We start from the raw sequence: 66,782 nt of genomic DNA, 5'->3' as shown, positions 1-66,782 counted from the left end.
CCAACTACTTCGTGTACAAAACATTTAAACGCCATTCAGACAGTCAAATCAGCTCGTGACGTCGTCGTCTGTTAAGTTTTCGACTGTGATCATGATCCGGGGTAGAATAGGTCTTCAGCAACCCATGCTTGTGGTAAAAGGCGGCTATGCTTGTCGTAAGAGGCGACTAAACCCGTGAAGATCGGGTCAGAATAGGTCTTCAGCAACTCATGCTTGTCGTAAAAGGCGACTATGCTTGTCGTAAGAGGGGATTAGACCCGTGAAGATCCGGGGTAGAATAGGTCTTCAGCAAGCCATGCTTGTCGTAAAAGGCAACTATGCTTTTCGTGAGAGGCGACTAACTGGATCGGGTGGTCAGGCTTGCTGACTTGGTTGATGCATGTCATCGCATCCTAAATGCGTGGATCGATGCTTATGATGTCAATCACTGAATTGGTTATTCCAGACTCGATTATTTTCAGACCAGCGTTGGGGTGGCTATCTGGGGGCCCAGTCGTCTAAGGCGCCACGATTCGCTGTGCAGAGTTGCGTCCCTAGGGCACGCCAGAAACCTATGATTGTGGATTCGAATCCCGGTTCGCCCCGATTATGTTTCTAGGTTTGTCAGCACCATACCCGTGATCGTGGGCTTCACCGAAGTGGTAAACGTCTGAGACCTGCATCACTTCGGGCTTTCCTCCCACATTAAGCTGTCACACCGTGATATGACTGGAATACTTTTAAAAGCGGCGTTAAACCCAACTCACTCACTCACTCACTAAGGCGCCGCGATTCGCTGTGCAGAGTTGCGTCCCTTGGGCACGCCAGAAACTTACGCCTGTGGATTCGAATCCCGGTTCGCCCCGATTGTTTCTAGGTTTGTCAGAACCATACCTGTGCTTGTGGGTTTCGGCGAAGTGGTAAACGTCTGAGACCTGCATCACTTCGGGCTTTCCTTAAGCTTACACGTCGCGATATAACTGGAATACTGTTAAAAGCCGCGTTAAACCAAACTCACTCACTCACTCACACCAGATAGCGATTCGCTGATAGTATATTGCCTTGTCTGACGCCCCTGTCCAACTCGAACCAATAGGACTTGGTGTTCTGAGAACACACCTCTTCATGCCTGTGTCCACGCTGCTGGGCCTACTTGGTCAGTGGGGAGATGATGCCAGACTTATTTTTTGGGGGGGATGGTTGGAGTTCGAGTAAATGTACTGGTCAAAATGGGTAGGCTTCCTGTAGATGGTGGTTTGGCTGGGGTCTCTGGTCCAAGTCTCCATTTGGAGTGAGTATGGTTTTACCCCGCTTTTAGCAATATTCCCGCAATATCACGGTGGGGGACACCAGATGTGGGCTTCACACGGGCGTGCGCGCACGCGCGGTTAATACCGGGGTGTTCGGAATATCCTGAAAATAAGTGTTTGCAATACCCGGAGAGGGGTGTTCGGAATAGCCTGACGAGGGCCAAAAGGTGAGGTGAGATGAGGTGAAATGGGGTTTAACGTCGCGTCCAAGATTATTGCACTTATATAGAGACTGCATGCACGTGTGTGTGTGTGTGTGGCTGCTTGTACTAGTCCGGACTGATGCCGATTTATAGTCCTTGTTGTAGGCACCTAAATGCCGAGCGCCACACAGGGTAACAACAAGTACCATCTTTTATCGTCTTTTGGTATGACGCGGATGGGGATCGAACCCCGGACCTTCCGCTCTCTGGGCGGACGCTCAACCATTAGACCACGGAGGCGGTCTGGCCAAAACGATATATATTAATGTGGAACAAGAGTGCCGCACGGCAGACACTTGTTTTTACACGTGAATATGACTCACACTGAAAGGTTCGATGTAGGCATAACTTAAGTTATTGTTTCATGCAATGAGAACACAGCAGAAATGCAGTACGTTGTAGTGTTAGCCGACAGCTCTATTTGAAAACCAAAGTAACGAATTAACAACCTTAAAATGTATTTTGTATTTGAGATACTGTCTGTGCCATTACTTAATGATATTTTCCTGTTACTGTTTATAAATGCCCAACCAATGGCAACCCTAAGTTAAGAGTCCACCTCGCTGTTAATCAGGTGCTATCCACCAGGGCCCACTTGCACAAAGCGATCTTAGCCCTACGACTATTGTAAGTCTATGTTAAAGTATGGGAGTTACAATCATCTTAGCGCTAAGATCGCTTTGTGCAAGTGGACCCAGGAGGACGTTAAATCGTGTTGTGTGTATGAGTGAGTGAATATGGTTTTACCCCACTTTTAACAATATTCCAGCAGTATCATGGGGCATACCATAAATAGGCTTTACCCATTCTACCCATGTGGGGTATGAACCCCCAAATCCTTGAACCACTAGGCTACTCCACTGCCGCTGTCACGTGTAAGTGGACAACGTCAAAGTGGACTAAAAACGAGGTACAGTGCAAAATATATCTTCAAAACATTTTATTTTCACTTGCCTGGGTACATTGTCATTATAATTATGATTATGATTATGACTTTACACATGAAGACAAACATTGTTCAGCCAGCCCGACAGTTATGCAAATTTAACAAGTGTAATGTGTATAATGTTATTTCAATGGTGGTGGGCGGAGCTTATACCGGCAGTTGTATATGGGGTCCTCCCATTTGTCAGACACCCATTTGTGTCCTCAACCATAAAAGTTGTTGTTTTAAACTGTCTGACAAATGGGGGATGACCTTGCATGTTATTTTGTTTCCTGTGTTCTCGTGATTCCTTCATATTACTAAAGTTAATTTGTCATTACAGATTAACTAATAATAAGAAAAAAAAGAATCTGGTGATCCTAAACTTCTTTTGTGTATATATATCATTATATAATCAGTATTTGTGAAAAAATGTAATGAATTTATTTAAAAAAACAAAAGAACTCTCGTAACAAAATGAGCAATGAAAAAGAAGTATGTTTATTGCTGATTATAGCTAAAATGAATAGAATTATCATTAAACCGCCTGCATGTCATCAGAAATGAGCAGGCCACTGTAACTTGATAATGTCCTCATATTGCTTGACAGGCAATATCACATCCGATGACGTCATAGGTATAGGTGATGTCACGTTCAATAGTGACATCATCTGGTTTGTTCTATGACGTTTCCATATCTGTAAACTTGGATCAGTGTGTTGATTAAAGTAAATATTTCAAAACCGATATTGTTTACTTTTATTAGATAACGAATTCTATCCAGTTACGCTATAATAATTTTTCAGGGCATTATCATTTGTGTTAAATATAACATTTGCGGAAAATAGCGTTACCCTTATATCGTTATTTAACATGATCATAAAGCACTTGCTTCAAAGTGGAAGCTCATAATAGGATGTATGCTGGAATGAGATGACGAACTACATGCAGTTGATAACAATAGCACTATCAATAGGAGAGAAATGACACATGACACAAATACAAGATCAGGAACTAAAGTGTGACCGACTACGAATAATTACACATATGCCGGGTTATCAGATATGTCACTCCTTTTAAACTATATACATGACCTGTCGCCTCAGAATCATGCTTGGCATACCTCTAGAGATATGGTTTGAGAACACGCCTGTTCCAGAAAGCGACTTAAAAGATTATCGCAAGTCCCATACTTTAACATAGACTTACGACAGGTGTTGCGCTAAGGTGATCGTAACTCCCATACTTTAACACAGATTTACGACAGTCGTAGTGCTAAGGTGATCATAACTCCCATACTTTAACACAGATTTACGACAGTCGTAGTGATAAGGTGATTGTAACTCCCATACTTTATCATAGACTTACGACAGTCGTAGTGATAAGGTGATTGTAACTCCCATACTTTAACACAGATTTACGACAGTCGTAGTGATAAGTTGATCGCAACTCCCATACTTTACCATAGACTTACGATAGACATAGCACTACGGTGATCGTAACTCCCATACTTTATCATAGACCTATGACAGTCATAGTGCTAAGGTGATCATAACTCCCATACTTTATCATAGACTTACGACAGTCATAGCATTAAGGTGATTATAACTCCCATACTTTATCATCGACTTACGAGTCGCAGTGCTAAGATGATCGTAACTCCCATACTTTAACATAGACTTATGATCGTAGCACTACAAACGCTTTATGAAACAGGGCCCCGACTTGATTATTTACAGGCTTCCATTATACAGCTGGAATAATGCTGACTGTTAAACAACAAAACACCAACAAACAAATACCAACAACTTGATGTAAAATATATGATAAAAGTAATAAGGTTCTTGCGGACATCTCATAAAACAGTCGCTATGTGGCTGAAATAATGCCGAGGTGATGTTAAATTTTAACTCGCCCACTCATTCACTCTCATAAAACATTGTTTTATGGTTGAAATACTAAAGGATGTAAAAAAGGGCAACTTCACAGTGCATATTGCTCTTATCTGATATTTTTATATTTTTTAGGTACTAATATTAGTTAACAGAAAAGACTCTTATTGTTTCCACATATGTGAAACTTTACAATTTACAACAATGCCTTTGTTGGATCAAAATCATTGTCTGCAAGCAGAGAGTGAGTGAGTGGGTATGGAGCGATCTGCTGTTATCAATATTCCAGCAATGTGGACACCACAGACTTCACAATTCCCTGGAAGGATCAAACCTAGGTCTTTGCTGTGAAGAACAAAAAAAGTGAGCAGGGCTCAGTAATACCCTCGACTTCGACTTCAACATATTTCAAAAGTTCAAAATATGAAAGAAAGCAATATTTTCTCAGAAAATCCACTTATCAAACAAACTTTGCACTGCATCTCTCCTATTGGTATAGAAACTGTAACCCAATTGGAAAAGAATCCATGCAGTTGTTATCAAGTTATAGGTCTTTGTTCTAAATATGGGACAAATATTTTTTGGGGGAAATTTTATTATGAATTGTTAAAAAATGAAAAACAGCTGTATTTTTTCCAAAAATCCAAGTATTGAAATCACGCTTCGCACTATGCCTCTCCTATTGGTATAGAAAGTGTTCACCAAGTTTAATAAGAATCTCTGCAGTAGTTTTCAAGTTATAGGTCGCACACAATAATGTCCTTGGAGTGAGTGAGTGAGTATGGTTTTACACCGCTTTTAGCAATATTCCAGCAATATCACGGCGGGGGACACCAGAAATGGGCTTCACACATTGTACCCATGTCGGGATTCGAACCCGGGTCTTCGGCGTGATGAGTGAACACTTTAACCACTAGGCTACCCGACCGCCCCTAATGTCCTCAGAAGGATGGAGGGAATTCCTTGGTATAACTATATTTCCTTGCCCTGTTAGGTCCCGCTACGCCAAAACCCTGAAACCAGTAGTAAGAAATGTTGTTTTTGTAAGTTATTGTTGTTTTAAACCATACTAACAAACTTAATAAAAAACGTGTTTCAGGAAAATAAACTTTCACAAGTTTCAACCACCATAACAGTAACAATTTTGGCATGAACAAAATCTGGAAATATACATAATATTGGATAGAAAAATATGTTTTCATATGCTTGTATACCCATGAGTAAAGAAATATATACAAAATATTCATAAGTATCATTTATACATGGAAGGATACATGAATGAATGAATGAATGAATGAATGAATGAATGAATGAATGGAAGGATGGATGGATGGATGGACGGATGGAAGGATGCACTTAAAGGATTAGTAAATGGATGCAAGGATCACAGAAAGTGAGTGTACTTGTATAATATATTACAGTATAAGATTGGGAAGGTAATCAGATCTTCAGTATACACATAACCAATCTCATTAAAATCAGATCTTAGTTCTCGCTGCCGCTAAACAAAGATCTGAGGATATCCCATTACGGGTCATGTCAGGCCAAACTTTCGCGAACTTTGGCCGACCAATTGATTGACTAACAAGAAGTCGACGTAAGCCAATCAGAAGGCAGCTTTCTTACGCTTTACAGCACTAATTTCAAATTGGCGACTACGTTTCGAAACATATTTTGACAAATTCTCAATTACAAATTTGAAACGTGAACAAAAGAACATTCTGGAATGGCTAATAGATGGTCTAGATTGTATGGATACAGTCGTTAAACCTGTAACTATAGTTCGGAGTTAAAAAAGTTTTCATGGCTGCATGATCAGAAATCACATTCCGACTGTCACTTTCATAATCTGATAAGCGATGCTCTGACTGGTCGGATGAAAGGTCGTTCTAACATGACCCCTAATGGGATGTCCTCAGATCTTTGTTTAGCGGTAGCGAGAACTGAGGTCTGATTTTAATGAGATTGGACATAGACATAAACACATAAACATTTCCTCCAATGAGTTTTTGAACACTATCAGTTTGACAACATCTGCAAGCAACCACTCTCATTCAGTTCCCACACAGACAACCCAATCAAAACTTGAGAAGTATACTGATCCACCCTTGTCAGGAATACCACTGGCATGTGGTTTCGTTGTTCCTCAGCGTTCCGCTCGTCGGCGTTCATCGGGTGACACTCCATCCAGGAGAGCTGCCGAGTCAACCTGCAATACATGGATTGTGAACATGTTTAAATACCTTCTTTGATAGGCATTTAGAAGTTGGAGTACTAAGAGTGAGTGAGTGAGTGAGTGAGTGAGTGAGTTTGGTTTAATGCAGCTTTTAACAGTATTCCAGTTATATCACGGCGTGTCAGCTTAATTTGGGAGGAAAGCCCCAATTGATGCAGGTCTTAGATGTTTACCGCTTCGGTGAAACCCACAAGCACAGGTATGGTGCTGACAAACCCAGAAACATAATTGGGCGAACGGGAATCAAACCCACAATCATAGGTTTCTGGCATGTCCAAGGGATGCAACTCTGCACAGCGACTAAGTAAGAATAAGAATTTATGGATGAACAACTTCTTTATTACAATTAAGAGCGACGATTTGGTGTAGGTTCTAACACCATTATCAAGCAAGTGATATACAGAGTGTGGTTGGCCAGTATATATACAGGTAGGAGGCAGTGTTTATACAGTAGAGTAGATATTCTTATACCGGAGTAGAGAAGCCTGTTATGTACACACAAGGGTAGTGATGACAATCGTCGGTGAAGTCAGTGACAGAAACAAAGGATGAAGCCAGTAATATAAACAACGGGATTATGGCTGATTGGGGCCTTTGATGAGTTGATGTACATCACTTGCTTGATAACTGTGTTAGAACCCAAAATGAAACATCACTATTAATTGTAATAAAGGAGTTGTTTCATCCATAAATTCTTATCCTTACTATGTTCAAATACACCCAGTGTAGACCAATAATGTAGATGCTCTTCCTTGATTTGGAATCTTAAACATAAGAAGACATTAGACTGACTGTTTTCCTGTTGACAATTTGTTATGGATGGACGTTCAGTTCAGATTTAGTGTTCAAAGTTGTGAAATTATAACGTGGTTCACGCAGCCCCCTCAGTAGTGACCATTTTGGAGGCCAAATCCATCTTAAACCTGTTTGGCGACCTAATTTTATCAACTGCTCGCCACTTGGCTACCTAAAAGTAAACTGGCGACAATATCTGTTTAAGATATCCATTGGCTCCTAAAAACTTTTGGCTCCTAATATATTCATGTTAGGAGCTGCTTGTCTCCATTACACAAAAACAAACTTAAAGGGCTGGTGGCGGAAGTCTCCTCTTAAAAAAACCCTGGATCCGCCCCTGTATGTACTTCTTACAAAACATTTAACCACAAATGTTGTTTTGTGGATGACCAATCTATCAGCACAAGTTGCAACAATTAATTGATATATCAACAAACCCTTGAAGATCCATGCTTGATATAAGAGGCGACTATAATGCTTGTCGTAAGAGGCAACTAATGGGATATGGTGGTCAGATTCGCTGATTTTGTTAATGCATCAGCGTAAGAAATTGGCACTAGTCCTGTAGTCCTTACCAAACTGCCCAATAGTAAAGGTATCCTAAGGACTAGTAGAAATTGTCCCATTTTAAGGGTTTTGCTATATATTATCATTATAAGGACTAGTGGACCAAAATTGTTACTTTCTAACCCTGATGCATGTCATCACATTCCATTTGCCTACATTGATGCTCATGATGTCAATCACTGGAGACACGATTATTTTCACCGCGATCATATTGCTAGAATATTGTGGAGTGCAGCGTCAAACAACAAACAAACAAACAAGATATATCAATAAAGCACAAGTATGATGTCCATGGGGAATGAGTGTCCAGGTCCTGCCTGAGAACATCATAATGGAGATGAAACATGAGGCCAGAGTGTTACCTTGTCCTCCAGTGCCAGGTACATCTCTGTCTTGTCCTTGAGGGCTTGGTCCAACTGTTGGCTCTTGCTGGGCGTCCCCCGTCCCCGGTGACCGACAGCATTGTCGACAGCCTCCATCACCAGCTTCTGCATCTCCACCGTCTTGTGCTGAAGGTCGTTCTGTTGCCAGGCAACAGGATCCACACGAATCTCACTGCCTACCATTTCTGTGTCATACCTGAGAACATGATTCAACAACGACGGCATTGGCATGAGTAAGTGAGTGAGTTGGGTTTAATCAGGCAGTGATTCAGTTATGTTACATTGTGTCAGGTCAAAGTAGTTCAAAATCCCGGCATAACAGTCCACAGCTATCCCTGATTTTTCCATTTCACACGCAACACCTACTGTCCCTGTTCAATACGACCTGACCAGATAAACCACCTACCCTGTACGATACGACCTGACCAGATGAACCACCTACCCTGTTTGATACGACCTGACCAGGTGAACCACCTACCTTATTTGATATGACCTGACAAGATGGACCACCTACTCTGTTTGATACCACCTGACCCTATGAACCACCTACCCTGTTTGATACAACCTGACCCTATGAACCACCTACCCTGTTTGATAGGACCTGACCCTATGAACCACCTACCCTGTTTGATAGGACCTGACCACATGAACCACCTACCCTGTTTGATACGACCTGACAAGAGGAACCACCTACCCTGTTTGATACGACCTGACCAGATGGACCACCTACCCTGTTTGATACAACAAATACAGGTGAACCACCTACCGTATTCGACGTAATAAGCGCCCTGCTCTAATAAGCGCCCAGGGCGATATTTACTAAAATATTTGCTGGTGAACAATCCCAATTAGCACCCCTTCCGATTGGTCAATATACAAAAGACTTACTTATTCGCGTATAATACGCAATCAAATTCTGGAAAAATATATCTGTCGTATATAAACATTTCAGGCTGTCATCATAAACCACGAAATTGATCTTTCAAGGCTGTTTTTTTCCACCAAAATAACATTCTATTAAAAGCCCCCCATTTCTAATTTTGAGAGCGCCCTGGGCGCTTATTACGTCGAATACGGTACCCTGTTTGATACGACCAATACAGGTGAACCACCTACCCTGTTTGATACAACCAATACAGGTGAACCACCTACCCTGTTTGATACGACCAATACAGGTGAACCACGTACCGTTTGGTACTACCAATACAGATGAACCACCTACCCTGTTTGATACCTGACCAGATGAACCACCTACCCTGTTTGATACGACCTGACCAGGTGAGCCACCTACCCTGTTTGATAGGACCTGACCCTATGAACCACCTACCCTGTTTGATAGGACCTGACCACATGAACCACCTACCCTGTTTGATACGACCTGACAAGAGGAACCACCTACCCTGTTTGATACGACCTGACCAGATGGACCACCTACCCTGTTTGATACAACAAATACAGGTGAACCACCTACCCTGTTTGATACGACCAATACAGGTGAACCACCTACCCTGTTTGATACAACCAATACAGGTGAACCACCTACCCTGTTTGATACGACCAATACAGGTGAACCACGTACCGTTTGGTACTACCAATACAGATGAACCACCTACCCTGTTTGATACCTGACCAGATGAACCACCTACCCTGTTTGATACGACCTGACCAGGTGAGCCACCTACCCTGTTTGATACGACCTGACCAGAGGAACCACCTACCCTGTTTGATATGACCTGACCAGGTGAGCCACCTACCCTGTTTGATACGACCAATACAGGTGAACCACCTACCCTGTTTGATATGACTAATACAGGTGAACCACCTACCCTGTTTGATACGACCAATACAGGTGAACCACCTACCCTGTTTGATATGACCTGACCAGATGAACCACCTACCCTGTTTGATACGACCTGACCAGGTGAACCACCTACCCTGTTTGATACGACCTGATCAGATGAAACCACCTACCCTGTTTGATACAACCTGACCAGATAAACCACCTACCCTGTTTGATACGACCTGACCAGATGGACCACCTACCCTGTTTGATATGCTTTGATCATCATCCTGCGTGTGTCGTGGTCGTGCTCGTCTCTCACCTCCAGGATGTGCAGAACAGTTGATGTCTAAGAGAAAAACCAAAGTCATCTTAATAAGGCTTAATTCTACACAGAACTTGGGGACATATAAGAGGTGTAAGGTAAAACAAGTCCGTGTCAGAAGGAACATTGTTTTGCCTAGTAATAAAACACAAAATTATTTTTGTTAGTTTGCTGTATCAAGCAACAAACAGACTTTTTTATGCAAAATGTGTGAGTAGTGGGTGCTAACTGTTGAACAGGACAGGCCTACCCATTTCTTGGGTGTCTTCTCTGATTAACAATGATCCATTTACATAGTTGTCATCCCTTTTTTGCCTTTAACACCCAGTGGAATCTGATTATTCTCTGGGCTCGACATTTGATATAAACTGTTGCTCTGGTCCTCAAGATTTGCCCAAACTGAGTGAGTGTGAGTGAGTGAGTGAGAGTGGTTTTACGCCGCTTTTAGCAATATTCCAGCAATATCACGGCGGGGGACACCAGAAATTGGTTTCACACATTGTACCCATGTCGGGAATCGAACCCGGGTCTTCGGCGTGACAAGCGAATGCTTTAACCACTAGGCTACCTGACCGCCCCTTTGCCCAAACTGAGTAAACCCAGGATACAAATCCTGACACATGCTATCTCCCCCGTAGGGATTCTGAGTTAGAATATAGCCACCTGTCTTCATAACAGGAGACTGAAAGGATCGGGTGGTCAGACTCACTGACTTGGTTGATGCGTGTCATTGTATCCAAATGGTGTGGCTCAATGTTCGTATCAATCACTGGATTGTCTGGTCCAGACTTGATTATTTACAGAGTGCCATCATATAGCTGGAATATTGCAGAGTGTGGCATTAACAACAAACATATTAGTTGTGTCACTTCACTTCAAGCATGAACCCAACTCAAAATACTGAACGCAATAATATTCAAGATATATAGTCAGAATCTGTTGTCCTACCATGCTGTAGAGGACTGCGTAGATCCTGCCGCCACTACACACAGTTGTAACTTCAGCATTGGCCTGAAGGGGGAGCAGCCGCTCGTCAAGGGCATTCCCGCCAAAGTCTGAAAAGAGAAGTCACAACTGTAGAAAACTGCAAAACTAATTACTTTTTTATTTCATGGCATATGGGCAAAAACATACTGTAAACCTGGAAAGTTATCCATTTAAAAAAAATAAAAATAATCATATTACTTAAAAACAATGCCATCCAATATAGCACACAGTTACTTCCCTTTACATGTGCACTGCTTCACTGTGCATCTCGTGTTATGGTCATGGAGGCAATAGGAGTTTGTATGCTTGTTTTTCCAGGTTGATGGTATACAACTATTTATTTGGTTACATACCAGTTTGAACAAGAGAAAAAAAACACTACCCGCTTGCACTATTTTTTCAACAGTCATTGCTTGAGAACCAATTCTTTCATTATTTCAAGACAAATCATGCAACTGGCTGTTTAACAATGTGTGTAAGTGAATGACAATGAAAGACTACCGCAGTAGGCCTTATAGCTTGTTGATCAAAATATAAAATGTCAGATGGAATAAATTACTTTGAGAGGAGTTTTTATTTTATTCCTGCCATGTCTCAATCAGGGGTGAGAATCTTCTGTGGATCAGTGAATTTCCACGAAGTTTAGTGACCACAAATTTGTTAAAATCCCATGGCTACCCCCGAAACACCCCAAAAATTGCCTGGAAAGTTTTGCTACACTCTGTTAACATCACTTAAGATCAAAGCTACTTTTGCATGTGTTATTAGTAGGAAGCGTCATGATAAAATGGTGACTCAGTGTCAGTCAGAGATTTATTAACTATAGATGCATGTGTTGTGGTTGTGGAGAAGGAAGGTGGGAGTAGTGTATTTAACTAAAACTAACTGCATCAGGAAACTATTGCAAGTGTGTGTCACTCCCAGTTTTCCAGACTTACTGTATCTAAACCGTCAACCTCCAGTTCCACAACGTACCCGGTTCATACAAAAGTTTACCAAGGACAACGCACAGGGAGACAACTCACACGATGGCCTGGACACATTTTCTGCTCTCATAACAAGTTTGCCTGTGTTGAGGGACAAGACACGCAGACGGCCATTGAATGTCAGGAAGAGGTACTCAGAGCCCGTTGGCCCAAACACTCGGGAAACCTGAAGTCAAAAACAAAAACTGGAGAAAGACAACTACGACAAGGCTTGAACAAGTCAGCGTGGTGTGTCAAGTCAGCAATATCATTATGGCTGAAGGGGTCATTTCTGTATACAGCACATCAAGCTGATACACCGTGATGTAACCATAATACTGTAAAAGTGGCGTTAAACACAACACAGTTCTACCATGAATTTGGAAAATAGTCCATTCTGATTGGTCAGTCAGAGGCTTCAAATCAAAATAAACACCTCTGATTTTGACGACCTCATCATTGCAGAAGCTTATATTTATAGAAAAGTTATTCTTTCTCAGTCATTATCGGTAGGCTACTATATACAGAGTATCTGTTAGTACAGTATTCAAAGTGTTCGTGGACTTGGGTGTTGGAAGGAAAACACTTTTTCGGGTGCAGAAGGGTTGTATAACATTGTATCAACTTACATCACAAGATACAACATCCTTCTGCAGCACTTCCTTGTATTCCGCGTCTGTCAGAGGGATGTCCCGTCTAATGTCCTTCAACTTCATAGTTCGAAGGTCAAGGACAAGAACAGTCATATGTGCATCTGCAAAAGCCAAACAACATGAAACACGTCTTGGTTACTTGACAATGTCTTTAGATGTTATCATAAAATAAAGATTCTTATTGGGTCTAAAGTTCACTCTAGGTTATATCATTACCTTCCTAGAGCTGAGTATCGCCTGGTATTTTGCGATACGATTTGTATCACGGTACGGACTGACGATACTACTGGTATTACGATACACCACATTAAAGATTTAGAAATGATCATGAAATTACAGCTCTAAAACCTCTTTCTCCATACATTTATTGTTATCTAAAAAACTTTAACAAAGAAAACCACAAGAACAAAACTGGTTTAAATGAAGGGATGGTTATTAAAAGTAACAGTTAGTCAGCGCGTCCTCAGCCACCACGTCCTTGTGTTCTGCCATGCTTAATGGTGGCGCTATGCTACTTCGGCCATTGTGGGAGGTAACTCTATTGTTTCTGTTCTATTTATGGTGAATTGCGATCTCACAAACTGATGATTCAAGTATCACATGTACCTAAGTATCGATGATTGTTACAGCCCAAAGATATACCATACCTTTCTTTGAGTGAGTGGGTGGGATTTAGGGTTGGGACCAGACACCAACAGTGTTCTCCAATATGCATAACGATACTTTGCTTATGATCAGATATTTGCTTGTGCTCTTATCCTTGGTATGAGTGGGTGAGTGAGTGAGTGAGTGGGTGGGTGGGTTGCTGAGTGAGTGAGTGAGTGAGTGAGTGAGTGAGTGAGTGAGTGAGTGAGTGAGTGAGTGAGTGCACAAAAGCTTGCTTCAGGCTGGTTCAAACATTTCAGACTCTAATTTCAGAATATTTTAATATTTTAAAACGACACCAGTTTCTGAATTCCCTTTTTTGGGAACAGAAACAAGAATACCGTTTTCTCAATGGAGGATAACCCAGTTGAAGCTACTTAATACCATCTTTGGAATTTATGACCCCCTCATCCAACACTACTCAAGATAATCCAATAATTCCTGTGCAGGACCTGCCACTGACCTTTGGGCGGGAACTGGGGGTACAACAGCAGGAACACCATGTCCCTCCCACTGGACGTCTGACACACTTCCAGGATGCCAGAACACTTCACCTGGTGCAAGGGAGATAACTCACATAACAACATATTGCAGGCATGAAAACACTTGACACACTACCCCAATCCATCTACAATGTGCAGTCTCACAGATCCCCAAAACAAAACATTTACTTAACTCACCAGAAGTGAGTGAGTGAGTGAGTACGGTTTTACGCCGCTTTTAGCAATATTCCAGCAATATCATGGCGGAGGACACCAGAAATGGTCTTCACACATTGTACCCATGTCGGGAATCGAACCTGGGTCTTCAGCGTGACAAGCGAACGCTTTATCCACTAGGCAATCCGACTGCCCCGAAATCACCACAAAGCTCAAACACACCCATCCTTCATTATCATACTACTAAAACAAAGTTAAGGACCATCCAATTACTAATGCTACTATAGTTAATCTGTCATGCCGAGCAATTCCTTCTTGAATGCCATGACAATAACTATAATAACATGAAAGAATCAGGTGGTACTTAACTATTTTTGTGCAGCATATATCTCCATTCTTTTATGATATATCTCTTGGCCATATTGGTTACAATATTTTATCATCCAAAATTGGCTCCCACAGGAGATATCGCTTGGGTGAGATCAAGTGATATCTACACTGTAGATATCGCTGCAATGAAATTGCATCACAATGCCTGCAGACCATTGTGACATCACGGTAACAATGACATCACAATCAAATGACATTACTAATGGCTCTGCTAGTGAAGCTGTTAGCAGTACTTTTTACTTATTACTGTCGACAAACTGAAAAAGTTGTTAGAATGATGTTGGATGATAAATAAAATCTCACCCTTGTGTTGGCAAGCCTCGGAGTTTTTCCACTTTTATCAACTCATTTTGATATATTTTATATCAAAAGACACTCGGGTGAGCTTCTCTATATAATATCTCTTTTTAAATCGTTCATTCAAAAAGCAGAAATAATCCCAAATTCCTGTAGCTTGGATTACTTTAGGATTCAAATTTCCCAACACTGAAATATCATGATTGAACTGAGAACACTTAAATTCTAAACATTCTGGCACCGACATGAAATGGTGTGGTCCGGCAGATCAAAGTTGCAAAGGCCAACATTGCTTCAATTTCCCTGCATTGCAGATCATTGTGACATCATCTGTTAACCATGACATCACAATTAAATGACATCACTCATCAGTCGGCCACTGAAACTGGTGAGCTGTACACACAGGACACGCTGATTACTTTTCACAAACTGAAAATATTGGCAAGCCTCAGAGTTATAAAGTTTACCGACTTGTATTGATATCAAAAGAGTCGTAATAATAATAATTGATATCCAAAAAGTCGTAATAATGGTCAACTTGCATAACTTCTGCACTAGGGAATCAGTCGTTAGGGAATATTACCTTTTCTGGTTTGTACAAGCGCGTGAGGTAGGTTGAAATCTGACTGGTCCCCTGGTATCGCAGGACGACGTGGAACATGGCGCCCGATTCCTTCACTTCTCCCTTGGGGGCGTACACTGTCGACTGAAACAAACAGGTCCTCACTCTACCAGGGATTCATCTAGGACTTAAAACTTAGTATCCCTTGGCGCCAATTGGCAAAACATTTATTATTTACTTCAAAACTTCGATTTTTTAAAGTACAGTAAACTACCGTTATAACGAACTCAAGGGGACCACTAATTTTAGTTCGTAATAACCTTAGTTTGTTATAAGCATACATACAGCATATATACAATAAATGGCCGAGACTAATAAATAAGTTCATTATATCGGTCAGTTCGTTATAAACATAGTTTACGGTATGTATTTTCTTAAATAAAGGGGTATTTTTAACATTGCATTTAACATTGCATTTAAGGCAATAATGTTAAACTAGGCATCAAAACTTCTTTCTCTTCATCAGGTCATCAGGTCAAGTTATGACTATGATATTATTAACATGAACATGATGAATTGGGACATTTTAAGAAACCAATTTTAATTTTTTTTACTGACATTTACAGGAGACTTGGGACCACGTATCAGCCTCTAAGAAGAGTCAGATAAATCCCTGTCCACATCACATCATGTGTCCTAAACTGTATTTTATTTATTAGCGTTTCAAGAAATGGACACAAAATTTCAAATTGTGGGACAAACCTTAAAAATAAATAATTTTCTTCTTTGAGCACTATCTGTTCAAGGTCTTTGATAGGCATTTAATATTTAGACGATCATAGAGACGTGAACGTTAAGGGATAACAACTTTTTTATTGCTTGTATTAAATGATATGTATTGGTTTATGCAAGATAGAGACTATGCAATCAGACAGATAGGTTCTTAAATAGGTTTGTTTATTTGTTGTTTAACGCCACCCATAGCAATATTCCATCTATATGATGGCGGTCTGTAAATAATTGAGTCTGGACCAGACAATCCAGTGATTGATACCATGAGCATCGATCCATGGAACTGGGATATGATCATGACATGAATCATCCAAGTCAGTAAGCCTGACCACCCGATCCCGTTAGCTGCCTCTTACATCAAGCATGGGTTCCTGAAGACCAATTCTACCCCGGATCTTCACAAGGCTGTTAAACAAATACTGATTGTAGCAACCAAAGAGGTTCATGGACACTCACCTGCAGACCCTGGTCGTCCATGAAGGTCTCGTGCCAGGGGTCTCCAAGCTGCATGTTCTGCAGGGTCGTCTCCACTACAACACGCAACATCGCCATTGATGACATCAATAACAGACGACGTCTTTACCTCAAATTATTTGTGACGAAGAATTCACTCATATCCATAGCACAGTAAGCATGTTTTTCTCAAGGAAAACCAGATTGTATTTAAATTAATAGCAGGATAATACACTGTTGGTATCATGGACCTATGGCCTACAATACACTTGAACCTTCAGTCAAGCAATTTATGACTAAATGACTAAATGCTCATAACGTTCAGCTCTCCTAGGGTGAAAAGGGCATTTTGAGAGTTCATATTTCATTACATTCATTGCGGACTGGTTGTCCATTAAAAAATTGCATTTATTATCGTTTTCTAAAACTGCGTCATTCAGTGAATTAAGGTGTGAAACATCATTATTGTTGAAGGACCATTACCATTGTGTATTTCGGTATCATAAATATGCATTAGGCGTGATGGATACAATTTCATTCCTAGGATACATGTATAGTTTCGATATGGAAACATACTCGGCAAAAAATCTCTAAGTACGATACCAAAGAAAAGGAATGATAAAGTCTTACACTTCTTCCTCTCCCGAGCTACATCTTGTCTTGTCTTTTTTGATTGTTTTATTTTGTCTGTAAATATCACCTGTAATACAAAATAGATATTAACAAAGATTATTATATAAAAACGTAAAATGACTCTTAGGGTTGTTTTTTTGCTGATTAAAATGTTTCACAGAAATATCTTGCTAACATGCTTCAAAATCTTATGGCCAGAAGATTATGATATTTTTTTACCAGCATGGTGACTTTGATCAAGTTCCTAGTGTGTCAGATTGTTTTAACTTTGTTCCAGATATATATCATGGCATGACAGATGCATCTGGGAGGAAAGCCCGAAGTGATGCAGGTCACAGACGTTTACCACTTTGGTGAAACCCACGAGCATGCAGACAGTGCTGACAAACCTAGAAACATGATCAGGCCAAATTCAAGATTCGAATCCATGGTCTTCGATTTCTGGCATGGCTAAGGGACACAACTCTGCAGAGGGATTTGCAGCACCTTAGATTGAGCCACAGGCTCAGAGAATGAACATTTTACATCAAAATAGTAATTTTCGTGATACTTTTCAAATTTAACAGATTGAGCGACAGTCATCAATAAAAGGGCAAGTATCCAAAACATTTCTACACATCATAGACATCCTCACTGTTCCAGGGTATATTATCTCCATCCATTATGTTTAATACCCTGGACAGTCATCATTAAAAGGGCAAGTATCCAAAACATTTCTACACATCATAGACATCCTCGCTAATCCAGGGTATATTATCTCCATCCATTATGATTAATACCCTGGACCCTTTGCTCCAATAGCCTGGTTTTACTCCCAGCTTGAACGACTTGATGCCCCAAATAGAATACACTTGTCTCTCATGATCTGATACAATGACTGGTCCCTTACATTTGGTTTCTCTGTGCGGGATGGAGAGAACATGATCTTGGACATCTGGATGCGGTACTTCTTTTGTGGCAGAAACCAGCCGAATCCGGATATGTGATGCCTGGGGGACAATCAAACACCATAACCATCAATGGACAACCAGTTTTATCACATAATGGATAGTGCTAGCTGATAAATATGCAAATGAGGTTACCTAGCAGGAGTGAGTGAGTGAGTTAAAATTTAACGTCGCATCGGCATTATTTCAGCCATATAGCGACAAGACCAAGTTAATTTATTTACAGTTGAGTCATTTATGCAAAAGTTATATTGAAAAACAATTCATGAAACATATTTCAGCATACTATATTTAAAAACAATACATGAAACATATTTGTGCATTCTATATTTAAAGACAATTCATGAAACATATTTGAGCATAACAATATAATACAGTTTTAAAACACAGGCTATAGGCCACCAGTAACCAAAGCTAGGCCACCTCGCTGGGGATCATGGGGACTTACAGTACCTCTGCTTCCTGCATGATACCCCAGCAGGATTTACGTCATCACTTTAGCTGGTGGTGGTTGTGCACAATGCTAGCCAATATTAAAAAATACTCAGCAATGAGTTGGCTTAAAAACACCGGTTGATGATAGTTAATTGATTATGATAGGATTATGTGTCACACAGGGGGACAATAATTTTACGCTACGTTAACCTCCTGGACAGAGCCTTCAATAATGTCAGTTCATGATAGCATCACACCAAACTTAAAAACAAAAATTTAATTATTCACATACATATTTAAAATTTATTATACAGACCAATTTCTTTCAAATAGCTGATAATGAGATGCCAGCTGACATGGGAAAAGAGATCTTTCAGATTTACGCTTTGATAATGTGATTCCCTTGCGATTGCAAAGTCCACAGAGTCAAGCAATATATGCTTAACGGTGAACCTTTCATCCCAAGGGATACACTTAGGAGGTTCATCCTCATCTGTTTTAAGCAGATGCTGTGGGTAAACCGACTGTGGCCAATATGACATTGTCGTAAAACGACCTCGTCATGTCTTGACTGACAACCCAAGAAGGTATGACCGATTGTTGGGTGTCGCACCTCTGTTGTATGAGAACCTGAGTATAGGTTTTAATAATTGGTTTGAAATCACAATGTAGGGACAAGTAGTGGAGATAACGGTTTGTCAAGAACTGCTTTAGCTGCAGCATCGGCTTGTCCCATCCATCCATGTAATGAATGTTTTATCAATAAGTTGTAGTCTGATGTTCCCAATAAGTTTAGATAGGAGTTTCCCAATGTGAGTGAGTATGGTTTTACGCCGTTTGTAGCAATATTCCAGCAATATCATGGCAAAGGACACCAGAAATTTGCTTCACACATTGTACCCATGTTGGGAATGGAACCCGGGTCTTCGGTGTAACGAGCGAACGCTTTAACCACTAGGCTACCCGACCGCCCCTTTCCCAGGGTGAGAGTGTGCCTGAAGACAGATATGGCTATAAATCATGTGGCACCATATGATAAATAGGGCGGTTCACTCAAATATTTTATTCATACATGATTTCTAAAGTTGCTTCAATGAGTAAAAATATGTCGTAAAACCTCCTCTTTTTTACGAAGGGCAATATGTTATTCAGAGATTCTTACCCCTGTGTGTTTCCATACCGTAAATAGCATGCATTAGAAATAAAAATATGTATTACGCTCGCCAAAGGCTTGTATAATACATTTTTTTTTCTAACATGTGATACTAATGATACAGAAACACAATCAGATAATAATCTCTATATCTACAACACTCCATAAAACAACCCATTACAGACATGCCAGTTCCACATCCAGATGGACAAAGTTCTAAATTATCGGATCTTGACATATTCTTAATATGTCCAAAAACAATTGTTAGAAGACAGAACTTCCAGACAAGGAGGAGTAAAGGGACTAAGGAACTGGACTAACATGGTCCAGACTTCCAGGTTCCAGACAAGCAGGGTTTCATTTATTAGAAGTGTGACGATACGGTGGGGTTGCGATACGATATGTACCCCAATACTATGGATGTGATATGATTTGTATCCCGATACAGCACTTTTATTTCATAAGTTGATATTCTTTTTATAAGCAGGTAAATCACAACTCTGAATAATATGTTTTCAAATTACAGAGATCTAAGATGGCATATTGTAAGGCAGAGGGCACTGTGAATGTTATGCTATTTAGAGCCAACAGCGAAATACTAGAGAATCAGCATAAGCTGGTTGTTGAACAGTTTCTTTTCGGCAGAATATTTTATTCTTTATTATTACAGTAAACTACGGTTATAACGAACACGCTTATAATGAACTGACCGATATAACGAACTGATGTTGTACAGCTGTGTTTTTTGGAAAAAAAGTGCGCACTATACTGAAGAAAAATCGGTAGTCCCGTCCATGCGTTGTATATATGCTGTATATATGCTTATAACGAATAACGGTTACATCGTAATAACTGTAGTTTACTGTATTCTTCTTCTTATTATTATTATTACTGTCACTGTAGGGAGTGGATTTTGCACATTATAAATATAAATGCATATTCTGTTTCATATGAGGAGATTACAATGATCAGCTCACACGACTGAAATCTAAGTGATTGTATGTGTTGGCCTGCTTGTTGGTGTCTAACATCTGTCTTCTGGAAACATCATCTCATGAGAAACCACTGGACCACTAAGGCCCACTTCACGTTCTTGTTCCCACCAATGATAATGCCTAAATTTGTTCAAGAGCTTTGAATCTGATAGTGGCTGCTACGCAAGCTATTGAAAAAGCTATTAATGGCCAGTACACATCCATGTATTTTGAAATAAGATATACCGTATTCGACGTGATAAACGCCCTGCTCTAATAAGCGCCCACGGCGACATTTGCTGAGATATTGGCTAGTGAACAATCCCAATTAGCACCCCTTCCGATAGATCAATATACACAAGACTTATTTATTTCGCGTATAATACGCACTCGTGTGTTATATGCACCCTTGATTATGGGCATTTAATTCTGGAAAAATATATCTGTCGTACATAAACATTTCAGGCTGTCAGTATAAACCATGAAATTTATTTTTCAACTCTGTTTTTTTCCACCAAAATAACATTCTAATAAGAGACCCCTATTTCTAATTTTGAGAGTGCCCTGGGCGCTTATTACGTCGAATACGGTATGTGTATTTTTCTTGTGATATATCAAATTCTATCACCATAAAATCTCACCTGTCATATTTCCACATATTGATGAAACCCTTTATATCGACAGTGACAATGTTTCCCAGCTTGTCGACGAAGCCGATGTATATAATGGGATGTTTGTGTTGACGGAACAGTTCTGCCTCCAAGCCCTGTCCAATCAGATTGATGCCATAACTTGCATCCTAAACAAAATTCATAAATCATAAATCAAAAGAAAAATGAACATATTTCTTAAAAAATTCAGCCAGGGTTGAGTTAGTTTTATATTTTTAGAGTGACACAAGAAACAGTCAGAAACAAAATGGCGTGATCCTGGGCTCGTTTTCAGGCTAGGTCTAGATGATATAATTTGTATAAAACTGAGACACTGTGTGCAATTAAGGTCATATTTTACTGCTAGTTCATAAACAACCAAGGTAAGGTGAGGTGAGGTGAAATGGGGTTTAACATCACGTCCAAATGATGTGCATGCACGTGTGTGTGTGTGTGTGTGTATGGCTGCTTGTACTAGTCCGGACTGATGCCGATTTATAGTGCTAGACCACTGAGATACCATGCTGCAGTTTAACATGAATACCCCACTCAGACACAATATACTGACTCCCAGCTGACCAGTCCTTGTTTTAGCCCCTTATTGCCGAGCACCAGACAGGGTAACAACAAGTACCATCTTTTAATGTCTTTTGGTATGACGCGGCCGGGGATTGAATCCCGGACCTTCCGCTCTCCAGGCGGACGCTCTACCATTAGACCACGGAGACGGTCAACAAGCAAGGTGGTGTCAGAACAACTTAATCAAACTTGCTTAGGTTGTGAATAAGCCTGAGCCTCATCCCCCTTGAGAAAGAAAAATGATGGTCTAAGATATATATTCAGTACCAGCTAGGGCTGTGATGGGTACTCAAGTTCCTGCTAATGGGCCTGTTTTCAAGGACTCAAGTACCAGTGGAAGGGAGATAACTCTCAATGTAACTTTTGACAAAGACAGATAACTCTCAGTGGTACCAAGGTTAGCCAAAAAATGGAACTGTATGGTCTCATTTTGACCTTGATACAGTTAAAAAGAAAACAATGCTGTTTATTGGGCATGCTGCAAGGCTACACAGACGCTTCAACCAGCTCAATACCTAAGCATCTTAGTATGAAACACAAGCTGATCCCAGTCAAAGTAAAACACTGGTAGACTGTTGACTTAGGTAGTTAACCTAGTTATTTTAGAAAAGAAGAGTCGAGGGATGGAAATTAGACATTATAAAGATAAGCATTATGACTCTTTTCGCATGACGTTAAACATTATTTCAGTGGGAGGAGCTGAAATTACCATCGATAGTATTTTGGTAGTTGTCCGAGAGTGGAGTGGGGATTTGGACACTCACTGCAGTGACAGAGTTAAGAGTTGATAAGAAGTACTATCAGACTCTTCTATGCATCCCCTAGGTATGTGTTGTGCATTAATAAGTCCCGTTACACAAGCCGTAGTCACATCAAAATAGTACACAATTTTATTAACCTACCTGTCATATAATTCATTTATTAAATCTATCACATTTCACAATGTCTGAAATACATTTTCCATTTAAATTTATAATTTTTTATTGATAGATTAAGAAATTATTCACTATTTCTCGCAATGTTATGGAAAATAAAATTCTCGGACACACACTTTGACAACAGGTCCACATCGAACAGGTCAAAGAGCAAAATAAAGACTTTTGAAACAAATCTATAAATATATTATACAAAGTAATAAATACAATGAACAAAACTATTTCTAAAAGTTGTCAAACTTACATCTAAGTTATTATTTCCATCTTTTTGTGCAATCATGTGTAATGTAAGTCAAATGACATCTTGGCTTTTGTCACGTCACTCGGACACGATGTTTAATGCCAAAATATATGTATGAGAAATCTTTGTCACAGCTCTTAACCTAGCATGATACATCCATGAAGTTCCATATTTTTAATATAGATCGCGAGTTCCTGCTTAAAAACGTTAGGAATAACAAGATTTAACAAAAATCTTTCTTCAAAATCTGAAATTCATAACACACGAGGACAGTACCATAGCTGTAAATTGATCGGCTGCCTTAGGCCACATGCTCAAATTTGACCAATCACGAACCTTGTAGCAGAATTCAGCAAGAAAGCATCATTAGAAACCAATTTTTATCCAATAAAATTCCATGTTAGAATTACTACAGATACAGACTCCAGGCAGAGACCATATAATAGATTATTATTATATGGTCTCTGCTCCAGGTGATGTTATGACCGTGTAGATAAAAAAACCAAGCTTTCTAGCGGTGTGTCATATGAGAGTCTTCGACGAACGTCTTATTCATAAGAGTTTCGAAAACGAAGGTATTTGTTCATGTTAATAAATGCGGGAAATAAATTATTTGCTAATTTAACAAGAGAGTGAACCTGGAACAATATTCATTGCATAATGAAACTGTAAAACCATTTACAACAGCGGTATTCGCTTTTAATGTCTTATCACTTTGAATATATTCAGTTACGATCTAAACACACATTGTCGAAGACCTATTGAAATCTGTTAATGACAGATTGTCAATTGTCTCCTACATGCAACGAAAAGAACAGCAGATCGTTGAAAACACGTCTGCTATTAATAACTGTACTCGTGAATAATTCCTCCAAAAGTTGACAATGAACAGAAATACATAATTAAATATAATTACTATTTTATTTTAGTTGACAATGCTCATTGGATAAGCAAGGATATACCTATGTCATCTAGTAAAATATTGCATCGTTTGAGTCACAAATAACAAAAACCAAGTATACACTAACAATTAGTATCAGGCCTAATGCTATGACTTGTACATATTAGGATAGTCATTTGATAAAAGACAATTTCAAATGTCTTTGGCTCCATAAAATTTTGGCTTGTCTTGTTGATTTTACCACTGGCTACATGGAAAAAAATACTGGTAGCCGTTAAAAAATTAAACTTTGAGGCCTGACCGACTGATCTTTGGCTGGACTTACGTAGATGTTGGAGCGGTAGATTGTCGGGGCCTCCGAGTAGTCCACAGCCTGGTCAGTGTCGGCCATCACGGACAGCGGCTCCAGGTTGCACTTCAGCATGTCCCCATTGTCCAGACACGCACACACAGAGTGCTGCCGTCACAAACACACAGATACAAATACAATGGAGGGGCTAAAAAATCAGGTGACTATAACAAGATGGCACCTGACTGACTCGTCTCGCTTGGCATTATCACAATTATATTGACAAGATGTGGTCATTTGACTATCCAATTGTAAACAGAAATAAATGTTCTCAAAGGTAAGACTTAATTTATGTGTATTGCAATTGTTATTACTATATTAGACAAGTTATCAGAAATACTTCTTTGGGGCTCGAAAACACAGTTTGGAGGATAATATATTGCAAAAAAATAGGAATGTAGTCTTAATCTTGAAATAAACGCGAGGATTTTAAAGAAAACTAATCTCTGTAATCCCTTCATACGAAGTGAGTGGGTGAGTATGGTTTTATGCCGCTTTTAGACAATATTCCAGCAATATCACAGCGGGGGGCACCTGAAATGGGCTTCACACGTTTTACCCATGTTGGGATTTGAACCCAGGTCTTCAGCGTGACAAGCGAAAGATTTAACCACTAGGCTACCCGTAAAAGGGGACTATGCTTGTCGTAAGTGGCGACTAACGGGATCCGGTGGTCAGGCTTGCTGACTTGGTTGATGCATGTCATAATATTCCAATTGCGTAGATTGATGCTTATGATGTCAATCACTGGATTGTCTGGTCCAGACTCGATTATTTACAGACCGCCGTCACATAGCTGGAATATTGCATAGTGCGGTGTTAAACAAACAAACACAAATAACACAAACACTTATCCAACGTAACTGGTTAGCATAACATTCATTTGTTTGTAATGTGTTGTTTAGTGTTATACTCAGCAGCATTCCAGCTTTATGATGTCAATCTTTAAATAATTCAAGCCTCGACCACACTAACCAGTGATTGATATTCTGAGCAGCAATCCACTCAATGAAGTTATCACCGAGCCAAACCACCCAACATTATGAACTTATGACCTGCATAGGTTGCTTGGAACCAATTCCATACTAGAACCACTATGAGAGAGAGACCAACACAGGTTGCTGGGAACCAATTCTAAACCAGATCACTATGGGAGAGACCAACAAAGGTTGCTTGGAACCAGTTCTAAACCAGAATCACTATGTGAGAGACCAACACAGGTCACTGGGAACCAATTCTAAACCAGATCACTACGGGAGAGACCAACACAGGTCGCTGGGAACCAATTCTAAACCAGATCACTACGGGAGAGACCAACAAAGGTTGCTTGGAACCAGTTCTAAACCAGAATCACTACGTGAGAGACCAACACAGGTTGCTTGGAACCAGTTCTAAACCAGAATTACTACGTGAGAAACCAACACAGGTTGCTGGGAACCAGTTCTAAACCGGAAACATTTGTAAAGTATAGATCAACAAACATGTTACAAAGATGTGACAAAGATGAAGATGTTGGAGCTGACTGACCTGTGTTCCAAGCAGTGTGAAGCTGGGGAAGAACGCCCCCTTGACGGGACTCTGGGGACTAGACAACACATCCTGCTCAGAAAACGGACCTGCTTGGAAAGAGATTATGGTATCACTATAGACCAGCTTGTATGGGGCTAATCCTCTAAATTGAAGCATTTGCTGAATGTTTTTCTAATATAGGTGAGGACTGATTTACTTAAATAAAATACTTCAAGGAAATCTATGAAACTATGTTGACATATCTTTTGTCTTATTGGATATTATGTCTGGGAGATGGGATCTTGTTATAAATGTTATATCATGATAGATCTATGAAACATAAATGGAAAGTTTCAAACAGTGAACGGTCCTTTATGCAACATAAGACCATGGAATTACAAGTGATCAGTTTCTTCTGCAACACTGTACATGATAAAACTTGGTGCATGCACATTCTTGGCTTCGGAACCCGAAATATAAATAGTTTTATGTTTCATCAAAAAACTGATTTCAATAAAAATGTATACAACCATAAGTCCGAGGCTAGCCACAATCTGTACAATCTCCTAGTAGTATAGACGCTGGGGTTACCGGACCACCCCTGTCCAAGGTCAGCCACAATCTCCTAGTAGTATAGACACTGAAGGTACCAGACCACCCCGCCCAGGGCCAGGCCTAAGCCCTGAAATTGCTTCCATGGAAGTCTGCTTCATTTTGCTAAGCAGTGGCTAAATTTTGCTAAGCAGTTGCTACAGTTTGCTTTGCAAAATCTAGCCACTGCTTAGCAAAATAGCAACTGCTAAGCAAAATCCAGCAACTGCTAACAAAATCTAGCAACTGCTAAGCAAAATTTACTGCATAAAAGCGTTTTGAGGGCCAAGGCCTGGTCCAGGACAGGGTGATCCGGTACCCCCAGTGTCTATACTACTAGGCGATTGTACAGATTGTGGCTAGCCTTGGACAGGGGTGATCCGGTATCACCAGTGTCTATACTACTAGGAGATTGTACAGATTGTGGCTAGCCTTGGACAGGGGTGATCCGGTATCACCAGTGTCTATACTACTAGGAGATTGTACAGATTGTGGCTAGCCTTGGACAGGGGTGATCCGGTACCCCCAGTGTCTATACTACTCTTCGTGTCTGCTTCCATAATCTAGCAATCCCACGAAAACAAGTACCCAAAATGGGCTGTAGACTAGTTGGCTATAACTCATCACATCTATCCCCTTTACAAAATTCAAATGCTGTCAATTCTACCTGTAGTTTGTAATTTTGAAGCGAAAAAAGCTTTGCTTGAAGAAAACAATGGCTGACCTTGTTGGTAGGTGAAATCCTTCTTGTCGCCATCAAGGAGTGCGATACGCGCCAGCTGCTGAGGAATGTAGCCAGCCGAGTCGGCCTGAATGTCCAGACCCCGTACGTCCGACCTCTGGGTCCCTCCACCATCGAACGACCACACGATCAGCATCCCCTGAAAAGTCAGCCAACCGTCCAGTCACTCACAATCTGGGAGACAAAGTAGACACAATTTATGGACAACAACTTCTTTAATACTGTGAAAAGTGACGGTTCGGTATAGATCCTTATACCGTTGTCAAGCAAGAATCTATACCGAAATTTCGCTTTTCACTGTATTAAAGAAGTTGCTATCCATAAATTGTGTCTACTTTGTCACCCGTCAACTTCTAAGTAATGCCTATCAAACAATACAATCTGAAATATTCCTTCACTGTTATTTTTCTTTTGTTTTACACCATAGTCACAATATTCAAGCTACATCATGGCAGTAAGTAAACGAGACAAAAATCAAGGAAAGATGAGTGTGCAAAAGTTCTCTTTGACCGGAAAAACCGGTGGTTGACATATGAAGCATCAACAATAAACCAAGTCATCTGACCACCAGACACAATTTAGCTGCCACCTACAACTGTGGACACATTATTCTGGGTAAGACAAAAATATACAGTCAAACACCAAGTCATCCAAGGTTCGACCCAACCGAAAATGATGAATAAAGAAGAAATACGCAGGGACCAGGCTTTTACTTCAAGACAACCATAAGTTTGACACATCCAAGTTTGACACATCCAAGTTTGACACATCCAAGTTTGACACATCCAAGTTTGACACATCCAAGTTCGACACATCAAAGTTTGACACAATGGTGTTTGACTGTATTCAATTAGAAGGATTGAGTGGCACAACCAACATACAGTCAACCCCAGCGATAACGCAGATCTAGGGGTCCATAGATGACCCCCTTCGTTATCCAGCACCCACATTATTCCAATTATGGAATGTAGGTAGGGTGATAGTGCAACTAACGAGGACGCGAATACATGTACTGTATATACACACTTGAGGACGTATGTGCATAAATAAGCATGCATGGTAAAAACAGTGTTTATGAGAAAAATAAAATTATATGATTTTATTTTTGTGTTTTTTCTTCGAGTAAGATCGATCTTTTGTACAAGTTTAGGTGTTCCATTATTGTTAACTACTTTGACTGCTGGGCTGATTTGAATGCAAATATGGTACGATATAGATGTATAAAATAATGTCTACTTAGATCAACGGTAAGTTACAAATTGCCAACAGCATGGATGTTCAGCCATTTTCTGAGCGTAGCCACTACGCACGATACTCTCGACAAAAAAGCCAGTGAAAACACGTTTCAGACTGCAAATTATTATACTGGTATTAAATAACATGTGCGTGGGATATTAAAAAAACAATGTTACAACAGTATAACTATAGTCTTTCCTTCTTCTACCTATCCCTGCTTGGGCGTGTGTTACTAGCATAACCACTGAGACCACATACCCCAGAGTTGATGGTGGAAAGTCTGGACCCGTCCATACTCCATGCTATATCTATAACACCGTCGTCAGCTCGGTCGATGTTGTGGATGGCTCTGACCGGCCGCCATGGTGCCATCCAAGTATCGTACACAACCAAATCACCTGCAAAACAGAGACCACGTAACGGCCATTTACCCAAATGTTCATCTTTGTCAACATGCATTTACTGTAACAATTACAGCTATTAGTGAGACAGGTTCTTCAGAGTCTCACAGATGTTTTTGTGTTTGTTTGATTGTCTGTTTGTTGTTTAACGCCGCACTCAGCAATATTCCAGCTATATGACGGCTGTCTGTAAATAATTGAGTCGGGACCAGACAGTCCAGTGATTGATATTATGAGCATCAATCCAGGCAATTGGGATATAATGACATGCATAAACCAAGTCAGCAAGCCTGAACACCCGATCCCGTTAGTTGCCTCTTATGACAAGCATGGGTTGCTGAAGACCAATTCTAACCCAGACTTTCACAGGTAGATGTTTTTGTGAAGAATCCTGTGGATCTGTGTCTGTGGATCTGTCTGTGACTGCTTGTACTAGTCCGGACATTTGCTGACTTTATAGTTCTAGCCCACTGAGATACCATGCCGCAGTTTAACCTGAATATACCAATCAGACACTGTATACAGACTCCAAGCAGACCAGTCCTTGTTTGAGCCCCTTAATGCCGAGTGCCAGGCAGGGTAACAACAAGTTGACGTCTTTTGGTATGCTGCTCCAAGGGATCGAACCACCAACCTTCTGCTCTCTGAGCAGACCTCAAAGACCATGGAGACCGTTGTGGGTGTTAGTTAAGCTTGGCTTGCCATTCAACCTACTGTCAACTTTTGTCTGTTTATTTGCGGTAAACATGTAACTTTGCAGTCAGCAGAATTAAGAAAAAGTCTTTTCTTTTTTTAAAATCTGTTGATATTGACTTTGATGATTATTGAATTGAGAATTAGAACGGCATTGTTGAAGAAAATGTTGATGATGATGTTGATGTTAATGATGATGATGATGATGATTATGTTCATGTTAATGTTGATGATGATGATGTTCATGTTTACGTTAATGTTGATGATAATGTTAATTTTGATGATGTTGATGATGGTGGTGGTGGTGGTGGTGCTGCTGCTGCTGATGATGATGATGATGTTAATGTTGATGATGATGTTCATGTTTATGTTAATGTTGATGATGATGACGATGATGATTCACATGAAATACATAGTGCAACTACTTGTGAACACAGCCTCCTATTCACCCACCATGTGCTGTACCCAAAGCAAGGAATCGCTGGTCATGTGACACTCTTGCTGTCTGCACACCCTTGCACTTCCTGCCAACGATCAGCTTCTTCACAGCAGTCTTCAATCCCTGGAGATGACAACAGGTGACACATTCCACACCAGGTGTTACTATTCCTTGTATACAGATGCTAGAACCTCCATGAAGCACTCGCACTTGCTTCATAAAGGGTTAGACATGTGTGCCGAAACATTTCATTGAGAGAATAAAGAAGTTGTAGGCCACACATCAACTACAGCTTCATTGAAACTATCTCTATTACCTAAATTAACCAAAATATTTCCAAACATTTTGAACGAGAATTTAGAAAAAAAAGCGTATCTAATACAAACTGACTTCCACGGGAGAGTTTAAACTTTTATTGACTTGTCTTGATATATTTGATATCAGAAGGTAATTGGTTCTCTATTGGCACACATGAGCATTAAATAAGCAACACCCACTTTTCCGGATATGTGCTCCATGTTAAAATGACAAAAGAGTAGTAAACTGACAAACAGACCGCCTGGCACTACCATCACGCATGTAGCTGACACTAGCAATCGGTAACAATTTATTGGCATTATGCCAAGAAGTGTAAAAATACCTTCATTTCAACAACGCTGAAAAGCATCCGCACCCAGCCCACAAAACAAATAGGACTGTCACATTATGCAGTGAAACATGATAAATGCCAGATATAATAAGCATGTCAATAATTTGTGAAAAAAACCAAATCAAAATTGTAATTTTGGGAAGACAAGCCAGATTTTGTAATTATAGGTTCAAAATCATAACTATTACACCCAAATCTTATGGATGGCATCTCTGCTCCTATCCAAGGAAACTAAGTTATTGCTGGCCAGAGGAACGACCAGGTGGAAATAACTTATAGAAGCTTGTTCTTCAACTCACTTTCCAGTACTGCTGTTCCCTCTTGTGGTAGATCTTGGCAAATTCCTTCCCACGATTCATCTCCTTCGAGTCCGACCGTGATGACTCATACTTCCGCAGCGACATCGGCTTGAGGTGGTCGTACTTGATCACCTCCACATCAGCATCAACATCCTCCTCCCTGCAACACAAACATACCCGTCATCCATCAGTCATCCTCCTGTAACCCATCAGTCATCCTGTCAACCTTCAGTCAACCTTCAGTTATCCTTCTGTCATCCTTCTGTCAACTTTCTCTCATCCTGTCAACCTTCTGTCAACCTTCAGTCATCCTTGTGTGCCCCTGTTGTGCCCAATTTAGAATAAAGCCCCAAGCACTCAGTTGGTTGACCTCCTGTGGGTCCCGAAATAGAATAGTCCCAAAATTTCTATTCGTCCACCCCTTGTAAGGCCTGGGTTAGAATAGGTCCCCGCTCTCTACTGCTTGACCCCCTGTGAGGCCTGGGTTAGAATAGGTCCCCAGCTCTCTACTGCTTGACCCCCTGTGAGGCCTGGGTTAGAATAGGTCCCCAGTTCTCTACTGCTTGACCCCTGTGAGGCCCAGGTTAGAATAGGTCCCCAGCTCTCTACTGCTTGACCCCCTGTGAGGCCCAGATTAGAATAGGTCCCCAGCTCTCTACTGCTTGAACCCCTGTGAGGCCTGGGTTAGAATAGGTCCCCAGCTCTCTACTGCTTGACCCTCTGTGAGGCCCAGGTTAGAATAGGACCCCAGCTCTCTACTGCTTGACCTTCTGCGGAGCCAAGGTTAGAATAGGTCCCCAGCTTTCTACTGCTTGACATTCTGCAGAGCCCAGTTTAGAATAGGTGCCCAGCTCTCTACTGCTTGACATTCTGCAGAGCCCAGTTTAGAATAGGTGCCCAGCTCTCTACTGCTTGACATTCTGCAGAGCCCAGTTTAGAATAGGTGCCCAGCTCTCTACTGCTTGACCTTCTGCGGAGCCAAGGTTAGAATAGGTCCCCAGCTCTCTACTGCTTGACATTCTGCAGAGCCCAGTTTAGAATAGGTGCCCAGCTCTCTACTGCTTGACCTTCTGCTGAGCCCAGTTTAGAATAGGTCCCCAGCTCTCTACTGCTTGACATTCTGCAGAGCCCAGTTTAGAATAGGTGCCCAGCTCTCTACTGCTTGACATTCTGCAGAGCCCAGTTTAGAATAGGTGCCCAGCTCTCTACTGCTTGACCTTCTGCAGAGCCCAGTTTAGAATAGGTGCCCAGCTCTCTACTGCTTGACCTTCTGCGGAGCCCAGTTTAGAATAGGTCCCCAGCTCTCTACTGCTTGACCTTCTGCTGAGCCCAGTTTAGAATAGGTGCCCAGCTCTCTACTGCTTGACCTTCTGTAGAGCCCAGGTTAGAATAGGTCCCCAGCTCTCTACTGCTTGACCCCCTGTGAGGCCGAGGTTAGTACTGGTCCCCAGCTCTCTACTGCATCTGAGACATGCATCACTTTGGGCTTTCCTCATTTCCACATTAAGCTGAAACACTGTATTAAGTAGAATACTGTTCAAAGCAGCATTAAACCAAACTCACTCACTAACTCACTCACTCATTCACTGAAACACCAAGAGACTCACTCTTCCTCTGGTTCTACATGTTGTTGGGGCTGAGGCTGTTGTTTTTGTTTTTGTTGTTTTGCCTTCTTGGGTTGTTGTTGCGGTCGTGGTTGCGGGTTCTGCTGTTGAGGTTTGATGTGGTGGAGGTGCTGTGTGTGGGCCCATATATCCTTCCTACAACACAAAACACTTCACCTGTTTCACCAGTGAGACAAATTACCCTTTGGATTTGTGTCATAAACACTCAGGCTTAGTCGGTACACACATTAGAAACGGCATCATGTTGGCTTCTGAGACCAGTAAGCTAAAACTAGAAGTCAAACAGTTGAAAATGATATTTTTCAAATAAATGTACAACATGAGGACATGACACATTTTACTTATACAGCTTCCTAATTGTTTGTAACCCAATACCAAAACACCAGCAGACGAAAACATTTTGACTGATATTTATTGAAGCTTTCTACTTTTGTTTGTTTGTGTTCATCTTTGTCAACATGCGTTTACTGCAACAATTACAGCTAGTAGTGAGACAGACTCTTCAGAGTCTCACAGATGTTTTTGTGTTTGTTTGTTGTTTAACGCCGCACTCAGCAATATTCCAGCTATATGATGGCGGTCTGTGAATAAACAAGTCTGGACCAGACAATCCAGTGATTGACATCATGAACATCAATCCATGCAATTGGGAAATGATGACATCCATCAACCAAGTCAGTGAGGCTGACCGCCGGATCCTGTTAGTCACCTCTTACGACAAGAATAGTCGCTTCTTATGGCAAGCATTGGTTGCTGAAGACCAATTCTACCCCGCATCTTTTTCTACTTAATAGGACTGCAAACTCCGACATGCTTAACAGATAATACATATTGCAATATTTTGTTCTGTGTTCCGGTATACTGGGTAAAAACAATGTAACAAATTTTGTATCATTTGACTTAAAATCTACACAGAAATTCATTCATCCAATACATCGCAACACGTATCATGATACAGATACATGAATCACAATATACTGAATTCAATTGTTTGGCCTGACATTGCCCTATCTAGTTAATGCTACCAATGAGGAAGTGCCTGTCAGGGCTCGAACAGGTAACTCGGGTACTAGGGTCGGGTGGGTACTTAAAAGGACTCAGGTACTCACAGGACTACCTGGACGCATGGTTTGTCACATGATATTTTGTTTAATGACAAAAATTAACTTGAACTCTATGGTTACACTATACGTCACTAATGTTCGCATTTCTTTCTGACTATGCACCAATTCCTTCTGACCATTATAGGTTTGAAAAAGATAAAACTTCAGTCAACTTCAGTGTTGCATGACCAGATCGTTTTATATGTGTATCTAAATACATTTTGCCTAGGTCAAACTTTTCCCAATCGGAAATTTTAGACCCAACTCTTGAGACCCACAGCGGGTAACAGGTAGGGTCGGGTAGTAGGGGGTCAGGTAGTAGGGGGTCGGGTAGTAGGGGGTGGGGTAGTAGGGAGTCAGGTAGTAGGGGGTTGGGTAGTAGGGGGTCGGGTAGTAGGGGGTCGGGTAGTTGGGGGTCAGGTAGTAGGGGTCGGGTAGTAGGGAGTCAGGTAGTAGGGGTCGGGTAGTAGGGGTCGGGTAGTAGGGGGTGGGGTAGTAGGGGGTGGGGTAGTAGGGGGTCAGGGAGTAGGGGGTCAGGGAGTAGGGGGTCAGGTAGTAGGGGGTCGGGTAGTAGGGGGTGGGGTAGTAGGGGGTCGGGTAGTAGGGGGTCAGGTAGTAGGGGGTCGGGTAGTAGGGGGTCGGGTAGTAGGGGGTGGGGTAGTAGGGAGTCAGGTAGTAGGAGGTGAGGTTGTAGGGAGTCAGGTAGTAGGGGGTCGGGTAGTAGGGGGTCAGGTAGTAGGGGGTCGGGTAGTAGGGGGTCGGGTAGTAGGGGGTCAGGTAGTAGGGGGTCGGGTAGTAGGAGGTGAGGTTGTAGGGAGTCAGGTAGTAGGGGGTCGGGTAGTAGGGGGTCAGGGAGTAGGGGGTCAGGTAGTAGGGGGTCGGGTAGTAGGGGGTCGGGTAGTAGGAGGTGGGGTTGTAGGGAGTCAGGTAGTAGGGGTCAGGTAGTAGGGGGTCGGGTAGTAGGGGGTCAGGGAGTAGGGGGTCAGGTAGTAGGGGTTCGGGTAGTAGGAGGTCGGGTATTAGGGGGTCAGGTAGTAGGGGGTCAGGTATTAGGGGGTCGGGTAGTAGGGGGTCAGGTAGTAGGGGGGTCGGGTAGTAGGGGGTAGAGTACCCAAGTAGTAAATTGGGACTCGTCCCAGCCCTAGTGCCTGTGGTGCCTGTGCTTCACCTGTGCTGGTTCCTATTGGTCTGCATGGAGAAGTAGCCACGGGACACCAGGTTGAATGCCGGATCTTCAGGGTCGCGACCTTTCGCCTGCCCCGTACTGATACTCTGTAACCAACACAACACCAAATACAACACTTGTACAAATACAACACTTGTACAAATACAACACATGTACAAATACAACACATGTACAAATACAACACTTGTAGAAATACAACACATGTACAAATACAACACTTGTGCAAATACAACACTTGTAGAAATACAACCCATGTACAAATACAACCCATGTACAAATACAACACTTGTACAAATACAACACATGTACAAATACAACACATGTACAAATACAACACATGTACAAATACAACACTTGTAGAAATACAACACATGTACAAATACAACACAACACCAAATACAACACTTGTAGAAATACAACACATGTACAAATACAACACATGTACAAATACAACACATGTACAAATACAACACTTGTAGAAATACAACACATGTACAAATACAACACATGTACAAATACAACACTTGTAGAAATACAACACATGTACAAATACAACACATGTACAAATACAACACATGTACAAATACAACACTTGTGCAAATACAACACATGTACAAATACAACACATGTACAAATACACTTGTAGAAATACAACACATGTACAAATACAACACTTGTAGAAATACAACACATGTACAAATACAACACATGTACAAATACAACACATGTACAAATACACTTGTAGAAATACACTTGTACAAATACAACACATGTACAAATACAACACTTGTAGAAATACACTTGTACAAATACAACACTTGTGCGAATACAAGCAGTTCTACTAGGGTGGTTACCGATGGCCCAATCGTCTTCATTGCCATGTTGCATATAGGTTTTGTCATGATCCAATGATCATGGGTTCGTATCCCAGGTTTTCCTTCATTACGTTTCTTGGTTTGTGTGATACAACATCTACGACTCGGCAAGATTCCAGCCATATGCGGCAGTCTATAAATAACCAAATCTAGACCAGACAATTCAGTGATCGATACTGTGAGCAATGATCCACACCACTGTTTTACCAGGACACACAACCAACCAAGTCACCGAGCCTGACCACCCAATATATTTAATCTGGTCACCTCTTACAATCAGTTAACCCAGAATCCCCATGGTGGGTTGGTGCACGGAATAAATTATTGAACTCCAGATGAGTAAAGCGATATGCGTGCATGTTCGTGCATGTGCGTCCATGAGATACCATGCTGCAGTTTAACATGAATACCCCACTCAGACACAGTATACTGACTCCGAGCCGACCAGTCCATGTCTTAGCCTCTTAATGCTGAGCACCAGGCAGGGTAACAAAAAGTACCATCTTTTTTGGGGATGCTGCTGACAGGGTTTGAACCATTGTACCTTTTGTTCCCTGGGCAGACACTCAACAAGACCATGGAGACTGTTGCGGGTGTTTGTAAAGCTCAACTTGGCATTCAACCTACTGTCATCTCTTGTCTGTTTATTTGTGGTAAACATGTAACTTTGCAGTCAGCAGAATTAGGAATAAGTCTTTTCTTATTTTATATTTTATTAATAGGGTTTGTGTTGTTGATTTTGATAATTGGTTGAAACCCCAGATTTTAATAATCGGTTGAAACCCCAGACCGTCAGCCCTCTGGACGGACGCTCTACCACTAGACGACGGAGACAGTCAACTACTTGCACAAAGTGATCTTGGCACTAAGATGATCTTAACTCCCATACTTTAACATAGGCTTATGATAGTCCTTGCGCTAAGATCGTTTTGTGCAAGTGGGCCCCAATGAAATAACCTTCATCCTTAGCACGACCTGACTCTTCAGGGTCAGTCAACATTGGACTTACCTCCACTGTATTGAGAAGCATACGTGTTGTAAAATTGTGAAATGTGCCAAAAATGTGAACTGTTTCCTGGGCAACCTCTCGTGACAGTTCTCTTGTTGCCTGGAAACACAGCAGAGAGATAACTGGAAACATGTTATCTCTGGGAATAAACATTAGCCTTTACAGAAAACACCCAAACTGTTGACACACTGTATTTTTCCCATGCATCCACAATGACGCAGTTGTTTTAATAAATATATTTCATCTTGATAACAATTCAAAATTAGATTTAAATTCAAATTTAATTATATCTTAATATAATATAATCAAATTCGATTTATTGGACACTCATCTGATGAAATTCTTTTACTTTTTTAACATTTTATTTTAAGTACCGTTACTTAGATTACAGATTTATTTTCAAAACACAGGCAAGGTTGACAATTTAAAGATGAATATGAATAAGTGATCTCTTAAAAGATCTCTTTTAAGGATGACATAAAGGAAATATCCTGCAAGAGTTACTTCCCTTCCCCTTATCTTCTTATTGCATGGTTTCTTATCCACTAATATATATATGGGGGGCACGGAGGGCCCAGTTGTCTTAAGCGTCATGATTCGCTTTGCAGAGTTGCGTCCCTTGGGCACGCCAGAAACCCATGATTGTGGATTCGAATCCTGGTTCACCCCAATTATGTTTCTAGGTTTGTCAGCACCATACCCATGCTCGTGGGCTTCACCGAAGTGGTAAATGTCCGAGACCTATATCACTTCGGGCTTTCCTCCCACATTAAACTGACACGCCGAGATATAACTGAAATACAGTTAAAAGCGGCGTTAAACCCAACTCACTCACTCACTAATATATATTACTGAAATTTGAGTGTGAAAAATAATAATTCACATGTGGGAAATTTTGTTTTAGTAGATATGTCGTAAAGAAAAAATACACCAAATGAAATACTGCTGCTGTTTTACTAGAGTATTCCCTCATCTCACCAGCAGCATGAGCTCCTCGGCAACCAGTGTGACGGCTCGCCTCTCTGCCAGCGCCCCTGCCGTCTTCTCCCAGTCTTCATTCTCGGCTCGTACTATGGCACTGTAAGAAGAAGAAAGGTTCCTGTACTGTTCCTGCCCTAAATACCTGACAATAAATGAAGTCTTCATTCTCTGCTCGTACTATGGCACTGTAAGAAGAAGAAAGGTTCCTGTACTGTTCCTGCCCTAAATACCTGACAATAGATGAAGTCTTCATGTTCAGCTCGTACCATGGCACTGTAAGAAGAAGAAAGGTTTCTTTACTGTTCCTGCCCTAAATACCTGACAATAGATGAAGTCTTCATTCTCAGCTCGTACTATGGCACTGTAAGAAGAAGAAAGGTTCCTGTACTGTTCCTGCCCTAAATACCTGACAATAGATGAAGTCTTCATGTTCGGCTCGTACCATGGCACTGTAAGAAGAAGAAAGGTTCCTGTACTGTTCCTGCCCTAAATACCTGACAATAGATGAAGTCTTCATGTTCGGCTCGTACCATGGCACTGTAAGAAGAAGAAAGGTTCCTGCACTGTTCCTGCCCTAAATACCTGACAATAGATGAAGTCTTCATGTTCGGCTCGTACCATGGCACTGTAAGAAGAAGAAAGGTTCCTGTACTGTTCCTGCCCTAAATACCTGACAATAGATGAAGTCTTCATGTTCAGCTCGTACCATGGCACTGTAAGAAGAAGAAAGGTTTCTTTACTGTTCCTGCCCTAAATACCTGACAATAGATGAAGTCTTCATTCTCAGCTCGTACTATGGCACTGTAAGAAGAAGAAAGGTTCCTGTACTGTTCCTGCCCTAAATACCTGACAATAGATGAAGTCTTCATGTTCGGCTCGTACCATGGCACTGTAAGAAGAAGAAAGGTTCCTGTACTGTTCCTGCCCTAAATACCCAACAATAGATGAAGTCTTCATGTTCGGCTCGTACCATGGCACTGTAAGAAGAAGAAAGGTTCCTGTACTGTTCCTGCCCTAAATACCTGACAATAGATGAAGTCTTCATGTTCGGCTCGTACCATGGCACTGTAAGAAGAAGAAAGGTTCCTGTACTGTTCCTGCCCTAAATACCTGACAATAGATGAAGTCTTCATGTTCGGCTCGTACCATGGCACTGTAAGAAGAAGAAAGGTTCCTGTACTGTTCCTGCCCTAAATACCTGACAATAGATGAAGTCTTCATGTTCGGCTCGTACCATGGCACTGTAAGAAGAAGAAAGGTTCCTGTACTGTTCCTGCCCTAAATACCTGACAATAGATGAAGTCTTCATGTTCGGCTCGTACCATGGCACTGTAAGAAGAAGAAAGGTTCCTGTACTGTTCCTGCCCTAAATACCTGACAATAGATGAAGTCTTCATGTTCAGCTCGTACCATGGCACTGTAAGAAGAAGAAAGGTTCCTGCACTGTTCCTGCCCTAAATACCCAACAATAGATGAAGTCTTCATGTTCGGCTTGGGGTCAAATATTCAAATATTTGTTCAAGACACCATGAACACAAATACTTTGTCATGTATTTGCCTACTTCTCTTCCTTTGTATTGTTAAGCAGTTTCCAAAACGATGACAACTGTCCTTATTTCTGTTATGTCATCAACGGATCCTGACATAACTAAGGGATGCAACTCTGCACAGAGAAATGCAGACTAGGTCACCTAGGATGCTTATTTTATTGCAATAAAGGAGAGAGATCACTAATTCAAGCAAAATCATGTCAGAGGACATATTCAGGGTAAATCTGGGGTTCGAACCCCTGACCTGTGGATCCTGCTGGAACTAAGGGAGGCAACTTAGTAGGATGGGAGTCCTTCAACCTCAGGACCAACATTACCCCCCTTACATCTGAAGAATACCCAAACATGAAAATAAACTGAAGCAACACAAATTGGGTGTTGTTGTGAAACAAATAAACAAACAAACAAACAAACAAACAACTTCTATTCCAGCAGTGTCTGCAGGAGCCTACTCACTGCCTCATCTCTGCCTCGTAGATGTGGATGTCTGGCTTGATGTGGTGGATGAGGAAGTTGTCGATGATGTCCTCCACCAGCTTGCGTACGATGACGTAGTCCCCTAGCTGCCAGTGGTCGTATGTCTCCAGGCCAAGTTCCCCATTGTACGGCCTCTTCTTCGTCTCGTATTCAGCTCGAATCTCCTCCCTGTGGGATGTAAACATGCAGTTTATTATTAGACCTGACCATGTGGCTTCTTGTTATGGATATATAAGCCTTGTGAAAGTAAAATGAAAATATGATAGAACTGATGTTCATGAAAATTCGGAGTAGAATAGGTCTTCAGCAACCCATGCTTGCCGTAAAAGGCGACTATGCTTGTCGTAAGAGGGGACTAAAAGGATCAGGTTGTCAGGCTCGCTGACTTGGTTGAAGCATGTCATCGATCCCAATTGCGTAGATCAATGCTCATGATATTAATCACTGGATTGTCTGGTTCAAACTCAATTATTTACAGACTGCCTTCATATGGCCTGAATATTGCTGAGTGCGGCATAAAACAACAAACCAACCGAATGATCTTTTTCTTCATAGTTTTGTTTTAGGTTTTATTTAAGAGCTCTTCCTGGAAATTAGGGAAATTTCAACAAGTCTTATTTGTAAAAAATATTTCTAAAATTAGTTCATAGACTATGTACAATTTTACTTTGAGGCAAGTTGTATTTAACACTGCTTTGTTTGTTTGCTTGTGTTTTAAGGCTGAACTCAGGAATATTCAAGCTATATGATGACAGTCTGTATATATAATCCAGTCTGGACCAGACAATCCAGTGATTGATGTTGTGAGCAAAGATACATACCATTGGGGTATGTTGACACGCCATCAACCAAGTCATCGAGCCTGACCACCCGATTCATTAAACTGACTTTATAGCAGACTCGATATGGTGCCGTAATGCACATTAATGTGGCAAGATCATCACTTTCGACCAGCATAGGTTGCCAGAGACCAGTTCCACGCACATCACTACAAAAGTGCAATAATCTTGAATGCTATGTTAAACCCCATTTCACTTCACCTCACTGTGTCCCAACTGGACGGCATCCCAGAGATTAATATTATAATAAATAAAAGTGGCAAGACCTTTCCATTTTCAATAGAAATCTCTGCTAAAAGCAGAGTCGATTGTACGATTCGGACTATATCATGAACATGTGTTTATGAATCACTATCGAAAAGTACTGATACCAGGTGTTTGCGAAAAGGTGAGCGTATTCTGCTCCACCGATGGCACCTGTCACAAACACATGCCAAGGCAAGTGAATTGTTCACCTGTAAAAACACGGGCACATAAGATCAAAGGCAAAATAGGGAATTGCATCAGGACAACATTTTGTCACTGAGGCATCAAATTCTGAAATGTCCTCCACATGTCTACCATATAACCTTTTTAAAGCTCTACTGAGACCTTGAATGCTGTATTTTTGATCAAACAACTTCTGAGCAAGAGTCGTAAGATGCTCTTTGAAATCTTGGTAGAAAGAGCATGCTCGATTGTATCTCAAAAGTTGTGGAATGTAAACACCAAGGGCAGGAGCTGCTGGAATATTTCTCGGCCATGGGTCAGTGTCTAACAGTGTAACAGTGTAGCGTCAATACAATTGTTACTCTAGTATGTGGTAAAGGGTTAAGCCACATGCTTATGAAATTGCTTGAATCAGGAAGAAGTTGACCGTGTCCGGCTTTGACTAACCTAAGTCTGTAAATGCGGTCCATGGCATAGGGGAGATCATCCACTGCGCGTCGGACGTACGACCCAGCGGAGTGGGCACTGTGTTCGCTCGGGGTCCCCACTCCAAGCATATTAGGGCTGACATTAGGGTTGGCAGCCAATACATCGCTTCCTGAAACACAAGGGTTGATTTCACTTCCTGTACTGGTCCTTCCAAAACTTGAACCACTAGGCTAATTGTTGGGGCTGGGACGACACAAAAACTGTGCGATCCAATGCGTATCACGATACCTTGCTCACTATCAAATTTGTATCATGATACTTACATGTACTCTTATCTGTGGTCCTTAAGCCATTTTTTCAGAGACAGGAACGCCAAATACCTGGCACACAGATGATTTACAGTTGGCAGTGGCAAGTATGGCACAATGGTTAAAAATACTTTTCACTTCTAATTTTCACTACTAATTACTACTACTGTTTAGTGTATCAGTTATTAAAGCAAACAGTGAAGGTAAGAATCGCTACTTTTTACTTAGTATCTGACTGTGATTGATTCTTGTATCAATAAGTAGAAAAATTGCGATTCATCAATGCTTTTTGTTTGTTTGTTTGTTGTTTAATGCCGCACTCAGCAATGTTCCACCTATATGACGGCAGACTGTAAGTAATAGAGTTTGGTTTAATTAACCATTTCAACCATATTACACCGGGGTCCGAGTGGTCTAACAGTGTAACAGTGTAACGTCAATACAGTTGTTACTCTGGTAGGTGGTAAAGGGTTAAGCCACATGGGTCAGAGTCTGACAGTGTAACGTCAATACAGGTGTCACTCTGGTAGGTGGTAAAGGGTTAAGCCACAGTTGTCGGAGTCTAGCAATGTAACGTCAATACAGTTGTCACTCCGGTAGGTGGTAAAGGGTTAAGCCACATGGGTCAGAGTCTAACAGTCTAACAGTGTAACGTCAATACAGTAGCCACTCCGGTAGGTGGTAAAGGGTTAAGCCACATGGGTCAGAGTCTAACAGTGTAACGTCAATACAGTTGTCACTCCGGTAGGTGGTAAAGGGTTAAGCCACATGGGTCAGAGTCTAACAGTCTAACAGTGTAACGTCAATACAGTTGTCACTCCGGTAGGTGGTAAAGGGTTAAGCCACATGGGTCAGAGTCTAACAGTGTAACGTCAATACAGTTGTCACTCCGGTAGGTGGTAAAGGGTTAAGCCACATGGGTCAGAGTCTAACAGTGTAACGTCAATACAGTTGTCACTCCGGTAGGTGGTAAAGGGTTAAGCCACATGTGTCAGAGTCTAACAGTCTAACAGTGTAACGTCAATACAGTAGCCACTCCGGTAGGTGGTAAAGGGTTAAGCCACATGTGTCAGAGTCTAACAGTCTAACAGTGTAACGTCAATACAGTTGTCACTCTGGTAGGTGGTAAAGGGTTAAGCCACATGGGTCAGAGTCTAACAGTCTAACAGTCTAACAGTGTAACGTCAATACAGTAGCCACTCCGGTAGGTGGTAAAGGGTTAAGCCACATGTGTCAGAGTCTAACAGTCTAACAGTGTAACGTCAATACAGTTGTCACTCTGGTAGGTGGTAAAGGGTTAAGCCACATTGGTCAGAGTCTAACAGTGTAACAGTGTAACGTCAATACAGTTGTTACTCCGGTAGGTGGTAAAGGGTTAAGCCACATGGGTCAGAGTCTGACAGTGTAACAGTGTAACGTCAATACAGTAGCCACTCCGGTAGGAGACACATTAACATAAAAAGCTCATAAACTACTTGACTGCCTTGTTACACAGAATCCGAGGGCCGTGACTGACAACACCATGCTCCTGCACACAAACAATCAGACATGACAACTACACAGCCATATTGTACAAACAAGTACAGTTTGAGGACAATTGTACTCATACAGTTTGTACAATTTTAGACTACTGACTACTCTTTGGTAGAAATAGATAAATATATCAGCGCCAATCATCTGTTGGCTTTCTTTGTTAGCTTCTACCCTTTGTTATTTTCCACCTTTTGTTATCTTATTAATTTTGTTGTCCTTACAGGTACATATATACATGATATACAGTTAACTACAGTTATAACAAACTCAAAGGGACCACTAATTTTAGTTTGTTATAACCGTAGTTCGTTATAAGCATATATACAGCATAACTACAGCAAAACGTCGGGACAAAAAGTAAGTTCGTTATATCTTATTTATGTGTTTCACTTCTGAATGCCTTTCAAAGACCTAGATAAATATTGTTCTGGAAGGTTTGCGAACAAGAAAGTACTCTAAAAGTTGCGAGTGACACACTCGCAATAGTTTCCTGATGCAGTTATTTATTGTTAAATACACTACTCCCACATGCATCTATAGTTAAGAAATCTCTGACTGACACTGAGTCCCCATTTCATCTTAACAGAGTGTAGCAAAACTTCCCAGGCAATTTCGGGGGTGTTTCGGGGGAAGCCATGGGATTTTAACAAATTTGTGGTCACTAAAATCCATTGAAATTCACGGATCCAAAGAAGATTCTCACCCCTGATTGAGAAATGGCAGGAATAAAATAAAAGCTCCTCTCAAAGTAATTTATTCCATCTGACATTTTATATTTTGATCAACAAGCTATAAGGCCTACTGTGGTAGTCTTTCATTGTCAGACCTTCCCCTTGGAAAAACTCAAATCCCAAATAATTTGTTTGTTGTTGGGTTGGGACGGGTAACTCGGGTACTGGCGTCGGGTGGGTACAGAGAAGAACCTGGGTACCCATAGGACTACCAAGACCCGTGGTTAGTCATGTGATTATATTGTTTAATGGCAAAAAATATCTAGAACTCTATGGTTACACCGGGGGGTTGGCGTACCTGGGTATTAAATTTGGACTTGTCCCAGCCCTAGTTTGTTTAATGCTGAACACAGCAATATTTCAGCTATATGTATGTAAGTAATCAAGTCTGGACTAGACAATCCAGTGATTGACATTGTAAACAACATCCCAGGACAACGGGTACAGTGATGGCCAACGATGAGGCAATTACCAAATCTGACCACTTGATACATTAGTGAGTTAGGGAGTTGGGTTTAATGCTGCTTTTAACATTATTCAAGTTATATCACGGCGTCTCAGCTTAATGTGGTAGGAAAGCCCAAAGTGATGTAGGTCTCAGACGTTTACCACTTCGGTGAAACCCACGAGCACGGATATGGTGCTGACAGACCTAGAAAAATAATCGGGGTGAACCGGGATTCGAACCCACAATCGTGTTCAAGGGACGCAACTCTGCACAGCGAATTGCGGCGCCTCAGACGACTGGGTCACCTGTGCCCCCCTTGATATATTAAGTCGCCTCAAACAACAAAATTAGGTTTCTCGGGACAGGTTCAAGCCTGGAGACATTGGATGTCTTAAGCTTCTAAAATAGTTAAGGTTATACAATAATAATTACTTAGACCGATCTCGACAATAAAAGTCAATGTACACCAATATGAACCTCAGTATTCAATACCCCAACACACTACAGAACTCCCTATCACACAATGCACAATCACCACTCAGTCAATAAAGCCTTTTATACCTCAGAGAACTGTCAGGTAGTGAAAAAGATCTGACAGACGCATATTGGTGTAGTCAATGGCTGTGTATTAACAACTGCATAATTTCATGCTGGACTGGTTCAGTTTGATCGAAGTCAACTTCAGTTAATCTCCCGGGTATATAAGACAGAGTGTTGTGTCAGTGAGTACACTGATCATAAGGTCTTTTTAGCAATTGGCAGGTTGGCTCAGAACCAACTTAATTTCCTCAGCTGGCCTAAACAGACGACATTGCAGATGTGTAGATATATGAACATAATGATGTCAGAACACTATTATACCCCATTCACATACACAAAATTTACTCACGTAAGTATTTTTTCACATGTGTAGGTGATGTGAAATGGGGTTTAACGCCGCGTCCAAGTTTATTGCACTTATATAGCGACGTGCATGCACGTGTGTGTGTGTGGCTGCTTGTACTAGACCGGACTGATGCCGATTTGTAGTGCTAGCTCACTGAGATACCATGTCGCAGTTTAACATGAATATCCCACACAGACATAGTATACTGACTCCGAGACGACCAGTCCTTATTTTAACCCCTTAATGTCGAGCGCCAGACAGGGTAACAACAAGTACCATCTTTTAACGTCTTTTGGTATGACGCGGATGGGGATCGAACTCCGGACCTTCTGCTCTCAGGGCGGACGCTCTACCATTAGACCATTTTGTTTTGTCACAACATAGATCTTGATTATTCATCAGATCTCCTTGTCTGGGTGCCACCATTTTTCTTGAAGCAAATGCAAGTGATACAAGAGATGGAATCTGATTGGCCAATAGGAGAGGCAAAGATGTGACAACTCATAATAACCACTGGTGGCACTACCATTGAGCCCAGAAACTCCAGTCTAGTTCGGCAAGGGTGGAAAGTGGCCTTTCATAGCCAGTTAACTCCCTTGCCTCAGGAAGATGGGTTTAACGCTGTCTTGAACAGTACTTCAGTTACATCGCTGCATGTCAGCTTCATGTGGGAGGAGATGCATGTCTTGGACATTCCCCACTCAAGTGAAAGCCATGAGCATCATTATGGTGCTGACAAGATCAGATTCAAACCCAGGATCAGCAGATCCTGGCACTGCTAAGAGACGTAACTCTTCACAGCAAATTCCGCCTCTTACAGTAGGTAGATATACAATGTATCATGATCAATGACTATTTCCTAGCAGAATTAACATCCCAGTGCAATGCTGTCATCTATCATCTTTGTTAAGCCAGAGCTTGTTTCCGTTGGAAGTGAAAACATAACACAACTGACGACAAAGTAGAGCCATCTTTTTATTTCATAACAATAATTATAAATAAAATTCTAAAATAAAAAATAATCTATGTGTTTTTCTACAAAATATAAAATCTGTACATATCATCAACAAGGTGAATAACATTAACAAGACAAGGATGAATTTACAGAAAGTTGTACTGATAGGACATTAGCCCTTAAAGGAATATCAGTAGCATAATTAAAATATATTAGTCTTTAGCTTGTAACTAGATAAATATAGTTTCTATTAGTGAAATATCAATATACATCCATTTCAAATGCTGACAGGTAGGAATTACTGAAGGAAAATATAATTTTTTCAGAAAAAGTTATTTTGATATACATTCCACTGTTTTTTTTAATTATACATCATTAATTGCCATTTTCAATAAAATGCAAATGCTGAAAGTAGATTTAATTGGACAACTATATAATTTTGAAAAATATTCCCAATACAATATCAATGATAATTTTGGCATGCTGTATTAACTGATAGATTTAAAGGATATATAACCTTCAAGATATCACAACAAATATAGATCGAGCTGAACAGATGACAGATGAGCTGACATTGCACTGAGCTGAAGCGATGAAGGTGGTACATCTGACACAGAAGTCACAACTTGTAAATGTGTGGAAGATAAACGTGACACAACTGTGACATACATTTTACAAAGTGAGTGAGTGAGTGAGTGAGTGAGTGAGTGAGTGAGTGAGTGAGTTGGGTTTAACACCACTTTTAACAGTATTCCAGTTATATCACGGCGTGTCAGCTTAATGTGGGAGGAAAGCCCGAAGTGATACAGGTCTGAGATGTTTACCACTTCGGTGAAACCCACGGGTATGGTGCTGACAAACCGAGAAACATAATTGGGGCGAACCGGGATTCGAACCCACACTCATAGGTTTCTGGCGTGCCAAAGGTACACTGTGATACAAACCTTCACAATACATAGTTCCTGGGCCCACTTGCACAAAGCGATCTTAGCGCTACGACTATTGTAAGCCTCTGTTAAAGTATGAGAGTTACGATCATCTTAGCGCTAAGATCGCTTTGTGCAAGTGGGCCCAGGCCTACAGTCATACATGAAGGGTTGGAAATTAACTTTTCTTTTCACTGGTCCACAAAAAAGACCTGCTAAAGAGTTGCCATCTAGTTAATTGTAAAAGTGGTAGTCCACAAAAAAATGTCACAAGTCAAATGTGTTTTTTGTGTGTTTCGAACAAGCTTTTTATGTTAAGTTTATTTCAGACCCTGACATAAAGGTGATGTAAAGGTGACCACATGTCAGATAAGATACCATTGCTTATAAAGAGATTCTATTGGTCAAATATTATGCTACTTCTCAGACAACTGGATAGGAATCAGTCAATTAACAGTGAGATTCTATTGGTCAAATATTATGCTACTTCAGACAACTGGCTATGAATCACTCAATTAACAGTGAGATTCTATAGGTCAAATATTATGCTACTTCACAGACAACTGGATAGGAATCAGTCAATTAACAGTGAGATTCTATTGGTCAAATATTATGCTACTTTACAGACAACTGGATAGGAATCAGTCAATTAACAGTGCGATTCTATTGGTCAAATATTATGCTACTTCACAGACAACTGGATATGAATCAGTCAATTAACAGTGTGATTCTATTGGTCAAATATTATGCTACTTCACAGACAACAGGTTATGAATCAGTCAATTAACAGTGAGATTCTATTGGTCAAATATTATGCTACCTCACAAACAACTGGATATGAATCAGTCAATTAACAGTGAGATTCAATAGGTCAAATATTACGCTACTTCACAGACAACTGGATATGAATCACTTAATATGTACACTGTTTGAATTACAGGGTATGACACTGCTGGACATAAAATAGATACATTAGATACTGAATGTGCTACCAATCAGAATCAAGTCAGGTAGAATTGGAACTAGTTGTTAGGACATGTGTAGCGTAACTCATGATGTTACTTGCATTAGATGCATATCACATGAATCTAGGCACTGATTGTTTCTGCCAGGCATATTACACTAAACATTGAGACTTTAACCTTTTTTTCATTTCGCTAATGAATCCTGAATTTATACAACATAGTCCAGTTGCGAATTGTCTTTATCACATTATGGCACGGCCTGAGGCCTAATAAACATCTGCATATCACAGAGTGTAAACCCCGACTTCCATGGTGTCAAGACAAAACAGAGATTATGAACAAATTCAAAACATAAACAATAAGTATTTGGCACGAGAGTGAGAATAAAAACACGGAATATTGCTACTTTATAAAACACAGTAAAAATACACTGAGATCTGAAGTGTGATATGAGAAAATAGCACTGGATATAAGTAGGATATAAACGTATATACCAGCACTAAACGAAACAATCACAGTCGGCATATTTATCACAAGTACATCAAGGTTCAAGTGACCTTTGTGAAAAAACAGACAAAGGTCATATGAAGGACACTTGAGGTCATGGTCACAGACTCATTTCAAAACAGTTCAAAGATGTGTCATGTAATATCTAAATCATGTTCCCTACATGGTAGTGTTTTTTTTGTTCAATCTGATCAAAAAGTTCTTTACAAAATACGTTTTTAATACTCGTTTAGGGACCTAAAAAACTGTAAGTGGTAATTGAAAATCTTATTATTATACATACTAAAAACCTCCATGCTGAACCTAAAAAATCTCCAAACGAGACCAGTTTAACGAACATTGTGTGTAGACAGCTGATTCAGGCCCTGTTGCACAAAATGATCTTAGCGCTAAGATGATCTTAACTCCCATACTTTAACATAGACTTATGAGTTGTAGGGCTACGATCCCTATGTGGAATGGGGCCCTGGACACATAATTCGTAAATAAAGAGGTAACAAAACCTTGAAGTAAGTATTCCAACACGTTTTTGTGTAAGAGTGAGTGAGTGAGTTGGGTTTAACAGTATTCCAGTTATATCACAGCGTGTCCGCTTAATTTGGGAGGAAAGCCCGAATTGATGCAGGTCTTAGATGTTTACCACTTCGGTGAAACCCGCGAACATGGGTATGGTGCTGACAAACCTAGAAATATAATTGGGACAAACCAAGATTGAACCCACAATCATAGGTTTCTGGCGTGCCCAAGGGACGCAACTCTGCACAACGAATCATGGTGCCTTATACGACTGGGCCAACAGTGCCCCAACATGAGTGTATGAAAAAGTACCAGGGCCCCGTTTCACAAAGCCATCTTAGTGCTTAGGTGATCGTAACTCCCATACTTTAGCACTGGTTTACGATAGTCGTAGCGCTAAGATCGCAGGGTCTAGGTCATTGTCCAAGGTCTATCATTGTTATTTTCTACGGACAGCATCAAACATGGAGGTTTACTACTACTCAATACTTTCCACATTTCTATTTTCAATATTTCTTTTGGGGGGCATTTATGGTGAGTGAGTTGGGGTTAACGCCGCTTTTAACAGTATTCCAGTCATATCACGGCGTGTCAGCTTGATGTGAGAGGAAAGCCCCAAGTGATGCAGGTCTCAGACGTTTACCACTTTGGTGAAACCCACGAGCACGGTTATGGTGCTGACAAACCTAGAAACATAATCGGGGCGAACCGGGATTCGAACCCACAATCATAGGTTTCTGGCGTGCCCAAGGGATGCAACTCTGCACAGCGAATTGAGGTGCCTTAGACAACTGGGCCACCCATGCCCCTGGCCATTTATGGTGGTATGAATGTAAACAACCATTAGCACACTACGAAAATCTGCATAGCAATATTCAATAGTGAAGTTAACAACAATACATAATAACTTCACAGACTGCATATTTAATTATCAACACAACTGTACACAACAATATGAAGTCAGTGACATCCTTCAATGCCCACCCTATTTTCACAGCCAATGAGGAAACAGCTGCTAGGCATGGCCTAATTATTTTTCATTTTTCAGGCTTATGGAAGCATAAAATCGAAAAATATTGACTTACAATAAGCCAATCACATGACATAAAATCACTTGCGAGTTTCTAATTACTTGATAAACATATTTTGATAATGCACGATACAAACCAACCTATCATAGTATTAATAATCAGCAAACTTTCTTGTAACAAATGTTATATTTGGGATAACATTTCCTTAGGAAAGTACAACTTGGTATACTTTTGGGGATTGAGATTACTAAGGAAGAGTTATCCCAAATATAAATTTTGTTACATTTGACCACTTTCTAAATAGCATTGTGTATCAACAGATTTTCACTTTATCAGTTCAGCAAAACCAGGTCAGAGAGAGCTACAAAACAAAACAGCTTCTGTATCCAGACACAAGTTCTGATCAATGTCACATGACCAATGTCACATGACTGTGTCACATGCTGGCATTTATCTAGGATTCCAAAGGAAGTACCCTTGGCAGGCAAATTTAGGAAAATGTGAATTTGGTTCAAATTTGGGATATTTCAAAGTTCATAAAAAATATTAAGTTTAGGGGTACTTTAACATTGCATTCAATGCTATAATCATAAACTACGCATCTTCCTCTATATTATCATGTTATTTGTCACTTTGACCAAGCCATCACATTAGTTATAACCAAGGCTAAAAGAAAATACTGGTCTTGGTTCTCAGGCACCGCCCGCATCATCATAAAGTTCATTGCATGTTTCGTTTTTGTTTCCATTTTCAACCAACAAATTAATCTTTAAATATTCCGCCTCTCAAACACAAGATCCCGGCAGCAAAATGCTAAAATACTTAAGAACAACATGATTTCGATGAAAATATTGTAAACAAAATTTGGCTACAAATTAGCTTGAACACTTCACCACCAAAAATAACACCACCCACCCTCACAGTATGTTCAAAAGCCATTGCCTGGGAACCAATTCTTTTATTATTTTTTTTAAGCCTATATTAACAGAAATAAGAAAATTTAAATTTCCATTTGGGAAGCTCTACTGACCTTTGCTGTGGTTTTGTGGACGAATATCAGCCTATGAGTGAGTGAGTGAGTTTGGTTTTACGCCGCTTTTAGCAATATTCCACCAATATCATGGCGGGGGACACCAGAAATGGGCTTCACACATTGCACCCATGTCGGGAATCGAACCCGGGTCTTCGGCGTGACGATATCAGCCTATGAGAAAGTCTAAGTAAAATTCTGTACATGATCGTTACAGGTCAATGACTACCACAGATGAAGGCTAGTGCTAAGCGGCACCGCTACGAAACGAGGCCCGCGGCGCCTGTAGAACCGTTTTGGGTAGAAGGAGTATTTCCTGCCGTCAGCCCAGTGGGTTTGTGAGAGAAATGGTGAATGTTTGCTGTAGCGAGGGGAGTAGATCTCAAACAAACTATCATACTCCAGGGGGGTGTAGAGATTGTATTTATCCCCCCAGGACTTCAGTGTTTCCTTACCAACAGGGGACGGGGCATACGTCAGGTTGTTCCGCCGTTCTCGCAGCCTCTCTCTGGCATCCTGGAGCCTCTGGCGTTCCTTCTTCAGGTATCTGAAAACACATACATTTACAGGGAATTAAACAGACGTTCTCAGAGGCTATCTGAAACACACATACACATCACAGGATCTTAAATGTTCTAAGGGTCCGTCTTTAACACATATACATTCAGAGGGACTTAAATAGACATTCTCAGGGGCCATATGAAATATTTTTTTATTTTAGGTTGTTTAAAAACACATATATAACAGTAATATGACTGGCGTCTGGGCCAGACAATCCAGTGATGGGTATTGTGAGTGAGTGAGTATGAGTTTACGCCGCTTTTAGCAATATTCCAGCAATATCACGGCGGGGGACACAAGAAATGGGATTCACACTTTGTACACATGTCGGGAATCGAACCCGGGTCTTCGGCGTGTTGAGCGAACGCTTTAACCACTAGGCTACCCGACCGCCCCTGGGTATTGTAAGCAACAATCCATGCAGTCAGGGTACCAAGCCTGACCACCCACTCCAATTAGTCGCCAGAGGTCATCTTAAACATATGTTCTTTCACAGGGACATAAATAGATGATTTCAAAGGCCATCTTATACACACGTTCTTTCACGGGGACTTAAATCGGCATTCTACCATGAATTTGGAAATTACTCGATTCTGATTGGATAATCAGAGGTTATTAAATCACAATAAACCCCCTCTGATTGAAACAGCTGGTTTGACGGTCGCATCACCGTGGAAGCTAATATTCATAAAAATAGTACTTTTTCAGTCTTGTCTTTAGGCATATGAAAATATCTACAAGTATAAGTTACTAAATTGAATTGGGAACAGAACGCACAGCACAGTTTGTGTATCTCCTAATTCTCAGGGGGCATCTGAACATTATGTTTACGTACTACATAAAATGTTATCAATTACACTCACTCAAATTGCTAAGGTAGAAGGCGACCTCTTAAACACAAGCGACAACAACAAACTCACTGTATTTTTAGGGACGCTTCTTGTTGTGCGAGGGAGTGCTCCTTTGTACGGTGATACATGATCTCATTCATGACCCCTGACCCCAAAGGTGTGTCACCTACAAGAAAATCATGTTAGGCCACAGTTCCAACGATATCTCAAAAAAGGCCGTATTCGACGTAATAAGCGCCCTGCTCTAATAAGCGCCCAAGGCGATATTTGCAAATATATTGGCACGTAAACTATCCCAATTAGCACCTCTTCCGATTGATCAATGTAAACATGACTTATTCATTCACGTATAATACGCACTACTGTCTTATATGCACCATTAATTATGGGCAATTAAATTCTGGAAAAAATATATCTGCCGTACATACTAGTATACATTTCAGGCTGGAAACCACAAATTTATCTTCCAACTCTGTTTTTCTTCACCAAAATAAAATTTTAATAAGAGCCCCCTATTTCTAATTTTGAGAGCACCCTGAGCGCTTATTACGTCAAATGCGGTAATCCTTAAATAATAGATGGGAAAGTTTTCCATGAGTCAAAAACAACATTTCAGATGATTTTCAGTTCAAGTCAATATGCAACGGCTCTGTTCATCAAAGTTTACCCAAACAATGAATCTCCATCGTAGCTAAAACAAGAGTATCACAGGTACAGAAGCTCACCCTTATTCAGAGATGTCACATTTGTTTTTTGCTTGTTGTTTAATGACACACTCAGCAATATTCCAGCTACCTGATGGCGGTCTATTAATAATCAAGTCCTGACCAGAGAGTCCTGTTATTGATAACATGAGCATCGATTCACGCAATTGGGATATGATGACATGTATCAACAAAGTCAGGGAGTCTGACCAACTGATCCTGTTAGTCGCCTCTTACGACAAGCATAGTTGCTTTTTACAGCAAGCATGGGTTGCTGAAGACCTATTCTACCCCAGATCTTCAAGGGTCTTTACAGCTAATGACACCATACCAGACACCAGACAAGACAAACATGAATGGTTTTACAGGTAATATTTTTTTTGTTTAATGCCGCACTCAGCAATATTCCAACTATATGACGTTAGTCTGTAAATAATCAAGTCTGGACCAGACAGTCCTGTGATTGATAACATGAGCATCGATCCACACAATTGGGATATGATGACATGCATCAACAAAGTCAGCGAGCCTGACTACACGATCCCGTTAGTCGCCTCGCATAATCACCTTTTATGGCAAGCATGGGTTGCTGAAGACCCATTTTACCCCGGATCTTCACGGGTCTTTACAGGTAATGACACCACGCCAAGAACCAGATAAAATGTATAAAGCCCCGTGATAAGACAGAAATTAATAACAAGTTATGGGTTAGGAATTATCACCATAAATCATAATATCAATATATCGTTATTGTTAAGCACTTTAAGTCAATAACTCGATTGTTAAATCAGTTTCAGATCAACAGTATCGATTTCAGCTAGGAATATCGATTGTATTTACTGTATCAATAAAATACATGCAATGCTGTTCAAATTTACACATGTGGAAGTTTCTTTTTCTTAAATTATTAGGGTACAGAAAAAACAAATCAGACACATCCCAAACTTTACTTTTTATTTGTTGCTATGGTTATAACATTCAAAGGAAACTTCAGTTCCATGGTTAAATTCAACTCTAAAATCCATCTAAAACGGTACACTGAAAACAATCGATATTTATCGCAATAGTTTCTTTCAATATCAATAGTTATCGTTATAGTTTCTTTCAATATCAATAGTTATCACAATAGTTTCTTTCAATATCAATAGTTATCACAATAGTTTCTTTCAATATCAAGTTATCGCAATAGTTTCTTTCAATATCAATAGTTATCGCAATAGTTTCTTTCAATATCAATAGTTATCGCAATAGTTTCTTTCAATATCAATAGTTATCGCAATAGTTTCTTTCAATATCAATAGTTATCGCAATAGTTTCTTTCAATGTCAATGGTTATCTCAACAGTGAGTTTCCAGACCAAAAGTCACCGCTATAAAATATGGTTGTTTTTAAAAAATACTGAATGAGCCAGCAAGATACTTGAACAGCAATATCACTTCTGGAACAACTACCAGGCAAGCCTTTTCACACTGAATCCTATACAGCCACGAAGCCACTAGAGGGACTTACTGAATCTCCTGGTGTTCTGTTTCCCATATAGTCTCTCCACCTCGTTATTCAGGACATAGTTTCTCTTGCCCAGACGATGCTGTGAAGAAATACACACATGTAATGACGAAATGAAAAGACAAGGGGACTCCAATGTTAATGAGCGAGAGAGTTGGGTTTAACGCCGCTTTCAATAGTATTCAGTTAAATCATGGCGTGTCAGCTTGATGTGGGAGGAAAACCTGAACTGATGCATGTCTCAGGCGTGAACCACTTTGGTGAAACCAACGAGCACGGGTATGGTGCTGATAAACCTAAAAACATAATCAGAGCGAACCAGGATCCAAACACACATTCATAGGTTTGCAACTCTGCACAACCAATTGCGACACCTTAGACGATTTGTGTAATGGTCAAATGGGCCTCCCCAATGCACCCCTGTTGCTGATGAAGAGTCTTGAAAGTAGCCAATTCTGGCATACCCCAATCTTATATTCACAATAAGAGACCATACCACTCAACAATGTTCACAGGGTCAAGGCTTTCTTGTCTGTATTCCAAAAACATTCTTTTGATTATTATATATAGAGCACTTTTGATTTATAACGGCTCAAATGTGCTTGGACCATGATTGATCTTATTTATAACAAAGGTCACTGGATCAGTGTGCACTTGAATTTCATTCTCAGCCACCTGGGGAGTATACATTCAAACCATGCTGCAAGTGGGGTGCTAGAGGGTTAACATCAGTCATAAGAAAGGATGCACACGGTAGGATACATCTAGAGATGCAGTGTGTGAGTGTGAGTGAGTTTGGTTTAACGCCGCTTTTAACAGTATTCCAGTTATATCACGGCGTGTCAGCTTAATGTGGGAGGAAAGCCTGAAGTGATGCAGGTCTCAGACGTTTACCACTTCGGTGAAACCCACGAGCACAGGTATGGTGCTGACAAACCTAGAAACATAATCGGGGCGAACCGGGATTCGAACCCACAATCATAGGTTTCTGGCGTGCCCAAGGGACGCAACTCTGCACAGCGCTTTGCAGTGCCTTAGACGACTGGGCCACCCGTGCCCCCAGCACCTTAGGACCATAATACACAATACACTGTACCAAGCTTGGGGAATCCAGCTGCACTACTTAAGGTTCTCGGATCCATCCTCCTTTATTCATGTTGGCATTAAGGTTTTCAGTAAGGCATTAGGGTCAGTTCATTTTCAATTGTGTTCAAATGTGTTATTTTCCTTGAAACGTTTGGTCAGGTGTTTATTCAAGGGAGATATTTTTTTTCTTTTCGCAGTGATTTGACACAAAAAGCTGTATGTAGGTCAATGACTTGGACCCAAGAAATGTAATAAGTCAGTGGCAAAAGTCAGCAAGTAAAGTCAACAAAAATGGCAGACGAACCACAAGAACAAATCAATGCAATACCATTCGTGATTGGATGAATATATACAATCTGGCCAATAAAACGTTGGGTTAAGAAAAGGGCTTGACTAAGTCACTATAGCTCCTGAAAGCGTTTCCCTATGATACAGAAGGACGAATACAAACACAAATTTTGAAGGATGTTCATTGTTTTGTTGTAAGATATTTTAATTGATAATCTAAGCATGAGTAATCCTCACTACTTACTTTTTAATTATGAAATTATGAAACATGTGATGACTTGCTTAGCATTTTTATCAGTCAAAAGTCAGACTACTTTAACAAACCATTGGTCAAATTGAAAATGTATCGGTCTATGACGTTGACCGAAGGCCATCTGAAACTCTGTTTAGTACATCAATTGACAGCGTTAGAAATTGGCCCATTTTAAAGGTTTTGCTATATGTTATCATTATAAGGACTAGTGGACAAAAACTGTTAGTTTCTAACCCTGATTGATCTAGCGTTTATATTCAAAGCAGGTGACTATTCATGGATTTACGGAATATTTCCTATATCTGGTAAAAATCTCCCCACCATGATGCGCTTTGTCCTCTGCTCCTCCACGCCATGGAGATGCTCGATGTGGCCCAGGATCGACGACTGCTCCATCATCTGCTGCTCCACCTTCTCGATCTGACCCTGGATCTTGTTGATCTTGTTCTGCTGTATCAGGACCTTGTCTACCGGGTCCATCATGGCTGCAATACAAACCGTTACCATGGTTACACAAAGTCCACGGTGGCTGTAACACTAACAATTTCCATGGTTACACGGTGACCATGGTGGCTGCAACACAAACCGTTACCATGGTTACACTGCGTCCATTGTGGCTACAACACAAATTGTTTCCATGGTTACACAGCATCCATGGTGGCTGCAACACAAACTGTTACGATGGTTACTCAGAGCCCTTGGTGGCTGCAGCACAAACAGTTACCATTATCAGAACTGAAGAGTACTTGATATACTTGTTCAAACCAGTAAGTGCCGTAAAGCTTGTTTGTAGAATTGACGAGTACCGGTATGACATGGCCGGATATTGTAAACATAAGTTTAACAGTGTTTTAAAGAACGTTTTTGACAATAAATAGGCATGGTATGGTTACAATTAATCATGAGGGCATATTGTAATGTTTGCTCGCTTATTTAAAACTTGCAATCCATCCGTATTTGACTAGTTGTTATCCGTGCAATACACCAACTAGGCTAAAATACTAAAAGATTTGGTTCTCAGGCAATGGCTTTTAAAAATATAATGCAGGCGGGCTGTGTGTTTTCTTCTTTTGTTTTCGGTTGATCGAACTAGTATGTAACCAAATAATCAGTTGTGTACAATCACTCTGGGAAAGGGCCTCCTTACAAAAAATATATTCCTTGATGAGTAAAATACTCAAATACAGTATCTGACTGCAGTTAGACTTGGAATATTTAAGGATTTTTTTGTTTTGTTTTTAAAATGGAAATAAAAACGAAAAGTGTGGCAAAGTTTATGATGATGTGGGCAGTGCCTGAAAACCAAAGCTACTATTTTTTTTAAGGCATCTGTGTGAAGCAGTGACAGTTACCATGGTTACACAGAGTCAATGATCAGTGTTTGAAATAATTTGTTTTGACAGATTGCCATCAGGATCCACAGATTTTAGAAGATGCAGGCCCTGACTAAACTCTTTAGGCCCTCATTTAAAACACTGCAGCTTATTTCGACAAATAAATTTACATGTAAATAAACTGCAGGCCAAAAGGAACCACAGAATGATGACCCGTCTCAAGATCTACCTGGCACAGGCTAACAGGCAGGCAATTATTTCGAACACTGTCCACAATGGCTGCAACAAAAACAGTTACCATGGTTACACAGGGTTAAACATTTGACATCTCATGTGCACATGTGGTAACGGTCCCGTGAAGATCCAGGGTAGAATAGGTCTTCAGCAACCCATGCTTGCCATAAAAAGCGACTATGCTTGTCGTAAGAGGCAACTAACAGGATCGGGTGGTCAGGCTCGCTGACTTGGTTGATGCATGTCATCGATCCCAATTGCATGGATCGATACTCATGATGTCAATCACTGGATTGTCTGATTGTGCGGTGATAAACAACAAACATGCGGTAACAAACGAGTTCTCCTCTGCAAGCTTCAGTATATTATATGGTTATCGGTATTGCCCAAATAACCTTTACAGAGTTTATGCGTACACTGAAGATAACTAAAGCTTTACCTTTATCCAAACATATACAAGTCAAAAGGAAAGTGAGCATCGTCAGAAAGAAATGCGAACATTAGCGACTTGTAGGGTAATCACTGAGCTATAGTGATTTCTTTTTCATTACTCAACATATCACGTGACTAACCACGGGTCCAGGTAGTACTATCGAACCCACCCGACACGAGTGCTGGAAATACCCGTCCCAGCCCTAACGTGTACTAATTTTCATGACCCTCCCCTAGGAACTGTCATACGCTTTGGTGGCCCTCTCCTCACTCCCTCTGACAGGTAAATCTAGGGGTGTCATGAAAAATGGAAATATCGATATATTGCTATTGGTAAGCACTTAAAGTTAACAAATCGATTGATAAATCAGTTTCCGATCAATAGTATCGATTCCAGTTAGGAATATCGATAGTTTCATTCCATCGATATCATTCCGTTTCACTATAGTGTCACTAACAAACACCCTAAATTATTTTATATTGTCATCAAGTACCTACAGGCAAACAAAACTTAAAAACAACCCAAATCCAGACAGAATAAAGTGTCTCTCCTCTAGGGCTTGGACGAGTCCAAATTTACTACTCGAGTACCCACCCCCCTATTACCCAACCCTACCCTGTACCGGCTGCAGGTCTCAAGAGATAGGAACAAAATGTCCCATTGGGACTCGTTTGACAGTAGTCCTGGCAAAATGTATTTAGATACACGTGTAAAATGATCTGGTCTTGCATACACTGAAGTTGACTGAAGCCTTATCTTCATTCAAACACAAAGTCAGAAGGAATACATGCATAGTCAGCATGGTCAGAAAGGGTGTGCGATATTACAGGTACACCGGTATATTAATTGTGGTGCAATTCTTCAGCAATACATATTGCGATACGTTTGTAAATGTAGCAATATATTGGGGTAAATATAGACAAGTATATTTATATGTTCCTAATCGATATGGAGATGGAAAATAGTATCTTTCTGATACAACTTGCCTCTGACAATCTTTTTATCAATTAGCATGTACACATCGCGACTATCAAGCTCCTCTCAGCGATAGCCCCTCAGGGGATCTCTCTATACTGAGAGTATAACGAAGGTGTCATGCGCTGGGAAGGAGCTTGATGGTATCTGACATGAATACAGGGTATAACTCTGATTAACTCATGAGAAGGTAAATTGGCAATATATTGCAATACGTATCACAATACAGGTTAAAGTATGGCAATATACTGCAAAACAAAATCCAGGTGAATACACAGGCCTAATAGTCAGAAAGAAATGTGTAATTAGTGAATTATACTAGTTATAGTATGTGTAACCATAGTGTTATTGATAATTTTTATCATTAAACAATATATCACGTGACAAACCATGGGTCCGGGAATTCCTGTGGGTACCCGGTAGGGATGGGACGGGTAACTCGGGTCGGTAGAGAAGGACCCGAGTACCCATAGAACTACCCGGACTCGTGGTTGGTCATGTGATATATTGTTTAATGACAAAAATGATCTTGAATATATATGGTTACACTACAAGTCACTAATGTTTGCATTTCTTTCTGACTATGCACCCAGACTTTAATATGTTTGAATAAAGATAAAACTTCGGTCAACTTCAGCGTATGCATGACCAGATCGTTTTAAACGTGTATCCAAATACATTTTGTCCAGGGCTACAGTCAAAATATTCCCAATCGGACATTTTGTACCTATCTCTTGAGACCTACAGTGGGTACCCGGGTAGGGTAGGGTAATAGGTGGATGGGTACCCGGGTAGTAAATTTGGACTCGTCCCAGCCCTAGTACCCGGGTCCTACTCAGCAACCCCCCAACTGAGAGCCTGAGTTACCCATCACTGCCCTTCTCTCCTCTCACACTGTATAGTATTTGGAAAATAACCTGTATAAACAATTGATATATTGTGGCCTAGAATCTAATAATGAATTATTATTTTTTCCGATATTCAAAGCAACAGATAAGCAGCATATTTGCATAAAATACCCGCAACCCCCTCCAAATATTCAAAACCCAATTACTTTCAATTAACTTGCGTACAGAAACTCATGAATTAAACATTAAATGAAAAACTAAAATGTATAAAAACAGTATGCGTAATACCCAATGAGGCTTTTTCAGCAAGCTTACAAAGGAGCTTATTTCTGAAACACATTTACAAGATAATTTAATTTCCAAGTCAAGCCTATATATTTAGAACAGTTATAAATATACATCTAAAACATTATTCCATTCTTTTGAAATCTTAAAATGTTCACACTTATTGGGAAAAACCCAATAGAGTGCTGAAAAGAGGAGTGAAAAATTATTGGTTATCCAATGAAAAATATAATAACCCTCTTAACATGATTAAAATAGAAAACCTACCTTAAAAACTCAATTGCTCAAAAAGTTATCTGGAGCTCGATCTGGATATTTATTGGCAATTTATTAATGAATTTTACAACTGCAATATTTCGAGCAGCCCTGTCTTTTATCAGATACATGAATTTGTTTTGTTTACGGATCTTCTCAAGTATCCTAACTGACTACTTTATATTAAAACCGTTTTTGACTATTATTTTGGTGGAAAACACAGAGTTAAAAGATAAATTTTGTGGTTTATGCTGACAGCCTGAAATGTTTATATGCGACAGATATATTTTTCCAGAATTTAATTGCCCATAATTAAGGGTGCATATATATAAAATACGAGTGCATATTATACGCGAATAAATAAGTCTTGTGTACATTGATCAATCGGAAGGGGTGCTAAATGTGATTGTTCACTAGCGAATTTATAAGCAAATATCGCCGTGGGCGCTTATTAGAGCGGGTCGAATACGGTAGTTCGTTTTGAGTACAAACTCACAACTCCACTGGACACAAAGCAGACAAGTTACTTAACTTAATACATTGTTAGTGAACATTCCTAAAACCTTATCTCATGAAACAAACAGGCGTCCAACTGTCTCAGAAAGACGCACCAATGACTGACAAATAAAGCACTTCCGCACTGGTCAAATTTCAATACCTTTGATGTCTGAACACGCACCTGCTTGATCGAGTTGAAACTGTATCACTGGGTTGTGTCTTTCTTCTGGATTAATTTTTCCTCATCATTGGATTAAAAGGAATGTCGTAACTATTTACAGCTGAAACAATCAACCAAATCTCCAACTACATGGTTTGTGTAGAGGCTAATCCATCATATCAAGTGGTTACCGTGAAACTATTGAGGACGCCATTTTCGGTCGTCGCTATTTTACATACTTTTCGAGACCAAGGAAGCGTACCGCTTTTATCGAGTGGTATAGCTCTTCGTATCGCGCGTACAACTCAGTTTGACTGTTATTCTATGTGCGTTCGGCTGATACATGTGCGCTGTTATCGCTCTGTCGCCTGGCAAACAAGAAATGTTATAATACGGACGGATGCGGTGAATTCGTAGACACCGCCACCTCCAAGACAAACCGGGAGTGGAGTTAGATATTGGAATTAAATGATGATAAGTAATCTTAGCATTATTATTATTATCACTGATCGCCATACCGGTCTCGTTTATGTTTCTGAGTGTTTCGTTTGCATATGTTGTTGTTTTTTTTAATTTCAAAAGTGTTTAATAAAAGATATGGTAAGGCCTCTTTGTAAATAAATTAATAACCCCGTAAGTGATGAATAGGGGATTACCGTACTTTTGTTATGAAAGCATTAGCAGTATCCTTTGAGCATTAGCAGTATCCTTTGTAAATAGGTACATACATGTATATCCAAGCAGAGAGGGACAAGATGATAGCAATAATATTATTGTCATTTAAAACTTACTATTTGAAATACATTTGCCACATAATAATTCAATATCTATATGTAATAAATCAATAGATGAGTATATTTCCCTACCATATGTCTTTTGTCTACGAGTTCCCTGAATTTTGTCTTCGATTTTGGAGTGTCTAGGAATTCTCCTTGTTCCCATTTAGTGTGGTGAGGAATATCTATGTGAGAATTTTAATGTGTATAGAGGCTAGAAGTATGTATATTGTTTCGCAATTTTATGTCAAGTTTCATATTTAGGACGTGTTTGTTATTTCATTCTTATTTAAGAAAGTACAATGTTTCCCAATAGCATTAACAACCACTAAAATAAAATAATTTTATTTTCATCTTACACATTTTCACCCTGCTTCATAGAAAAAAAACCATTCTAATAGGAGGGTCCGACTTTCTTTCCCAACGCAATATTTTCACCACATCCAACACGTCCTTTAATCATTATTTTGTGTGTAGAAGTTGAGGCAATTGTTTTTAAAGTATTTCCTGGTACAAATTGTAATCTTAAAAGATTACCGTGGTTACACCTCTTATCATACCCACAGTGGACGTCTCTACATTTTCATTTCCCAATATGCCATACATGTGTACCACCATTCACCACTTCGGTGAAACCCACATTTTCTTTTGTCAGGGTCTGTATGTGACACTATTTAAATAGTCAGGCTTTCAGAGGTCATTTTCATACCACTTCTAAAACCATCCAATGAGGCTGAATAAGGCCATCAAAGAATAAATTATGCCGTAGAGTAATATTACAATTGTGCAAATATGATGAAACAAATACCCGACAACGCGTTTCGTGATCGTGGTTGTCTTTAGCAATAACACACCGACCATACCCTCCAAAAAAAATCTAGCTCCGAGGCTCACGGCTCCGTGCTTTAAATGTTGTTGACCATGCATTCAGACACTCTAGACTGCATTCTAGTTCCAAACATACTTTCAATCATGAATCTGATATAGCTGCCACCCCATGTGACCTAGGACTTAAAGACTCCAAAATATCATGCATTCCTTGGACTGTTTGGGAACAACACGTTCAATCAGTTTTAATTAATTAATTTATATATATAGGTCTTAAATCTTCAGACCATTGAGTCTGTATATAACCCACAATGGCATCGAACATTGAGAGAAATCGGACAACTACCTCAAGAGTCACAGATGGCTGAAAAATGGTGTATTAGAGCTGAAAAAACAGTTTTTGATCCTGGAACAGATCACAGCATAAGAGGTCACAGGTTCATATACCTTTTAAGTAGTCCGACATATTAATAGTTTAACAATGACTTTAGACGAGACAGAAGGGTACGTTCAGCGACAAATGTGTAGATTGGCATCTAAGAAGTTCTAAAAAAGATAGAAGGTAACAATATACCACGGTTTAACACCTATTTTCCAAAGCTCCCACGCCCTATATAAACATTACCAACCTACTTTTCGAGACAAACATGGCCACCCCCATATAACACTTTTGGAGACCATTTTTCAACGATTTTTTAAAAATAAGTTAGACCAGCTAGAAAGATACTTTCTGCGACAAAAGTGTAGATGGACATATTAATAATTTAAATAAAAATAGAAAGTGACAATATACCCCGGTTTAGCACCTTTCCGTTCCAGTTTTCCAAACCCTCCACGCCCTATATAAATATCACCAATCTACTTTTCGAGACCATAATGGCCGCCTTCTATAAATACCATCAACAGACTTTTGGAGACCATTTTTCAACGATTTTAAAAAAATTAAGTTAGACAAGCTAGAAAGATACTTTCTGCGACAAAAGTGTAGATTGACATCTTAATAACTCTATAAAAAATAGAAAGTGACAATATACCCCAGTTTAGCACCTTTCCGTTCCTGTTTACCAAACCCTCCACGCCCTATATGAATATCACCAACCTACTTTTCGAGACCATAATGCCCGCCTTCTATAAACATCACCAACAGACTTTTGGAGACCATTTTTCAACGATTTTTAAAAATTAATTTAGACAAGATAGAAAGATACTTTCTGCGACAAAAGTGTAGATGGACATCTTAATAACTCTATAAAAAATAGAAAGTGACAATATACCCCAGTTTAGCACCTTTCCGTTCCTGTTTTCCAAACCCTCCACGCCCTATATAAATATCACCAACCTACTTTTCGAGACCATAATGGCCGCCTTCTATAAACATCACCAACAGACTTTTGGAGACCATTTTTCAACGATTTTTAAAAATTAATTTAGACAAGATAGAAAGATACTTTCTGCGACAAAAGTGTAGATGGACATCTTAATAACTCTATAAAAAATAGAAAGTGACAATATACCCCGGTGTAGCACCTTTCCGTTCCTGTTTACCAAACCCTCCGCGCCCTATATGAATATCACCAACCTACTTTTCGAGACCATAATGCCCGCCTTCTATAAATATCACCAACAGACTTTTGGACACCATTATTCAGCGATTTTTAAAAAATAATTTACACAAGCTAGAAAGATACTTTCTGCAAAAGAAGTGTAGATGGACATCTTAATAATTACAAAAAAATAGAAAGTGACAATATACCCCAGTTTAGCACCTTTCCGTTCCTGTTTTCCAAACCCTCCACGCCCTATATAAATATCACCAACCTACTTTTCGAGACCATATTGGCCGCCTTCTATAAATATCACCAACAGACTTTTGGAGACCATTTTTCAACGATTTTTAAAAATTAATTTAGACAAGATCGAAAGATACTTTCTGCGACAAAAGTGTAGATGGACATCTTAATAACGCTATAAAAAATAGAAAGTAACAAGATACCCCAGTTTAGCACCTTTCCGTTCCTGTTTACCAAACCCTACACGCCCTATATAAATATCACCAACCTACTTTTCGAGACAATAATGCCCGCCTTCTATAAATATCACCAACAGACTTTTGGAGACCATTTTTCAACGATTTTTAAAAATTAATTTAGACAAGATAGAAAGATACTTTTTGCAACAAAAAGGTAGATGAACATCTTAATAACTCTATAAAAAATAGAAAGTGACAATATACCCCGGTGTAGCACCTTTCCGTTCCTGTTTACCAAACCCTCCGCGCCCTATATGAATATCACCAACCTACTTTTCGAGACCATAATGCCCGCCTTCTATAAATATCACCAACAGACTTTTGGACACCATTATTCAGCGATTTTTAAAAAATAATTTACACAAGCTAGAAAGATACTTTCTGCAAAAGAAGTGTAGATTGACATCTTAATAATTACAAAAAAAATAGAAAGTGACAATATACCCCAGTTTAGCACCTTTCCGTTCCTGTTTTCCAAACCCTCCACGCCCTATATAAATATCACCAACCTACTTTTCGAGACCATATTGGCCGCCTTCTATAAATATCACCAACAGACTTTTGGAGACCATTTTTCAACGATTTTTAAAAATTAATTTAGACAAGATCGAAAGATACTTTCTGCGACAAAAGTGTAGATGGACATCTTAATAACGCTATAAAAAATAGAAAGTAACAAGATACCCCAGTTTAGCACCTTTCCGTTCCTGTTTACCAAACCCTACACGCCCTATATAAATATCACCAACCTACTTTTCGAGACAATAATGCCCGCCTTCTATAAATATCACCAACAGACTTTTGGAGACCATTTTTCAACGATTTTTAAAAATTAATTTAGACAAGATAGAAAGATACTTTTTGCAACAAAAAGGTAGATGGACATCTTAATAACTCTATAAAAAATAGAAAGTGACAATATACCCCAGTTTAGCACCTTTCCGTTCCTGTTTACCAAACCCTACACGCCCTATATAAATATCACCAAACTACTTTTCGAGACCATAATGGCCGCCTTCTATAAATATCACCAACAGACTTTTGGAGACCATTTTTCAACGATTTTTAAAAATTAATTTAGACAAGATAGAAAGATATTTTGTGCGACAAAAGTGAAGATGGACATCTTAATAATTAAAAAAAAAATAGAAAGTGACAATATACCCCGGTGTAGCACCTTTCCGTTCCTGTTTACCAAACCCTCCGCGCCCTATATGAATATCACCAACCTACTTTCGAGACCATAATGGCCGCCTTCTATAAATATCAACAACAGACTTTTGGAGACCATTTTTCAACGATTTTTAAAAATTAATTTAGACAAGATAGAAAGATACTTTGTGCGACAAAAGTGTAGATGGACATCATAATAATTAAAAAAAAAA

At 40.2% G+C, this 66,782-nt stretch overlaps 1 protein-coding gene across 1 annotated transcript; it reads right to left on the bottom strand.

Moving 5' to 3' along the window:
- Nucleotides 1-6,337: 6,337 nt before the first annotated feature.
- Nucleotides 6,338-61,976, bottom strand: LOC139447702 (uncharacterized). Its single transcript, XM_071229149.1, has 29 exons — nucleotides 61,786-61,976; nucleotides 57,064-57,227; nucleotides 55,119-55,197; nucleotides 52,975-53,071; nucleotides 51,949-52,040; nucleotides 41,676-41,826; nucleotides 39,940-40,128; nucleotides 37,931-38,030; nucleotides 36,953-37,051; nucleotides 35,051-35,154; nucleotides 32,762-32,914; nucleotides 31,155-31,314; nucleotides 30,221-30,329; nucleotides 28,932-29,071; nucleotides 27,420-27,576; nucleotides 26,123-26,211; nucleotides 24,572-24,703; nucleotides 21,582-21,739; nucleotides 18,321-18,420; nucleotides 17,429-17,498; nucleotides 16,802-16,875; nucleotides 15,575-15,697; nucleotides 14,109-14,199; nucleotides 12,977-13,101; nucleotides 12,408-12,534; nucleotides 11,344-11,450; nucleotides 10,334-10,419; nucleotides 8,270-8,486; nucleotides 6,338-6,518 (listed from the first exon to the last, which is right to left on the bottom strand). The coding sequence occupies exons 2-29, from the start codon at nucleotides 57,223-57,225 to the stop codon at nucleotides 6,456-6,458; spliced, it is 3,354 nt and encodes a 1,117-aa protein (XP_071085250.1). The 5' UTR covers nucleotides 57,226-57,227; nucleotides 61,786-61,976; the 3' UTR covers nucleotides 6,338-6,455.
- Nucleotides 61,977-66,782: the final 4,806 nt, after the last annotated feature.

The sequence above is a fragment of the Haliotis cracherodii genome, unplaced genomic scaffold, assembly GCF_022045235.1.
Source record: "Haliotis cracherodii isolate W230 unplaced genomic scaffold, xgHalCrac1.p SCAF_7, whole genome shotgun sequence".
Lineage (NCBI taxonomy): Eukaryota > Metazoa > Mollusca > Gastropoda > Lepetellida > Haliotidae > Haliotis > Haliotis cracherodii.
This window is presented reverse-complemented; position numbering and strand designations above follow the sequence as displayed.

Bases quoted from the DNA above. Each gene is read 5' to 3' on its own strand.
- LOC139447702 (XM_071229149.1), bottom strand. From the start codon at position 57,225: ATGATGGACCCGGTAGACAAGGTCCTGATACAGCAGAACAAGATCAAC. The intron at 30,330-31,154 runs GTGAGTTGAAGA...TGTCATCTCCAG, and splicing joins GGGAACAGCAGTACTGGAAA to GGATTGAAGACTGCTGTGAA. The intron at 10,420-11,343 runs GTAGGACAACAG...TTTTTCTCTTAG, and splicing joins ACGCAGTCCTCTACAGCATG to ACATCAACTGTTCTGCACAT.